Raw genomic sequence first — 70,893 nt, forward strand, 5'->3', positions numbered from 1 at the left:
GGCTGAAAGAAGCTGAAGTGAGTGAATGGTGAGGAAGCAGAGACATCAGAGGTAGACAACTTAAAAAAAAAAAGTTTAGCACTAGGGGAGGAGGAAAGAAATGGGACAGTAGCGGAATGGGGGGAAAAGAGCCAAGAAAAGCTTATTTTACTACTTGGGAGACCTGAGCAAGCTGAAAGGCAGGTAAGGAGGAGCTAGTGGTAAGGGAAAGATTTATTTGGGTTTTGTTTAGTTTTTTTGATTATGTAAAACATTGCCATATTTGTCATTTTGTAAAAGAAAACTTGATTAAATTGAAAAAAATGAAAGTGAAAAATAGCATGCTTCAGTCTGTGCCATCAATATCAGTTCTTTCTTTGGAGGTGGATAGTATGTTTCAATAGTCCTTTGGGATTACCTTGGATCATTGTATTATTGAGAATAGTTAAGTCATTCACAGTTCTTCATCAAACAATATTGCTGTCTCTGTGCACAATGTTCTCTTGGTTCTGTTCACTTCACTATACATCATTTCATATGTGTCTTTCCAGGCCTTTCTGAAGTCATCCTGCTTGTTGTTTCTTATAGTACAATAATATTCCATCTCCATCATATACCACAGTTTGTTTAGCCATTCCCCAATTGATGGGCATTCCTTTGATTTCCAATTCTTAGCCATACTTGGTTATTTTTTTAATTTAATTTAATTTTTTCAATTAACATTTATTTTCTCACTCTTCTGCTTCCTTCCACTCATTGAAAAGATTGAAAAACAAATCTTTGTAACAAATACTCATAGAGAAGCAAAACAGATTACTTCACTTGTCACATCCAAAAAAAAATGTATGTCAGTCTGCACTCTGAGTCCATCCCATCACCTCTCTGTCAGGAGATGGGGAATAAGCTTCATCAATGTCTTCTGTAATCATTGTTGGTCATTGAACTTATCAGAGTTCTTGAGCCTTGAAAAGTTGTTTAACTTTACAATGATGTTGTTACTGAATAAAGTGTTTGCCTGGTTTCTGCTCGCTTCACTTTTCATTGGTTCATACAAGTCTTCTCAGGCTTCTCTTCAACTGTCCTTTCATCATTCCTTACAGTATGATTGTATTCCATTACATTCATATACAATGATTTGTTTAGCCATTCCCAACTTGATGGAAACCCTCCTCAGTTACCTTTTCTTTGCTGCTACAAAAAGATCTGCTATAAATTATTTTTGTCTCAATGGTTCCTTTTCTTCTTCCCTTGCTCTCATTGGGTATAGCCCTAGTAGAGATTGCATCTGAATGGGAGGGGTGGAAAGGACCCTTTGGCAAGGTCCTGAGGGAGGCAGAAAAGGAAGGAATTGAAGGTCCAGGTTGGCTCAGGGAGTACTAAGTATATCTATTCTTCTCTGACCACAGAAGGGAAAAAAAGGCAATGGTGGTGAGAAGCTGAGAGGATGAAGGAGGGCAACTAGGGGAATATATGCCAGACACTTCCATCTTCTCACTTAAGGAGGGAACTTGTGGAGTTAGGGTGGGGTTTTAATGAAAGGAGGGTAAGGCATAAGATAAGTTGAAACCCAAGTAGGAGAGATAAACTGGAAGAATAGGAGATAGGACTCAAAGATCATGATAAAGGCAAAAAGTAGCTTTAATGTTAGCCAGAATGGAAAAGTTCTTGTTAAACCATTGAATTTCAAAGTTCTGGATCTTGGAAGTCATGTAGATCCAAAGATGAAGTCCAAGATGTGTGTGTGGCTTTAGTGAGTGGTAAGGGATTGGGATTTTTCAGAAAGCTGATGAATAGCGTGGTCAGTTTGTCAACAGGTTCTTAGGTTAAGCATTGATATGTTGACATTTGAACTTCATATGAAGCCAGAGAATGGGCTTAGTTAATTTTAAAAATTGAGGGAATGACCTGGATATCAGTAGCTGACAATAAGGAGCATGAAGACTTTCTCCTCCCCTCCCTCTCCCCTTTACCCCCACCATAATTCCCTTTCAGGAGCTAGGCTATAGGCTAGAAATGTTCTACTGTTAGGTTACATTGATTAAAGACTTCTTCTACACCTAGTTTTATGTTTTTCAATGATTGATTTGAGAGAGGTGTCTAGGAATTGCTCACACCTATTTTATACCTTTGAATGATTCTGTAGTTCAATCAAAAAGGCTTTCTCAACTGATAAAGGTATTAGGGAATACAGTATCTTGTTAGTTAAATAAATTGGGGACTGGGGGTGATTCATTGATTCAATGGAGAAGCCCAGACTTTCTATGGTCTGTTCATTGGGGTGGGGTGGACCCTCACCCTTATACAAGGAGCATGGATGTGAAACTGGAAGGGACCTTAGAAATTATTAAACCTAGTCTCATTTTGCAGATGAGGAAACTCAGAGTGGGAGAGATTAAAAGGCATAAAGGACATGGTACAAACAGATTATGTAAACCTTGAAGGAGGAAAAGGTCACTGATGATCTGCATATGGCAAGAAATGTTCCCACTCATCCTCCCCCTGCCCCTATGAGTTGTTTGTTATTGGGAGTATTAATGAAGAGGGTTGTAAAGGAAGTGATATTCTCAGAAGGTGAACCAGTTTTTGCTAAAGCAAGAAAATAGGTTAGGAACTTGAGCTGAAAAGTTCAAGGTCCTGTCAGGACAACAGGCCAATCTAGTAAGGAATCCCCTGTATAAGAATCCTCCACCAACACAGATCTGCATCTGTTCTGCTAAGTAGTTAAGTGACCTGCCCAGGGTCAAGCAGCTAAGATGTGTCAAGATGGGCCTGGTTTTACTGTATTTGGGGCTGGCCCTCTCTATCCATTACCTCTCACCTTGCACATAACAGAAGCTTAATAACTGTTTGTCATTTAATTGAATTGAATGTGTTGGGTGGAGTTGTAGGGAAAGAGTAAGGTTCAAATATGAAGAAGCTGGTGAACGTGCTCCTTGCACATTAGACTCTGAGACCCTGAGACTCTTACTGGGATTACAAAAGTAAGTCCAGTACAGCAGGAAGGAGGTAGGTGTTGCCCATTTCTCAGGACAGTTTCCTCAATAAAGGATTAGTAGAGTTAATTTTGTCAAAGGAGAATTTGGATCTAGGTGCCACAATGGTGCAGTGGATAAAGCAGTAAGAGCAGTGGGTCCTGAGTCAGGAAGACCTGAGTTCAAATCCAGATTCAGAAACTTGCTAGTTGTATGACCCTAAACAAGTCACTTAACTTCTTCCTGCCCTGATTTCCTCAACTGTAAAATGGAGAACATAATAGCACCTACTCCACAGGGTTGTTGTAAGAATCAAATGAGATAATATTTAACATCGTGCTCAGCACAGTGCCAAGTGAATAATAGGTTCTTGTTTCCTTTCTAAATTGTCCCCATGGTCCACACCCAGGTTATAGTGATCACTGAATTCATTCTTTACATTTCCAGGCTAGGTTCTGGCTAGATGATCAAGGGTCAGGTTTTAACTCATAATAATCCAGCACCCCCCACATAGCCCTAAATGATTATTAATTGTCCATCCTAGGGAAAGGTCAGAGCTACTAAGTGTGGTTGCATTCTTGTTGACAGTGAATAAGATTTTGTGCTGGGTATGAAGGGGGTTGGATGTGTTAATGGTTGAGGAGAAGGGGGCTGAGAATGACCCTATCTGTTAGTGTCCTGCTCTGTCCTTTAGGCACTGGAGTTGTTTGGTTTTAGGCTGGAGTTGGTCTGGTCTTTGTAACAGGTTTTCCAGAGAAAGCTGAAATCCTCCTTTTGTCTCCTGCTCTTAGCATGGGAGGAGGTCTAATAAGGATGGGATTATAGATATTATAATAACAAGCAGTTATTAAAATAGATTCTGGGGGAATTGGGGGGACCATGTTCCTAGCCCCTTAACATGTTGTTTTGTGTGGCTCTCATTCAATTTGGTTCAAGAAGCTTTTATTAAGCACCTTTTGTTGTTGTTTAGTCATTTTTCAGTCGTCTCTGACTCTTCTATGCCCCCTTTGGGGTTTTCTTAGCAAAGATACTCACTTGAGTGATTTCTATTTCCTTTTCCAGCTCATTTCACAGATGAGAAAACTGAGGCAAAGAGTTAAGTCACTTGCCCAGGATCACACAGCTAGTAATAGTCTATGGCTGGATTTGAACTTACAAAGATAAATTTTCCTGACTTCAGGCCCAGCACTCTATCCACATATAGCTGCTCCTTATTAAGCACCTACTGTATGCCAAGCACTCTCTTAGGGTATCAATAAGACATTGTGTTATATTATAGTTCTGTGTGTAACCTGTACTAATGTCGTGCCCTTCTTGTATCTCTTTCAAATTATTATTTAAATTCTGGACCCAGAGAGATGATGAAAAATATTTTGGGGATCTCATACCACACTCCACTTACCTTGAAAACTCAGGGAGAGACTGCACTTGAAATAGGTAGGAAGCCCTACAATAGAATGGGGAAAAGATCTGGACATTGTCCCAAACTGTTTCCTTCTGTTGTCCTTAAGATTTTACATTTCTGGTTGCCATGCAGGGTTCTGGCCATTGATTGCCCTGGGACCTGGGAATGGAGACCTATCCTGCTCTGATAACCCACAAACTGCTTCAGTATAATACTACCTGCTGGTGACCTGGATTAAAGAGGAAGAGCTAAGACCATAACTATTGTTCTTTTGAATGCAAGGTACTCAGAGAACAAGATATCAGAGATCAAAGTTGTGGCGGTGAGGCCAAAGGAGCCCAGAATGGCAGATATTGACAATTCCATCCATTGGTGAGTTGGGAGGTTTGTCTCCCACAAAGCTTCCCTTGCTTTTTCCCTTTGTATAGTCTCTGACCTTGAGATAAGGTCACAACCTCTGAGGAATGGAGAAGGTTTATGGAAATGAGTAGAAGTGGATGGCTTCATAGGAGAATGTTTAGCCTTCTTGTTTTCATTTTCACTATGTTTAAATTATGTGGCCACAGTATGTCCTTTGAATGAGGTGGTTGAGTAGTGGCAGGTTGACCAAGAGAGAAGATTCCAGATGTGGAGTGGGGCCTCTGGGGTTGTAGATTTCAATTTTTTTGTATTTTTGAGCAATAGTCCATATCATTCCAGTCAAAGCAAATAAACAGAATCTCTCAGAGTTGTGTTTAGTGATTAGATCTATTAGAAATACACATTTATTAGTATTATCAAGCAACTGCTTAAGAGGTCAGTTGACTGGCATGGATTCCCCTTACAAGCCAAGAGTCCCATTTTGACAGTGAAGGTCTGGGAGTTTCTATATCTTTATAATGAGGGATCTGACATATTCTGAGAGTGCCTCAGATGATACCTCCAGGTGGATCATGCCTCTGGAAGAATCTTGATGATAGTAAGAGAAATGCCTTGGAAAGACAGACTGGGGAATATGCAGAGACATTCTGTAACTGGTTTTATTTGGTTAACTACTTGTGGAAGATAAGGCTATTTAATTGGCTGTGGAAGCATTCAAAAAGACCTGTCACTTTAAGCTATGGTCTCTCTTAGCTTTTTTTTTTTTTTTTCAGGGCAATGAGGGTCAAGTGACTTGCCCAGGGTCACACAGCTAGGAAGTGTTAAGTGTCTGAGGCCAGATTTGAACTCAGGTCCTCCTGAGTCCAGGGCCGGTGCTTTATCCACTGTGCCACCTAGCTGCCCCCCTCTCTTAGCTTTTGTGCTATTAGCAAAATGCTCAGCTTAGGACTTGGTAAGATCAGAAGGTCCACAGAACTCTATATTCTGTCATTCCATAGTTAAAGTTTGCATCCAGCACATCATTAATGCCTCAGAGGTATAAAGGGAGTGGAGCCTTCTTTGGCATCTAGGAATTCAGAGTTTAAGTTTGTAGCCAGAATAATATAATTAATGCCTCAATAAGCAAGGAGTGACCTTCAGGACACCATCCCAGCAGGAGCTAGTAACAGGATTCAATCTGGTATCAATACTCTCTCTGGACATAAATTTGGCAAGACCACTACTATGTAGTAATTGAACCCTTTCAAATTTACTCCTCCAGAAACCAAGATGGTATAGGGTAGAGAATGCCCCTGAGATAGTGGGAGGAAAAAATTTGTACATATATTGTGGCTATGTCTTTGGAATAAACATCCTTTTGTAAAAGCTAATTATTGTTAAGTGATCATATGGAATTGGAGTACCAATCACCGGCACCGGCACCAGTAGGGGGCTCCAGCCAGTGGCAGAGAAAAGAGACACCCCAATCCCTCAGGGTTACCACCTGCAATTTCTGAGAGGTGACATAGCAAGGCTGCCCCTGGGAGAGTGAGGCCAGAGCAAACATACTACACTTTACTAAAGGGCTTCTAGAGAATTCTAAGCAATTATCCCATGATACACAGATGGCTTGTATGTACCTAGGTGGTGCCATAGTGCATAGTGCAAGACCTGGAATCAGGAAAACTCATCTTCCTGAGTTCAAATCTGGATTCAGACACTTTCTAGTTGCATAAACCTGGGCAAGTCTCTCAGTGGCAGGCCTGGAGTCAAGAAGCATCTTCCTGAGTTCAAATCCAGTCTTAGACACTAGCTGTGTGACCCTGGGCAAGTCACTTAATCCTGTTTGCCTGTTTCCTTATCTGTAAAATGAGCTGGAAAATGAAATAGCAAACTACTCCAGTATCTTTGCCGAGAATACTCCAAATGGGGTCAGGAAGAGTCAGACATAACTGAAATGACTGAACAAAAACAACACAAGTAGAATGAAAGTAACAAATCAATTTAAAAAAAGTGTTTAACTTCAAAAGCCATAAGAATTCTAATCAATGTAATGATAGAGAAGTGATAGACTCAGGGAGCAGGAAGAGACATTTTTTGGACATGGCCAATGTAGGAATTTGTTTTGCTTAACAGTGTATATTTGTTTTTATTTAGAATTTCATTTTCCCAAATTACATGTAAAAACAAATTTTAACATCAATTTTTTAAAACTCTGTGTTCTGAATTCTCTTCTTCCCTCCCTCCCCACCCCCCTTAATAACTCAAGCAATTCAATATAAGTTATACATGTGCAAAACATTTCCACATTAGCCAGGTTGCGAAAGAAAACAGACAAAAACAAAACTTCAGATAAAAGAACTAACAAAAAAATTATGCTTCAATCTGTATTCAGATACCATCGGTTCTTTCTCTGTAGATGGACTGCATTTTTCATAAGTCCTTCAGAGTTGTCTTGGATCATTGTATTGCAGATTATTTTAAAATATTGCTGTTATTTTGTATACAGTAACAGTGCATATTTGATACAAGAGTTTTGCTTTTCTCTTTTTCCAATGATAGGGGAAGTTAAGTAAGAAAACTGATTATTTTAATTTTTTAAAAAATTTACGGGGCAGCTAGGTGGCACAGTGGATAGAGCACTGGCCCTGGATTCAGGAGGACCTGAGTTCAAATACAGCCTCAGACACTTGACACTTACTAGCTGTGTGACCCTGGGCAAGTCACTTAACCCCAACTGCCTCACCAAAAAAAAAAAAAGAAAAAGAAAAAAGAAAAAATTTAATTGCGGGGCAGCTAGGTGGCACAGTGGATTAAAGCACTGGCCTTGGATTCAGGAGTACCTGAGTTCAAATCCAGCCTCAGACACTTGACACTTACTAGCTGTGTGACCCTGGGCAAGTCACTTAACCCCCATTGCCTCACCAAAAATAAATTTTAAAAAAATTTAATTGAAAATAGTGTTTCCCTAACAGAAAGGGAAAACAAGTCAAAGATACATCTGTGGTGTTAAATCAGAATAATACAGAATTACACATAGACTGAAGGACTCTATCATTAGGTGAGGTATTATATGATTCAAACAAACCATGATTATATTTGTTCATATTCCAAAGATTGTTATTATCTCCTAGTACCTTATAGCATTTGCTAGTTTGTAATTAATCTTGTTCAACAGTCAGTAACTTAAGTTAGAGGTCCAGGTCAGATGAGCATTAAGGCCTTTCTTTTTTTCTTTCTTTTTTTTTAGTGAGGCAATTAAGGTTAAGTGACTTGTCTAGGGTCACATAGCTAGTAAGTGTTAAGTGTCTGAGGCCGGATTTGAACTCAGGTCCTCCTGAATCAGGGCCAGTGCTCTATCCACTGGCCACCTAGCTACCCCTAAGGCCTTTCTTAATTCTAATTTTCTTATGCTTGAGACTCTAAAATTCTACTTCCTCATCTCCTATGTAAATTCCAAAACCAGTATTAAATTAGTTAGCACCTCTGTTTAATCTCAGCCAAGGAAATTCATGAAGTCTTTCCAGGTTTTTCTGAAATCTGCCTGCTCATCATTTCTTATAGCACAATAGTAATTCCATCATATTCATATACCACAACTTATTTAGCCATTCCCCAATTGATGGTTATCCCCTCAATTTCCAATCTTTTGTCACCACAAAAAGAGCAGCTATAAATATTTTTATACATGTAGGTCCTTTTCCCTTTTTTTATGATCTTATTGGGTTATAGACTTAGTATCCCTGGATCAAAGGGTATGCACAATTTGATTGCCCTTTGGGCATAGTTCCAAATTGCTCTCCAGGGAACACATATGACCAAGGCAACTTATGACTCTAGCACCACAGGGTCCCAATGTCTTTTTTCCTCTTGGGAAGAAATTTGAGGACACCCTCTTGTCTACCAACTGCAAGCTAACTTTCTCATGAATTCATAAGTGGATCTCTTTTCTGCTGCCATGTCATGCTGCTCAAGGCTGTCTCTTGCCTCATCTCTTTATCTGACCTTCTCTCCTGCTATGTGCCCTAGTTAGACACTATATAAAAGGGAAAGAACAATCCCCTCCCAAGAGCAAGGGTTTTCCTCTATAGCTGCTATGGATGCCGGGGGGGGGGGGCACATTCCTTGAAGCTGTTACATCAGCTGTTCCCAAAGTTGGCAAGGTAGCTAAGCTATTTTTTAATTCCATCAAGAACTTATTTGCAACTTGTAAAAAAGGTGACAAAATGAAAACCCTTCTGTGATTTCATCTGCTGAGCTGGAGGTGGGGATTGAGGAACCAACTGATGAGGTATATACTCACAAAACATGTCCCTACCCATTCATCAGGTGTCTAGCACAGGGCCCTGTGGAGAGTAGGTACTCAATTGATGTTGGTTGAATTGAACACTTCTTTCTCTTGTTGAGTCATCTCTTTACTTGTCTAGCTTTGAGAGCTCAGCTGGGCCCATAGGGATTGGGGCATTGGCCACTCCCTGTCTTATACCCAACCATTATGTGGATTGTTTGGTGCTGGGGAGCCAAACCTAAAAGCCCTGGTGAGAGGGGACTCCCTTTTCTCACAGTAAATGGTCCATTAACAAACCAGAGAGCCCCAGGGGAAAGTTGTTTATACTTGAGTTATGACTCATGTCTATGGCCCCCAAAGTGGGGAGTAAAAAAGGATCTCAAGGTGCAAACATGACTTAGGTGTTGGGAGGGTAATTTATTCATACACCTAAAAAGGAATGAAAAACATAAAGAATAACAATATTCATGAACATCATCATCGTTGTCATATTAGTAGTGGTTGTGGTGGTATTAGTAGTAGTAATAATGGTAGTAGCAGCTAGCATTTTAAATAGTATTTACTATATGCCAGACACTATGTTAAGAGCTTCATAATCATTATCTCATTTGATCATCAAAGCAACCCTGAAGTAGGTGCTATTATTAACCTCATTTTACAAAGGAGGAAAATGAGGCAACAGGTTAAGTGACTTATCCAGGGTAATAAGTGTCTGAGGTTGAATTTCAACTCAGTTCTTCCTGACTCCAGTTCCAAACCTCTAGCTGATGGACCACCTCAATGGCCCATTATCCACTGAGGCAAATCCAAGTATGCTCCATGCTCCTTCATTCAACATTTATTAAGTACCACTGAGCTCTGTGGTAAGAGCTAGAGCCTGGAAGGGATACTAAGTTTTCATCAGATTCAGCCTGTGCCTTCATGATGCTTAGAAATCTAACTCAGTGATGAGATACAATATAGAAGACACAGAGGGGACAGTTAGGTGGCACAGTGGATAAAGGACTGACCCTGGATTCAGGAGGACCTGAGTTCAAATCCAGCCTCAAACACTTGACACTTACTAGCTGTGTGACCCTGGGCAAGTCATTTAACCGTCATTGCCCCACCAAAAAAAAAAAAAAAAAAGACACAGACAGGTAATAGTATACAACATCATATGATAATTACACTTCAGTTCAATTGTTTTCCAGTTATGTCTGACTTTTTATGACCCCATTTGGGGTTTTCTTGGCAAAGATACTGTAGTGGTTTGCCATTTCCTTCTCCAGCCCATTATATAGATGACTTGCTCAGGGTCACAAAGTTAATAAGAGTCTGAGGACAGATTTGAAGTCACAAAGATGAATTTTCCTGACTCCAGGTCTGGCACTTTATCCACTGTGCTACCTTGCTGCCCTGATTATTATTATAATAAACCTCTTTTTTTTTTTTTTGGCAGGGCAATGAGGGTTAAATGACTTCCTCAGGGTCACACGACTTGCCCAGGGTCACACAGCTAGTAAGTGTCAAATGTCTGAGGCTGGATTTGAACTCAGGTCCTCCTAAATCCAGGCCCAGTGTTCTATCCACTGCACCACCTAGCTGCCCCTGCCCTGATTATTATTATTATTATTATTATTAGAGGGGTATAAAACAAAGTGTTATAGGTACAGGTGGAATTTGAGTTGGCCTTCAAAGAATGGGCAGCGACTCAATAGGTGAAGAAAGGAAGGGAAAAAATTACAAACAAAGGGAACCACCTGAGCAAAGTTAGGGAGGTGGGAAAGAGAAATCTGAGATGCAGAGAAAGGAGTCCAGTTTGGCTGGAGCATAAAATTGGTGGAAGGGCATAAAATCAAATAAGGAAAGAGAATTCCTTGAAAGACCTTAAACAAGGGGCAGCTAGGTGGCGCAGTGGATAAAGCACCGGTCCTGGATTCAGGAATACTTGAGTTCAAATCCGGTCTCAGACACTTGACACTTACTAGCTGTGTGACCCTGGGCAAGTCACTTAACCCCCATTGCCCTGCAAAACAAACAAACAAACAGAGAAAGACCTTAAACACCAGGCTTAGGAGTTTCAATTTTATGCATTAAGCAATAGGGATCCAATGACGATCTTAGATCAGTAGAGTTGGCATGACCAGATATTCACTTAAGAAAGATTATTCTGGCAGCAGTCTAAAGAATGGATTAGAGGGAGGAGAGGATGAAGGTAGAAGTACCCACAAGTAAGAAGGCTGTAAAAAGTGTAACAGAGACATGTCTATCTAACTACAATTGTTATAATGCTGGAGACCAAAAAGTTATCATTCATTGGGAGAAGCTACCAGAACTTCACTTTTCCCATAGGGACTGTGTGCCTGGATTCAGGGGAATTTTGTCAGGAGGTTGGGATATATGGAAGAGTAGACCCAAGCTTGCATGATGCAAATGTTACAGGAAGGGTTTGGTGGGTAGGGTTGGGACATCCTGATAAATGTTTAAGAAACTGCTCTCCGGAGGAAAAAATGTACATGACACTTTAATTTAATGTGCATTAGTAACATTTTATCCATCTCTTAAGTTTAGACAATCAACAAAACAATCAAGTCTGATTTGATTTGTAGTGTTTGTAGATTTCTGATTCTGTAAATGCTCACACTGAAAATTTAAAAATCAGCTCTTGCAAACTGGTTTAATCTGGCTCCAGCACACCCCTGGGCAGGGGCTCAGGAAGCCTGATTTACACTGCCAAGATGAATAAAATGAGAGGGCTGAGATACCTAAAACAAGACAAGATAGGGTCTGCTTGGAGTTGGAGATTTTCTTAGACTGTTCTCAGGGTTTTCCACTCACAATATTCACTGGAGGCAAGACTCAAGGACCCCTGGGTGTGGTGGCAGAAAGTGTTTACTTTAAATGTTTCACTCTTAAAATGTGAGCAAAACCAACCAGATTTCCTTTGAGGAAACAAGTAAGGGATTTCATCACATCTAATGTTCTTCACAAGCATGACTACTCAGAATCTTAGTGGTAAGGTCTATTTTGGTGCAAAAAGTTCAGATTATTTAGAGAGTACCCAGTTGATTTGAACTCAGGGCTCCAACTGATGGGGGTATGATAATTTTCAATGTGGAGTAGACTAGATGTACCTAGGTATAAGAGGAGGTTGCTGCTTTTCTTGCTCCTCACATGGGCTGTTGGAGAAGGAAGATAGGTTGGGGAGCAAGAAGGCTCAGAACTTTCCTAAAAGTGTGGATCTCTGTGTCTGATGTTAGCTCTGGTTTCTAACATGACTTGATCTAGTTTTTAAAATGTATTATTCTACAATGTTTCACAACATTTTCACAATTGGCTTGTATTGGCCTGGCCCGGGGTTCAATCCCACTTCCTGATTTTGGCTATTTTCCTTCTCTTTCATGATTTCCTTATGTAGAAGATTTGATGGTCGCATGACTGATTGAAATCCAGTAAGGTTTCTGTGAATGGTAGTATAGCAAGCAGACAGTAAGGAGATTTTAAATGGCATGTCACAGGGATCACTGAAGCAGGAGTAACTCCCCATTTCCTCCAGGGGTGCTGCACATTTTACACATTAGGAAATCGAAGCACAGAGAGGTAAACTGACCCCTCCCCCCAACTGACAGAAGAGAGATTAGGGGGATTTGGCAAGTTTGGGAACCTAAAGTGATTTCTCATGAGACACAAGTTGGGGATGAGGTGGAATGGAGTGGAGACCCTGTAATTTGTGTCTGACTTTCACCACCATTATAGTTGACAGTATGCTCACCTCTACAATCCCAATCTGATGTATAGAGAAATTCAAAGCCTCTGAGGCTTATTGTTGGCACAAGTAAAGGCAAATATCAAGATGAAGAAGTGTTCCATCACTATAATTCCACCAGAGATTTTTGGTCTAGCCTTGCCTCTCTCTATTCCCTTTATCCCAGACAGCCATCAACAATTTGTTAACAGCCCCTGAAGGACTCTAGGTTGGCAGCCAGGAATTGATAGAAATTAAATGTGATTTTCTAACATATATAAAGGTATGAGACACAAACTTTGTTTTGCGGTGAGTGGGAGAAAGGTTAAAAGATATGCTAAATTCCTTTTGGTTAAACTTAGCCGGCTGACTTCAGGGTTTAACCTCTGCAGGCAAAGACTCTCATGCAGAGAGAAGGTGAACATAGATAAAGCCTCTGAGAAATGCCTTATGGCAAGGGTTCTTGTCCTGGAGTCCATACACTCTGGCTAGGTTTCAGGAAGGGCTGTGAACTTGGATGAGGAAAAAAATGTACATGTTTATTTCAACATAATTGGTTTCCTTCATTTAAAAAGTTTTCTGAGAAGGGGTCCCCTAGGCTTCACCAGGCTGCCAAAGGGGTCCATGTCAAAAAAAAAAAGGTTAAGAATCCTGGCATTATGATAGCATTTAAGATAGGTTTTTGAGATGCTTTACAAGTATTATTTTATTTTCATTAATCTGATGACTAGGTGTGTAAGGGACTTTCTCCCTCACTAAAAGATTGGCAAAGCAGTTAGAGTGATCAGACTCATCTTCCTGAGTTCAAATCCAGCCTCAGACACTTACAAGCTGTGTGACCCTGGGCAAGTCATTTAACCATGTTGCCTCAGTTTCCTCATCTGTCAAATGAGCTGGAGAAGGAAATGGCAAACTATTTCAATAGCTTTGCCAAGAAAACTCCAAATGGGGTCATGGAGAGTAGGACATGACTGAAAACGACTGAACAACAACAAAAGACCTGAAGCTTGCGCCTCCAGACTCTACTATAAAAGAGAGAAGACAGAGTTCACTCTGTACTTGGCACAGTTCCTGGCACATGGCAGATGCACAATAAATGTTTGATTGCAGGGGAGGGGGGTAGTTACTGAAAAAAATCATACAAGATCACTAAAGGTCTTAGAAGATTTGGGCATTTATCCCAGGAGAACACATTTCTGGGAGAAATGGAAAGCTGCTGTCTTGTGAAGGATACTAATATGGCCAGACTTGGCCGTGCCTCAGAAAGATTGTTCCATCAGCTTGGTGAAGCAAAGATAGACTGGATACCAAAAAGACTGTTAGCAAGGGAGACTGATTGGGAGGCTATTACGATGTTCCATGCACATAAAAAATGGGAGCAAATAGCGTGGAAAGGATGCAAGAGATCACAGAACCACAGATTTTGAGCTGGAAGGGACTTTACAGGCCACTCAGCCCAAGCCCACATTTTACAGATTAGAAAAACGAAGCACTGAGAGGTAAATTGACTAGTAAACATCTGAGTTAGGACCTGAAGCCAGGTCTTCCTGACCCCACATCCAGTGCCCTATACACTACACTGAATGCCAACAAGACTTGACAACTGATTTGGATGTGGGGAAAGGGGATATTAGGAAGAAGGAAGAGTCAAGGATAACTCAGGTTACAAACCTGGATGAAATGGAATTTTGTGGTGCTTCCTCTAGAAATAGACAATTTTGGGAAAGGAGCTGATTTGAGTGGTATGGGAAGGAAAGGTAAATACTGTTTTGGATGTACTGTTTGTGATGCCATCTGAACACCAAGGTGCAGATGAGCAGCAGGTAGTTAGAGATGGAAATAATAATAATAGCTAACATTTATATAGTGCTTACTATGTGCCAGGACCATGTGCTAAGCATTTTACAATTATATCATTTGAGCCTCACAACAACCCTGGGAGGTAGGTGCTATTATTATCCTCATTACAGATGAGGAAACTGAGGCAGACAGAGGTTAAAGTGACATGCCCAGGGGTACACAGCTAGTAAGTATCTGAGGCCAGATTTTAACTTAGGATTTCCTGAAGTTCTGGGAAAGGATCCATTTTGGCTTTGGATCAAGTGCAAATTTACTTGACCCAACATATCTAGTTAGCCCACAAACTATGCTTCAAAACCTCCTTATCTTCCCTGACCCACTTCCATACATCCTTTCCTTTCCACCTCTGTTCTGGGCACAGTAATCAATCAATAATACCATAGTATCTATCATCTGTCTGCCTCACACATCAATTTACCATCCCAGTGATTCTCCTGACCAAAATACACACTGGCTACCATTCCCCTATATGTGTAGTCTTTCCCTATTATAATACAAACTGTTTGAGGGAAAGGACTGTCTCATTTTTAATATTTATTTTCTCATAACTTAATGTAGTACCTGGCCCATAAAAAGCACTTAATGTCTTTTCCTTTATTCACATATAAATCTGCCAACTATATAGGAATAAGTAACCCAAGAAGTGATTAGATCCCCAAAAGTAAGAGTGTAGGGAAAGAGGAGTGAAGAGAACAAAATATTGGGTGGATATCCATCCATAAGAGATTGATGATCTAATCAATAAAATGAAGGAATGATCACAAGAGTAAATCCAGCAGAGAGTAGTATCACTAAGAGAACATCCATGAGGAGGTGGTGGTGGTCAATCAGCCTACTATCTGCCAGGCGCTAGCCACATAAAAACAAAAATTAAATGATCTCTGCCCTCAAGGAGCTTACAAACCACAGTGGGAAACAATGTATACACTTGAATGTACACCCAGACACATATAAAGTAATTTGGAGGTAGGAAAGACAGTAGTAGCTGGAGAAATCAGGAAAGGTTTTATGTAGGCAGAGTGGCATTTGACCCAGATAACTGATTCCCAGAGGTGCAGGTGAGGAAGAAGTACATTCAAAGATTGGAGATTAGGGTCTGCAAAAGCACAAAGTTAGAAGATGGGAGAACTTTGAGTGAGGAATGGTAAGAAGGCCAGTTTGGCTGGGCCACATAATGAGTGAAGGGAGATAAAGGGGATGTGTATGTAATAAAGTTGGAAAGGCAGGTTTAGGCCAGGTTGTGAAGTACTTCACATATTAAACAGGAATGTTTCTATTATATTCTATAATTAGGGGGCCACTGGAGTTTATCGAGTAGGGAAACTACATGGCTGGATCTCTGCTTTAGGAAGATTACCTTAGCAGTTGAGTGAAGGATGAACTGGAGTGGGGAAAGACTGTAGGTGAGGTCAAAAGTTGCAAAGGTTAAGGAAAAAGTGGATGAAGAAAAAGGCATCAGATTTACTTAAAGGGCTTGTTGGCAACTTTTGACAGAACAGTGGCACTACAGTGATAGGACCAGAAACCAGATTTTGAGGGACTGGGAAACGAATGGATTGTGAGGAAGTGGAAGCAGGAAACAGAATACAGTTTAGCAGCGAGGGGAGAAGAAACATAGGACAATAGCTTGGGTTGAGGGGGACAGTAGAGATAAGGATAGAGGAGTCCGGTATACATTTGTAGGCAAAGGAAGAGGGGCAAAAGATATGTCAGGACTATCTCTAGGAGATGTATGCCACAAAAGTCATCAGAGGATCTACCCACTGGGAGACTGCCTGGCACAACCTGGGGCCTCATTTATGCTGGATGGCACAGGGCTGCCGCCGATATCCTCAGTAAGCAATGGGGAGAGGAGATAGTATATATGCTGCTTTGCACCTGAGCAAATGGTAACAGTTTTTCTCAGGTGTCAAACCTTTCTGGGGTTAGGAAAGCCCCACCATAACTCTCAATCCTTCCCCAATGTGTGTAGGGTGTGAATTGGAATATGGGACTTGGCTCCTGTATCTTCTAGCAATCCTTGTAGATGGAGGAGTGTTGTATTCACATAAAAGCTCAATACTGGTAAAGCTGTTGGCTGTGACAGCTGCAACTTGAAATTTCTTTGAATACCTTAACAGGGGCAAGTAATCAGCTAAGATAAACGAGTCTCTACTTTAACCACATTATCTTTCAGATTCCTCAGAGCCTACATTCTTAGGAGTTACTGCCTCTCAGCTTCTGGTCAGTGAAGAAGAATCCTTGCTTTCTAACTGCTCCATAGCTTTTTCCAGCAGCCACTCTCTGCATACCCTTATCATTAGCCCTCTGGTGTGTCACTTTCAATCAATTCAACTATCTCAGCTCCACAACTTCTTCAAGTCCCCAAGATAACCTTGTTGGTTGTTAGTGGAGCAGTTCTTAACCTTTTTTGGATCACAGAGCCCTTGGCAGTCTGACAAAGCTGAAGTCCCTTCTCAGAATGTTTTAGTTCATCTTAAATTTCCATCAGTCTTTGTGAAAGAAAACAGACCAAAAAATGAAAAAGAAAGAAAAAGCATGCTTTGATCAGCATTCAGACTCCATCAGTTCTTTTTCTGGAGTTGGATAGCATTTTTCATCGTAAGTACTTCAGAATTGTTTTGCATAATTGTATTGCTGAGAAAAGCTGTTCACAGTTGATCATTGTACAATAATACTGTAATTGTGTACAATGTTCTCCTGGTTCTGCTCATTTCACTTTCAATCAGTTCATGTATATATTTCTGGGTTGTTCTGAGAAGATTCTGTTCTTCATTTCTTATGAGTACAAGAGTATTCCATCACAATCTATATCACAACTTATTCAGCCTTTCCACAATTGATGGGAATCCTCTCAATTTCCATTTCTTTGCCACCACTAAAAAAGATGCTGTAAATATTTATGAAAATATACATTCTTTCCCCTTTTTCTCTCTTCTGGCTCAAAGCGTATGCATAATTTTTAGCCCTTTGGGCATAGTTCCAAATTATTCTTCAGAACATTGAATCAGTTCCCAACTCTACCAACAATACTTTAGTGTCTCAATTTCCCTCATCCTACTCAACATTTTTCATTTACCCTTTCTGTTATATTAGCCAATCTGATAGGTGTGAGATGGTACCTGAGAGTTGTTTTCATTTGCATTTCTCTAACCAATAATGATTTACAGCATTTTTTATATAACTAAAGTTAGCTTTGATTACTTCATCTGAAAATTGCCTGTTCATATCCTTTGACCATTTACCAATTAGGGAATAGCTATTCTTTGTATAAATTTGACTCAATTTTCTATATTTTTGAAAATTGAGGGGCAGCTAGGTGGCATAGTGGATAAAGCACCAGCCTTGGAATCAGGAAGACCTGAGTTCAAATCCGGCCTCAGACACTTGACACTTACTAGCTGTATGACCCTGGGCAAGTCACTTAACCCCAATTGCCTCACACACACACAAAAATTGAGTCCTTTATCAGAGAAATTTATATATTTCTCTCCATCCTATTTTCCCAGTTTATCCTATTTTCTCTCACCTTTCACTCAGGTCCATGCTCAAGTGTTTGCTTCTAACTACCACCTTCCCAAATCTACCCTCCCTTATATCCACCCTTCTCCCCTTCCCTTCCTACTTTCCTGTAGGGTAAGATCAATTTCTATACCCAACTGAGTGTTATTTCCCCTTTTTGAGCCAATGAGTAAAGTTCAAGCACTACCCCCCTACACTGTGAAAGCTCTTTTGTGCTTCTTATGTGAGATAACTTACCCCATTGTACCTCTTTCTCACCCCTTAATTTTATTTTTAGATATCATACCATTATAGTGATAGTCAACTCACACATATGTCCTCTATGAATTCTAACTGCCTGAATAATGAAAGTTCTTAGGAGTTACAAGTGTCATCTTTCCATACAGAAATGTGAAGTTTAACCTTATTGAATATCTTATGACTTCTCTTTCCCATTTACCTTTTTATGCTTGAGCCTCATATTTGAAAGTCAAATTTTCTGTTCAGCACTGGGCTTTTCATCAGGTATGCTTCAAAGTCCTCAATTTCATTGAATATCCATGCTCCACCCCCTCACCCCCCCCCATCATACTGTACTGGGTAGGTGATTCTTGGATTATAAACCTAGCTCCTTTGTGTTCTAGAATATCATATTCCAAGTTTTACTGTCCACTAATATAGAAGCTGCTAAATCTTGTGTTATCCTGTGTTTCTTTTCAGCTGCTTGCTATATTTTCTCTTTGACCTGGGAGTTCTGGAATTTGGCTATACTATTCCTGTAGGTTTTCATTTGGGGATCTTTCTTTCTTTTTGGTGGGACAGTGAGGGTTAAGTGACTTGCCCAGGGTCACACCACTGGTGTCGTGTCTGAGGCTGGATTTGAACTCAGGTCCTTCTGACTCCAGGGCCAGTACTCTATCCACTGTGCCACCTAGCAGCCCCTGGGGATCTTTTCCGCGAGGTTATCAGTGGATTCTTTCCATTTCTATTTTACCCCTTGGTTCTAGAATATCAGGACAGTTTTTCTTGAAAAATGATGTCTAGGCTCTTTTTTTGTTCATGGCTTTCAGCTAGTCCAGTAATTCTTAAATTATCTCTCTTGGATCTATTTTCCAGGTCAGTTCTTTTGAGACATTTCACTTTTTTGGTTTGTTTTTTTACCCCATTCTTTTAATTTTTGTCATTTCTTGATGCCTCACAGAGATGTTACCACTTGCCCGATTTTTAAGGAATTATTTTCTTCAGTGAGTTTTTGTACTTCCTTTTCCATTTGGCCAATTCTGCTTTTTAATGACATCTCTTTAATGGATTTTTGTATTTCTTTTTACCATCTGGCCCATTTTGTTATTTTCTTTCTTTCTTTGGTGCCTCTTTTACCAAGCTGTTGAATATTTTTTCATGATTTTCTTGTATCACTCATTTCTTTTCCCATTTTTTCCTTATTTTTAAAAATCCTTTTTGAGCTTTTCTATGAATTCTTTTGGGGCCTGAGACCAATTCACATTTTCCTAGAGGTTTGGTATATAGCATTTTTGACTTTGTTGTCTTCTGAATTTTGGTTTTAATCTTCTGTCACCATAGTAACTTTCTATGGTCAGGTTCTTTTTGGTTATTGTTTGCTTATTTTCCCAGCCTATTTCTTGACTTTTAACTCTATATTAAAGTGGGATTCTGTTTCCAGGGTGGAGGGGTAACTGTCCCAAGCTTTAGGTCTTTCTAGCTGCTGCTCTCAGAGCTAGCTTGAAGGGGAATCTATAAGTTTTCAGTTCTTCCAAGGTGGTTATGATTTAAGGACAGATGTAGCCATTGCTCTCCTGGCCTGTGCTCTGGTTTTTTTCATCCTGGAACTGTGGCCAGGGTCCCCACTTCCCTGCAGCTACAAGCTCTGGTGTGCTAGTTCTCCTCCTCACTCTGGGACTATGACCTGTGTATACATATGGGCAATGCAACAGAGTTCTGCACCCAGTGTCAGCAAAGGGACCCCTGAAATCTCCTTCTGACCAGTTGTCAGAAGGGCATCTGTGAACTGAAAACACCAAAAGTGACTACTTATGCTGATTTAGTCACCCCCAAAGCCTACTAAGGTTTTGTTTGGGTGTTGTTTTCGATCCATTCTCATCCTGGTGAGACAGACCTTCCTGTTAACCTTCTAAGTTGTCTTGGGCTGGACAATTGTTTCACCTCAAATATTTGCAAGTTCTGATGCTCCAGAATGTATTTTGAGGCATTAAAGTTGTTTGGAGGGAAATTTGGGAGCTCATTTGAGTCCCTGCTTTTTCTCTGTATTTTGGCCCTGCACGCCCTGCCCCACCAAGTTTTCAAAAACATAAATACTTAAGATTACAAAGGATAGGGGGCGGGGCTAGGTGGCAAAGTGGATAAAGCACCGGAGTACCTGAGTTCAAATCCGGCCTCAGACACTTGACACTTACTAGCTGTGTAACCCTGGGCAAGTCACTTAACCCCCATTGCCCCGCAAAAAAAAAAAAAAATTTACAAAGGATACCAATTCTATTGAAAATATTTACCAAAATATTTTTTAAAATAAGTTCTCTGACCCCAGTTCAAGAAGCCTTGCCTTAGTGCATTGCATGGAAAGGAATGATGAATTTATCAGATTTGGATTAAAATCCTAGTTATGCTACTTGCTATGACCCTGGATAAGTGACTTAACTTCTCAATCCTTAAAATGAAGGGGTTAACACAATTCCAAAGAACCTATGATTAAGATTAAGAATGCTACCCATCCTCTGACAATCAGTATCCTAATGTAGAATGAGACACACATGTTTAGACATAGCTAAAGTGGGAATTTATTTTGCATGGCTATGCTTATTTGTTACAAAGATTTTGCTTTTCTTTCTTCTTTGGAGGTGGGGAAAGAAGGCAAGACTGAAGCAATAAAAATATACTTCGTATTTCTTTAAAAATTAAAATTAAGGGGTTGAACTAGATTATCTCTCTAAAGCCCTTCCAGCTCTCTTGTGATCCTAAGTATATTTCCACTTAAAAACCTTCCCTACTAGTCACATTCTTTTTTGGCCTCTATTTATTAATTTAATTTATTTATTTAACTCATGTATTCATTTCATTTCATTTATTTATTTATTTAGGTGAGGAAATTGGAGTTAAGTGACTTGCCCAGGGTCACACAGCTAGTAAGTGTCAAGTATCTGAGGTTGAATTTGAACTCAGGTCCTCCTGAATCCAGGGCTGGTGCTCTATCCACTGCGACACCTAGCTGCCCCTTGGCCTCTATTTAAAAGGCAGCTTTCAAGCAGTAGTGCAGCTCCCCCCCTACCCCCCCCCAAAATCATTGCTCAAGAGAGGAAAAAGGTCGAATAGGGCAAAGGTGAAAATCCGAATCTCAGTGGCTCCTGTAATCCCCAAGTTCAGTGCACACAGTGAGGGCAAAACCAAAAAACCTTCAGAGAGGGCAAGGAAGGGGAGTAGGTGGCTCTTCTAACAAGTGGTGGTGGAAGGGGCAGCTAGATGGCGCAGTGAATAGAGCACCAGCCCTGGATTCAGGAAGACCAGAGTTCAAATCCGGCCTCAGACACTTGACACTTACTAGCTGTGTGACCCTGGGCAAGTCACTTAACCCCAATTGCCTCACCAAAAAAAAAAAAAAGAAAGAAAGAAAAAAGAAAAGAAAAACAAACAAAAAAGAAGTGGAGGTTGATCAATAACTGGTAGCAAAGAGGAACCACATCATTACACAAAGTTCCAGTGACAAGGGCCAAATGAACACATTAGCCAGCCTGCCCTTACTTCTCACATCTTTCTTAGAACCCCTCACCTCTCAAGATTCAGTTCGAATGCAACTTTCTGCACAAAGCCTCTATGGATGCTGCCAGCTACTAGGGCCCTTCCCCACCCCCACCCCCACCCCCCAAACTGCTTTATATTTACTTTGTAGGCATTCATGTATGCACATGTTGCTTCCACCAAGAGAATGAAGCTTCTTAAGGACAGGAGTCATTTCATTCTTGTCTGTGGGTTCCCAGAGCTTAGCAGAGTTACAACAACATAGTAGACATTTCATCGATGCTTGCTGACTGACCCAAATGGAGCAAGAGTGCCAGATTTAACCCTGTAAGTCCTTTTGAAAAGCAGCTCATTGAGGAAACCCATAAGTGCAAAGACTCCCATGGGATGAACCTTGCCCCAATCCCAGACTCAAGGAGAAAAGCATAGGATATTCCTCTGGAGGAGGGTGTGAAGACATTTAGATTGAGAAATAAGGGCTGTACAATCCTGTAGAGACACACCATGACTGTTGGCCCCCAAGCCATGCTGTCCCAGCCCAGACTAGTTTCTAAACCTATCCAGTAACCCATCTGTGGCCCATCCTGCAGTCCCAGAGAGACACTCAGATGAGAAAGTTGAGGGATGTTTTTACTAAATGAAGACCTCTCTCCAAGAAATAGAGGCACCAAGGTTGCCAAGAGGTAAAAGCCAAACCGGTCTTTTTCAAGTAGTTTCAGCTGCCTCCATCTTCACCCTCTAGTCAGGGTACTGTACAGACTAACCCGGTCTGTCTTCAAGGAATTCAAGATATAATACCTATTTGTCTATTCCACAAGGGGCCTGATGACCCCACGAGTCAAGCTGGGGCTTCAGTGACAATAACCACAGGCCTGAAAAGGAGGAGGTCTGAGCCATCCTGACCATGTATCTGCCTACCAGGTGATTTTCCCAAACCTTTCTAGTTCTCCCCAGCCCCACCCCCTACTCCCCCAATGGGTTGAGGGTGGTAGCAGAAGTCTTTCTGGCAGAAATTAGGGGGATCCCTGGTGGGTAGGGGCTAAAAAAAGTTAAACCTAAATTCTTCCTTTGGAGAAGACACAGAACTCATTCCTCCACCTGGACGATGCCTGCAGATCCGGCTACTCTTCTTTCGGACAGCCTCTTCAACAGGCAGCACCCGAGCTGATCGAGCTGCTGCATGAAAGAAAGATCAAACATGGGGTTAGAGCTGGAAGGCCAGAACAAACTAAGTGTTTTAGGCCCCAAACCTCAAGGCACACATTGAAAAGAAAAAAATCCATTCAAACTTGGCCTATGTTATTTATGACCTGATGGGCAAGTCACTTTATCTCTCTAGGTTTGTCCCCTCATCTGTACCATTAAGAAGCTGAACTCTATCAGTGGCTTGTTCAAGATCACATAGCTAGAAAATGTGGGGCAGAGACTTAACAGAGGTCTTTTAAACCCAAGCCACATGGCTTCCCATTGTATTGTATTTTTTTTCAGGGCAATGAGGGTTAAGTGACTTGCCCAGGGTCACACAGCTAGTAAGTGTCAAGTGTCTGAAGCTGGGTTTGAACTCAGGTCCTCCTGAATCCAAGGCCAGTGCTTTATGCACTGCACCTAGCTGCCTCCCCATTGTGTTTTTTTTTTTTTAGGGCAATGAGGGTTAAGTGACTTGCCCAGGGTCACACAGCTAGTTAAGTGTCAAGTGTCTGAGGCTGGATTTGAACTCAGGTCCTCCTGAATCCAAGGCCAGTGCTTTATCCACTGCGCCACCTAGCTGCCCCCTCATTGTGTTTTAAAAGTTATTGGTGCTACACTGTGTTTTCTAAAATTATTGATTGCTTATTTATATATTAATGGCTATTGCACCTGTTTTGGTAGTAAGCATTTATTATTAATTAATATCATATATACCAGTAAAGAATTGACCAAGTGGCAGTTAGCACAGGCAGGAGAAAAGCCCCAGACCCATTTTGTTTCTGAGAGAGACAGCACAAGGTCTCAAGGCCTAAGCAGAAGAGCACCAACCAAACTACATTCTGAACCAAGAGCACAAGCCGAGATAGAGCGAAGAAAGCGACCCTCAAGTGGTCAAGGCTTTTTATCCACTTTTGATAGAGGTAGGTCATTTATACATTGATCAAAGCTAATTGGTCAGCATCATTCAATTCCATCGGTTGATGTGACTTGAGGGTGGTCCAAATTAAAATGTACTCTACAGATGACATAAGGGGGAAGTGTGCAAAAGATTCTTGCCAAGGACAAAGGGTAAAGTCTAGGTGTGGTATAATCCAATCAGTCCTTCAACAAGCTAGACAAAAGAATCTATCTTCATTTCTTTTGTTCCCTTGGGCTTGCCCCAACTCCCCAACTCCCCCCCTCCCCCCGCCAAACTGGGTCTTTGGTTCCCCAAGAAATTAATATTTTTTTTCACATCATGAGTGTTTTTGTTTGTTTTTTAATGAGTGTTCTTTCCAGAAGCTATCATGATAGGTTGAATTCTAGCTCTTCCTTTAATCTGTGTGGCTGCATTGACATAATTAACAGTGTCAGGATTCACCCAACAACCCAGACAGCTCTCAGTGAGCTTCTCTTCCCCCACCTCACCAGCTTCCATGGCCTTCAGTGCGGCTTTTCGCTCTTCCTCCATGCGTGCCCGGTAGTCCCCAAACAGAGATCGCATCACTTGGCGTTTCTTGGGCAGCTCAGCCCGACTGCTTCGAAGCGTCTTTACAGCCCGAGCGGCCTGTTCAGCTAACAGGCGAGATGGAAACTACGTGACCTCCCCGATGCCTCGAACACCCATCTCCCTTAAACTCGGCCCTCCCCACCCAGCCTACCCTGCTTTGGCGTGGATTTCTGGGTCCTCAGGCCCAGCTCCAGCTGTTCCACACACCAGTCCAGCTCCCTCTGTAGCCGCAGCTGCTCCTCCGGGTCCTGCAAATCAGGAAAGAAGGGGTTTCTTATCTACAGTCTATTTCTTACTTTAATCAGTCAATAAAGGCGCGGGATACTGCACTAAGTGCTGCAGATATAAAGAAAAGCAAAAGGCCGGTTTCTGTCCTGAAGGGGCTCCCATGGAAGCAGGAACGGGCCTCCTCCTCGGCCTCCCCACGCAACTGCCCGCTAGCTTCGGGCGCTCCGGCAGCGGGGCGGGCAGGCAGGAACCCTGCCTGGTCCGTCCCTCCGATCCTACGAAAGCCGAGAGTTGAACAGGGAGTTCAAAAACAGCTGCCCCTTCCCTGTAGTTGTACACGGTAGGCCCCGCGCCGGCCGCTCCGCACCCCCGCACCCCCCTGGCTTTCTGCTCACCAGCGCCCGGGTCACCTCCTCGACGGCCCGGCCCGGGCCCGACTCTCTTGGCCCAGTCTGGGGAGGCGGCGGCTGATTCTTGCCCTTCTTGTTGGCTCCGCGGCCTCGGCCGACAGGCTCCGGCTTCCGCTCTGGCCGCTTCTGGCCCGTCGGCTGCGGCGCCTAGAGGAGAGGGAGGAATGGGCGGTCACCGGGAGATCCGAGACCTCGGGAGCTTCCCGCCCAAGCCCGCGCTACCCGGCCCAGCCCTCACCTCCATTCACCGCCCAGACACCAAGCGCTCCGGTCTGTCCCGGGTCCTGCGCAGATCCCCTTCCTCCCGGAAACGCGGTTCTGCCATTCAGTTCCGCCGCCAACCCTTGGCCAAGCAGTCGGACCGCTTCTGCCCGCAGCGGGGGCTCGGAGAGGTAAAGAAGCCGAGGAGCCATAGCATGCGGCAGCCCGCGCACAAGGACAGGGCGGCCGTAGTCGCCCACGGGTCCCTCTAGCAGGGGCCAGCACTAGTCACTCGATTCCCGCCACAGTCTCCGCCTCCGCCCGCCGCCCAGGCTTTTCCTTCCCGCATTGGAATGACTACCATCTTCCTATGCAGAGGCATTGTAGCTGTCAAATGGGGGTAGCCGTTTTAAAGACTGCACCCCCCACCCCCCCGCCTTCTCTTACTGTCTTCGGTTTTATCAAATCCCCTGCCCCAAACTCGTTCCAATCTTGCTTTGGAGTTGAGCATTAGACAATGGGCAGTCTATATGAATGACCTACCCGCACTTCACTCACTCCTAAATAAGCCCTTCCTCCTTTATTAGTAACCATGCTTGAAATTTCATTTTCCTCGGATCCCACATACTTCCAGCAAGAATGTTTTCAATTATCCCACCACACACCCTTCACTTTTCCATTTTTCACTTTTAAGAATTGCCTTAACTCCAAGCCCTCATACTTTCCCGATTCCTGTCTTCTGCTTGTTTCTGCTACTATACTACAACTGCTCTTTCCAAAGTGGGAGCTATATGCTCATCATGAAATCAAACGGTTCTTCATTAAGAACTTCTCCAGAGTTCTTGTCACTATTACCCATACTCTCCTGGATTCAGATAACATTCGTTTATACCAATGTATCTAATAAATACTCGTGGGTCTCTTCCTTAACAGTTTTGTCTTAGGATTTCTCCATGGCCCTTTCACATCAGTCCTCTCCCCAGCATCCCAGTAGTCTCTATTCCCACCCATCTGGACTACTTATGTAGTCTTTCAGGGTTTCTCTTCCTCAGGTCATCATCTTCAAACACCTTCCATGATCCCTTAAACCTCCCATCCATCTTAATATGAAAAATGTGTTTCACAATCTCACCCTAACTCAGCTTTCTTATTATTCCCCTATGTTGTGGACAAACTTTTGTTAACTTGTCCGATTTCCTAATTGCTTTGCTCCCAAATAAGGATGTAAACTCCTTGTGGGAAAAGCATTCCAACTCCTCCACAATAGAGGCCAGATTGACTGTATGGGTCACACCCAAGCTAAGCCCAATTAAACACAAACAAAGAAACACAAAACACTCTTGAGATGCATGTTCATCTGTGTTGTTGATTAAAAGGGCAGGGCCTGATCATCAAAGGTCCCAATCAATACTCTTGTGGTTTATCATGGAACGAGGAGTGGTAGCAGCAGGATAAGGACTAGTCATTTTATTCTGGGGAGTGGGAGGAGACTACAGAAGAAGCCCTCCCATGGAGTCCACGTCCAAGTCCAAGACTTCAGCTCAGTATTCCTCCAAGTGCAGGGTCTAGAAGAGTCAGGAACTTCTGTCCCCTCAGATATTTAACACCCCAAGGAAGCTGACAACTTCAATGCCGATGCAACATCTAGCTGAGAGCTGAGAAGTCTTCTCCTGGATCCAGCCCATCAGTGACTGAAAGCCTTGTCATGCCACACCATTTCCCCCGCAATATATGTGGCCTTGACATTCAGGGAGTCATCAAGGATCACGAAGTCTGCAGACAAAATGTTCTTGTGAGGAATCAACCTTCTACTATGTAGGGAGTTCAAAAGATCAATTACCACTGCCCCTCCCACTGTTTTTTGGGGGAGTGAAGCAACGAGGGTTAAGTGACTTGCCCAGGGTCACACAGCTAGTAAGTATCAAGTATGAAGCCACATTTGAACTCGGGTTCTCCTGAATCTAGACCAGTGCTTTATCCACTGCACCACCTAGCTGCCCTTGTTCCCCACCCCCCCCCCCCACCCCCTCGTTTTCATCTGGCCAAGGTAGCTTCACATTTCAAAAGAATCCCTTCTACAAAATACCTGGCAGGTGCTCATCAGCCTTTGGTGAAAGACCTTGAAGGGAACCACTATTTCCCACAGCAGCCTCCTTAGTTATGAGAGCCTGCCTCTCAGTTATGAATTTTTTCCTTGTATCTGGTCTAAAGTTGCCTTTGCAAATTTAACCCCACTGTGACCAAGCACAACACCTCTGATCCCTCTTCTAATGACTTATTTAAGCCAACTATCACGTCCCCTCTAAGTCTTTTCTTAAGGCTCAGGACCCCTAGTTTCAACTGGTCTTCATATAGCACCTTCACCTTGTGTCTCATTCATCATCATTTTTCCTTGAGAATTAGAGATCATCCCCATCTGATAGATGAGGAAACTGAGGTTTAAAGAAAAGTGAGTCATATATAATGGATATCATACTGCTTGCCTTCTCAAGGGTTAGGGGAGAAGCAGGAGGGAGGGAGAGAATTTGGAACTCAAAATTTTGAAAAACGACTTAAAATGTTAAAAAAATTAATTGGGAAATGTTAAACGAAATAGATAACTCTGTGTTTGTGTGCCTGTGCGCATGAACACACATAAGAAATAACATAAGAGTGAGTTACCCAGCATCACAAGATAGTAAAAGCATTTAGACTGAGTACCCAACACTAGGAACCAGAGGGAGAAAGGGGGAATATGCTTCAATGATCCCAGGGTTTCTACTCTTTTACCCCATTTTTACTCAGTAAGGGGAGGGCTTATTCACAAAGGAAACCTTCCCCATTTCCCCTCAAACATGGCCTGCTCCTGACCTTCCCTTTTCCCAGCTCATTTCTCTTTATGCTCCTCCCAGAATCCCCATGAAAGAACAGAGACAGAGCAGGTGTCTGGAATATCTGTGACCTGGTCATTTTTCCGCTTTGGGCCTCAATTTCTTCATCTTTAAAATGAGATACTGGACTAGATATTTGCTAAATTGAACTCTATGCTGGAAGTATGAAGAAGTGACAGTAGGGCTGGAGTGACTCCAAGTGGGTTCCCATCCCTATGAGGTGGGAGATCATACTGTAGACTCAGGGAGAGTCAAAAACGAGACTCAGCCCAGAGAACACAAAGAACCCTCTGGAGCTGAAGGCTTCTTTTTGTGATGGTAGCTTTTGGTTTTCATTATCCAGTTACCCAGCCTAATCCCTCAGCACTATTGACAATAAAATTTCATAGACAATTTTGAATTCGCTCTAGCCAGTGTTGGCTTCAGGGGTGGTTAAAGTGGAAAATAGTTTAGTTGGTGAGCAGACAGTGTATCCTACCTACATTCAAAATGAGCAAGGGAGATATTCTCAGCCATTGATATCAGATAGGAAAGGGGAGGGGGGGGGAAGGGGGAAGAATCAAATTTGAGTCCTGAAATTAGAGAAGCCATGGGAAATGGTCTGAGATCTCAAGACCCAAACACAGCACATGTGGGAAGACTGTGTGTGCCCTTTCACCCCACAAAGTGCATTCCACCACATTCTCAAACCCCAGGTACCTGCATCTGAGCCAAAGTCCAAGGTTCCTTTTTTTTTTTCTATCCCTAGCAACTGGGCTGGGTGCAGGGTTGCAGCCTCAAGTGCCATCTCCACACTGCAACCTGTTGGACAAGTGATGAGTGTGAGCACACACCCTTCCTCTAGAAGCATATATTCCTGTGATGCCACCTTCCATTTTGGCTAGAATGGTGAACATTTTGCCCCAGGAAGGAGCCAATAAGCAGAAGGGGAGGGGAAGAGTGTCTTGGAAGGGAGCTTCCCCAGTGGGGCATGTATGTGTTTTCTCCATGCCCCAGCCTAAAAAAAGCAACAAAAAGCAGAGTCAACCTGCAACCCTACCCCCACCCCGACCCCTGCTCCTCATATTTAGACTTTTTGGTCTCAGTTTCAAAGAGCATCTGTCCCCTTTCCCACTCTGAGGACCTGTGGCATGGAGGAAATGCCGGATACAAGCATCCATTGGGGCCACACTGCCACAAAGTGTCTTGGTACCTATGGGAAGAGACAAGAAGAGAGACACAGAGGCTTAGGGATAGACATGTGTGGAGATAGGTGAAGGATGCTGAGAAGGGGTTAGATTTCAGTGGTAAATGCTACAGGGACACTGACGAGAACGGGGTGTTTGGTGGATATTAGAGCTATCTGGGCTTTGTTTTGTTTTGAGGGGAGGGAAGGGGAGAAAGTTGACTAGAAATCAGCATCCTTTCCTTTTGGCCATTACCACATAAATTTCTACCCCCTTACCAGCCACGCAGCACGTCAGCCCATCTACCTCGATCTCTTGCTGACCCAATGTGTGTCGACCATTGCCCAACCCCAGGGCAGGAATGGCATCGGTAACCAGCACGAGCCCTAGTGAGGAGAAGATTACAGTTCTTGTCCTTTATTCTCTCTCCTACCATCAGTCCCACCACACACTGGGCTCCCCAACTCTGCCTTATGTCCCTGTTTCCACCTTTGGGATGGGCACGGAATGCAATCCTCAGGGCTGCAGGGTTGGTGTGGATCCCATCTGCAATCATCCCGAAGAAAACCTGCTGTCCAGGTGGGATCTTGTCACTGGTCAGAAGACCCACAATGCCAGGATCACGATGATGAAACTGGAAGGACAACGGGGGCAAAAGGAAAAGGCAGACTGATAGCGGAGCTGGCTCGTAAGCACTCTGTATTGCCAACACCACCCTTCTTGGGCTGATATCTCCTGAAACCCTCTCATATTCTTCTTAGGAGCTCCCTCACCCTAACAATACGACTCCCTTTCCTCCAGCATGTCTTCCATCAGATTTGTGCAGGAGCTGGAAGAGGGCTCTCTGAGGCAAACCCAGGATGGATATCACAGGGATAGTGAATGGAGCTGAATGAGCAGAGAACACCTGGAGGAAGGACTGAGACAGGAACAGGTAGGAGATCATCAGTCACTCACAGGCAGCATGGCATTGAAGAGGTGGGTGATAAAACGGGCTCCACTCTGTACTGCTGCTTCAGCCTCCCCCAAGTGAGACACAGAGTGACCTGGGGGTTGTGTGACAAGAAAAGGAATTAGTGTTGGGGGGTTGTAGAAGGAGGGGGTTCTTGGGGGAAAGAGAGAATTCTGGGTTACGGGGAGCTTTCAGGTATCTGTTCTAGACACAATGCCCCAAGCTCTCTCACCTACAGACACACAGATGCCTCGGGAAGTGAGTTCCTTGATGACTTCTTGACTTCGTGTAAGTTCCGGGGCCAGGGTGATTATGGCAACATTGTCCAGGGATCCATAGGTTTTCAGCAAGTCCTGGAATGCACCAGCCTCAAAGGTGCGAAGGTGGGACTCAGGATGTGCCCCCCGTTTCTCATGACTGATGAATGGTCCTTCCAAATGCACCCCTGAAGACCAGGAGAAGGGACTCAAAAGACACGCCCACTGTAAACTCCTCTCCCTGCCCTTTACCCCTCTTCCCCCTCTTTCTTTCCAGGGCAGACAGACAAAGAAGTGGTAGTCAGAGAGCCCTAAAGGGTTAGAGAATTAGTTACTCACCAAGGATCCCTGCTCCTTGGGAGCTACCATTTCTCACTTTGATGTTAGGAAGGACCTGGGAGAAAAGAGCAATTAAAGCTCTAGACGAGACCAGAGCAGAGCAGACCCGCCCCTGTCCAAAGCTAAGCCCATCCAGACTACTGCTACTACTACCAACCACTGGGACATCCCAGCCTACCTAAGATCCCCGGGCCCAGGACTCCAGCCCCCAAAGAGGTCTAGAGTCTAGAATCTAGCCCATCCCAGAACCCAAAGCTCAGAGCTCAGAGTCCAGAGCCCAACCCAGCACCCAGCCCAAAGCCAGGACCCTAATGATCATGGACCAAGGCCCAGAGCACAGCCAGAACCCAATACCTTACACATTTCCCAGCTTCTCCCTTCTCCCAGGAGAAGAACTGCATGGCTGGTGGGGCTAAATGGGCAGGAAAAATCAGAAAATCAGTGAAGAGAACTCGGAGGGCCTGAGCCAAGGAACAGGATGGAGTTAGATATAAAAGCAAAAGAAGTCACAAGAAGTGAACATCAGGACAGAGCCCTACAGGATATAAAGCAACAGCAGGATGCAGCAGGAAAACCTCAGGTCTACAAAGTGACAGGGCCCAAGAAAATCCAGCCTAAAAATGGATAAAATGAAACACCTGAATTCTCCTTTCAACTACTCCTTTACAAAAACCATGCCAACCAGCTCCTGGAACCAGGAGAAAGGCGGACTCTAAAAGATACCACAGCCTATTAGGCTTAGAAGTGAGTAACCTTAGAAGAGAATTGGCCCAGTCCCCTCATTCTATAAAAGAGGAAACTTCCCAATGGAAATGACTTATCCAAAGTCATATATGAAGTTAGAAGCAGAAATCAAGCTTCCTCCACCCAGAAGCAGTGAGGTAGCTCAATGCAGAGAGTGAGGGTCCTAGACTCAGATCAAATCTGGCCCCCACCTCTCAGAAGTGTTGTGAGGATCAAATGAGCTAACATTTGTAAAGCACTCAGCACAGTGCCTGGCACTGCTGCTTTCCTTTCTTCCTCCCGGGCTACCTTCAGGTGCTAAGAGGCAGGGCAGAAGTCCCCAGCAGGTCCTGGGGCAGCAGTGATCAGTGGGGTGATGTTAGTAGTCCTCAAAAAAAGAGCCGGCCCTGAGGAGAAATAACCCACTGGACAGAAAGGACATGTCCTGAGGCCTTCAGATAAAGGTTGTAGCTAGGATTGGAGCTCTATCTGCAAATGGGACTTGAGAGGGGGCAGCTAGCAGTGGACAAAGCACCGGCCCTGGATTCAGGAGGACCTGAGTTCAAATCCGGCCTCAAACACTCAACACTTACTGACTGTGTGACCCAGGGCAAATCACTTAACCTTCCTTGCCCAGCCAAAAAAAATACAGACCTAAGTAAATGGAGAGGGGAAATCTCGGTCTCCCACCAAGCTACCTTCCACATCACTCCCAGCTTAATCTTCTTTACATATTCTACAATATCACCCCTCCATTCAAAACTCTTCAACAGCTACCTAGTATCTACAGAATAAATGACAAACTCCCTAGGCTGGCATTCAAGGCTCAGGATGGCTGCAAACCTACCTCCTCCCAAGTTTTAGCTTTCCTTCATGCACCCTATCTTCTAGTCAGACCACTCAGCACACCCACCTCAAACCCACCACTATCTCCATAAATGTCTAGCCATTTACCCTCTCTGGGCCTTAGTCCAAGGTATTCTCCACCCTAGACTACCCTCAGCTCCCAACTATACTTTTTAGAGATGCCACACCTCCCTAAGGACCAGTCTCAAATGGAAGACCTCAAAGAGAAAGATCCACTAAGAGATATAAAGTGTTACCTTATGGTGAGCTACAGAGGGCAGGGACTTACCTTGTTTGTTTGTTTTGTTTTTTAAATTTTGAGTTCCAAATTCTATTCCTCCTTCCTCCCCTCCCCGAGGCAGTAAGCAATAAGATATAGGCTATACATGTTTGATTCCGTAAAACATTACCATTAGTCATTTTGTATTAAGAAAACTTGAATGAAGGGGGAAAAAATGAAAGCAAATGAAAAGTAGCATACTTCAGTCTGTTCCATCAATATCAGTTCTTTCTTTGGGGGTGGATAGTATGCTTCACCATTAATCCTTTGGGATTGTTTTGGATCATTGTATTGTTGAGAATAGCTGTGATTCACAGTTCTTCAAACAATATTGCTGTCTCTTGGTTCTGCTCACTTCACTATACAACAGGATCATACAAGTCTTTCAGGCCTTTCTGAAATCATCCCACTTGTTATTTCTTATAGCACAATAATACTCCGTCACCATCCTATACCACAGCTTGTTTAGCCATTCCCCAATTGATTTCCAATTCTTAGCCACTACAAAAAGAGTTGCTATAAATATTTTTGTACAAATAGGTCTTTTTCTCTTTTGGGGGATGTCTTTGGGATATAAACATAGCAGTGGTATTGCTGCTAGATCAGAGGGTATGCACAATTCTATGGCACTTTGGGCATAGTTCCAAATTGCCCTCCAGAATGGGCCATACTTTGTTATGCTCACCACAGTGGTCCACACCAGGGCTTCTTAAATCTTTTCTGCTGGCCACCCCTTTTCAACCCAGAAACTTTTATGTGACACTGAGTATATAGGTATAATAAAATAGGCATACAAATCAAACATTTACTGCCAAATTTTTGTAACCCCCACAATTCAGTTATACAACCCCATAAGAGGTCGCAACCCCAGTTTAATAAGTTGAGGTCTATACAACTGAATACTTAATAAAACTAAAACCAAGGTGAAAAACGTGTCTGTTAAGTGATATTAGGTGTTGGTAGCATTTTTCTCAAGTGGTCAATATAATGCTGCCCTAGATGTGCTAGTGGGCACTGTATGAGACAACCAGAACCCTGATGTGTCTCCATATCAAAATCCAGGAACTCTGTCTACACATAGGCCAGAGATCCAGGGAAATATTTAAAAACCATAGGAATGATTGAGGGAATTGGCTGAGGGATCTAATAGGAAAAGGGCAGGACTGTGAAAAGACAAAGGAAAGTATCATGGGAAGCATCCCTGTCTGGAAGATAGGCACAGGGTGGGCCAAAAGTCACAAATATTTAATAACTCCTTTATTTCATGTTTTTAATTTACAATACCCTAGAATCATAAACAGCATACAAAAGAAATGAATTTGCATTACATGTAAAAATCAAATTTCACAAATGGCTTAAAATAACAAAAAATAATTTCAACAAGTTATTAAAATATCAGACTCCTTCATGACTTTTGGCGTACCCTATATAAACATGGATAATTGTGACATGAGTCATGGGGATGGAAGAATTAGGAAGCCATACAGAGAAGAAGCGAGACAAAACAGAGGGGGGGCTACACTTAAGATCCTTTGATGGAAGAGGTCCACTCAACCATTTGTTTGTTGCAGACAGGCAAAAAAGTAAAGGGTTTCTGGAACTGTGTGTTATTGGGAATAAGGCCAAGAGCAACCCAGACTTAGCCCTTGTGTTGTATGGTCACTGAAGGTCTAAGTTATCTTCCTTGGGAAAGGTGGGGAAGAACTCCAACCCTCAGGTGTTCTATGTCTGAAGCAACAATATATGGCCCTGGGAAAGGTAGGGTTTACCAATCAGATGGGTTGTTTTACAAACCTCACAGTGCTCTACCAACTATTATCATTATTGTGTTGGTTTTCAATACCCTAGAATTCAAGACCTTCAGAACAGTGTTAACCTCATATGCATCCTGACAGCACCACTCCTCCCCAATATACACCCTACATCATAGACAAGTTATTCACCTTCACTGATATATGCTAAGCTCCCCCTGGAGTGCCCTCTTTCTCCCACCCATAAATCTTAAACCATTTGTCAAAATCCTATCAAGTCTCCTTCCTCCAAGAAGAGTGAGAAATAATTATTACTAAGTGACATCTTGGGGGGTGGAGAGGGTTGAGTGCTTTCCCTCCTTTCTTTCTAATGTCCTTCAGGTTTTTCTAAGGACTTTACTGATGAGATTTAGCCTGAAGGCCTTTACTGAAGAAATTTAGCCTTCACCAAACCACACCTAGGAGGAAACTATTGTCCTCAGCTTGGGGGGGGGGGGGGTCTGCATTCTTTCTTAGGTGTCTCCTTTTTCACCAGATGAGTGACCTAAGTCACATATCCCCAAATTTCATTTTAATATAACGCACTTCCAATTCTATGTGACAGACCCCCTACAGTTAAAAGGGTATAACCTGCCAGACCATTAATAAAATGTTTAAATTACCCCAAAACTTTGTCTCTCATACTTTTAATTATCACAGAAGTCCCTCCTAACCTCGAGGAACCTGCCCTGTGCCAGGTATTATGCAAAGCGCTTTACAAATATCACATCATCTAACAGGGGAAAAAAGCCTTGAAACTGTGCAGTTAACTGTGGCTCCACAAACCACCTTCAGCCTGTGTAATGAGGCAGCACTAGCCTCTCAGAGAAACAAAAAGCCATCAGACCAATCACCCAATAAACTCACCCACACTTCTATGGCCCAAACCATGGTTCTTCCTCCATACCCTGCAAAACCTACCAAAATCCAAAAGAGACTGCTTCATTACCAAAACAAACAGAGGTGAGGTGGGGGAAAAGGAATTGCTTTTCACTTTGTCTAAGACCCTGGACTTCTACTGTGTTTGGGTTCAGATGAAGAGTCTTTCACTCGTTCTCAAAGGACAAATGAAATACAACTAGTTAATAGGTGATAACTGGCTAGACACAAGAAATGATCAGATAACGATCAGGAACGACCAATGACCACTGGTCTTTATGGTGGGGGTTTGGTGGCTGAGTGCCTGAAAACAGGGGCCTAGACTAGAAGGCCTCTGGGATTTTGGAACATGAATTCTTTCTTTGGATGAAAGGAAGCAATGACAATACCAAATGACCCCAGATTACCTACCTTGCGATAAATATCAGGTGGTGAGGTGACCAGGGTTGGGCAGAATGAAGTAACCCCATAAGCCAGGAGATTCTTGGCAACCAAAGCAACCCCTGAACCTACATCTTCATGGACCAGGGAGAAGTCCACCCCAAATCCACCTGTGGCCAGAGAAAGAAGCTGACCCCCGCTGACCCCCACTACCCCACCCATCCCACCCATCCCACCAGTCCCTGGGCAAGGATCTTGGATCAGCTGGGAGGCTGCTCTATCAGTGTAATGGGTTAATTTTATCGATGTTCGCCTATGAAGCATATACCCAGGAACTACAGTAATCAATCAGACCAACAGAAGCCACAGTCCAAAAGAACAATGGAGACAAAAGATTAAGGTTCCCCAGAGAGACATAAAGGGGTTGAGGAATTAAGAAGTGAATGAACTCTGTAAAGGCTGGGGGCTAAAAACTGAGATCCATAAAGGATTCTGAGTAGACAGAGACCTTTAGGTCAGAGAGAAGGGTCTTAGGGAAGCAAACCACATGAGGGATTCCATACTGGGAGGGGATGGGGTTCTGGCTGAAGTGGGTATGGCTGTTAGGCCTTCCTGCTGGGAGAGGTGCAGTAGGGAATAGAAAGGACAGGCGTCCTAAAGAAGCTCTGGGCTCTGTGGTGAGAGTGGTGAAAGCAAAACCCAGAAGACTGACCTGGGAGTGTAGAACTGGGGGAATGAGGGGAGTGGGAGTTGGGGAAGGATGGGGACCTTTTCCTACCATTTATCTGAACATCAATGAAGCCTGCAGCCAGGATGTGGCCCTTACAGTCCCTCTGCTCATCAGCTAATCTCTTCTCCTCAAAGAAAAGCTTCTCTGGATCCAGGATTCGGCCTCCTCGAATCCACAGGTCCTCCCTGAAAGTGCAGAGCTTAAACAAGTAGAGTGGGAGTCAGGGTGAGGGGGCCCTCCCCACAGAATCCTCTGTCGAAGAGTTACTAAGGGGCAGGTACTAGGTGACACAGTGCATAGTGTGCCGGGCTAGGCATCTACTAGCTGTGTGACCCTGGACAAGTCTCTTAACCCTGTTTTCCTCAATTTCCTCATCTGTAAAATGACCTGGAGAAGGAAACGGCAAACCATTCCATTACCTTTGCCAAGAAAACCTCAAATGGGGTCACGAGTCACGACTCAACAAAAACCTAAAGAAATCCAGCCCTGACTGCCTTCCAGCGCTCTACCTCCCACCCAAACTCTGACTCATCCTTCTCCCAAAGCCCCTCCTGCTCAGTAGGGTCTCTCTTCTCTCCGGCGGTAGGGGCCCTTCCTTCCCTTCTCAGAGGATAGCAGCTCCTCCACATTCCAACCCTTCCGAAACCCAGAATCAGGAGTCGCTCCCCCCCCCCTCCCCACGACTCCTGCGGCCCCGTCCCCTCACACGCCCCTCCCGGCTCCGCACCTGAGAAGCGTGTGGCCGCGCAGAATGCGGCAGTTGGTGAATTGTATGACCCGGGCCTCAGGCCCGACCTTGTGGGGCGGCATCCTACGCTGGAATGTGGGGGTGAGGTGTTGCTGCCGCTGGGAAGAGCCCGGCTCCGAACGACAGTCCCGCCTTCCGCGGCTCTCCGCAACCAAAGACTGCGAATCCTCCCCGGCTGGGCCGCTTCCTCCCCGGCTCTGGGGCCCAGCCTCGTTGTCATGTGATCGCCGATCAGCTGACGACACGTGACCAGGCGCGAGCGGCCGACCTCGCCCCCTGACTCAACTACCCCCCTAGCGGTCATTCTTCGACCCCGATTCAGCCTCCCGCTAGGTGAGTCGGAAGAAAGCTCCGCCGCACCCGAGGGCGGCTCCACACCTGAGGCTGAAGGAGGCGCGGGGGCGGGGGGAGCCCACGACTAGAGGCTCAAGTGAGGCTGGCGTCTCTGAGGACACGAGTGACCCAAGGGGCTGCAGGGAGGACAGCGTGGCGTGGGGATAACGGACAGTGGCAGTCGCCTCCTCCTTTTAAGCACTCAAGTGCGGTTGAGTTTCTGATGTATGCTGGTTGTTAACCCAGACCCACAGCCTTCCACACCTCGACTCATGAGCTAAACATAATCCGTAGTGTTTCCCTCCCATCCATCCCCCCCACCCCACCCCCCCACTCCAACCATCCATCCAACCCCTCTACCCCATCCACCCCTCCCTCCCCATCTGCAGACCCCAAAACCTTTCCATTGATACCATGGAGTCAGAACTTTTTATAGACAGCTATCTCAACAGACTTGGTTTCCTTTGTAATCTCTGCATTTTATACATTAAAAAAATATTATCCCAGAAGAGGTCCATAAATGGTGACATGGTCAGGAGTTCATGACACAAAAAAGAGTGAGGAAACCCTGAATGAAGACAGCCCCCCCCATTCACAGATTGACACAGCACACCAGCCCCTCCAGTCAGAATTTTATTTGGAAACATCTCTGTAAGCCCTGGCCCCTTGCTACACAGCACCACAGGAAACACATGTTCAACATGTTCCCAAATCACACAATTCTTACTAATACCAGGACACTAACAGAAATCTTGAATTTCAAATTATCACATCCAAGGAATTCTCAGCACTTGACATTTAACCCCACAGTGCAATAATCTACCTATATTTAAGATTAATATATAGCATGGGAAATTGAAAATTCTTGCTCCATAAACGTTATGAACATGTCAAATCTTTATAAATAAACATCCAGTGAAGAGAAAAATGACAATTCTAATTCATCTTTATACACAGAGTACTAACAGCAAATGGGTAGGGAGATTGCATGGCTGCTTGGCCAGCCCCAGGAGGCCTCAGCCCCTGTTGGGCCCAGCTCAGGCACCATCCAATCTGGTGCGGAGCGACACAGACAGAAGAGTCACTAAGACATTGCGCATTTACAAGACCAACTACCGACTGGACGACTGCACCAAGTGTCAGGCCATTCGTTCTGGAGCGAATTGGGAGGGATAGGGTGGTTCAAGATAGGTCTTTACATCATACTCTGTGGCTGCAGGGGTGAATGGGGGTGGGGCAGGGCACTGGGAAGAAGGGGAAAAGAGGGTCTACTTTGTAGAGAGAATGAGGGCCACAATCAGGCCGTACAGGCCAAGCACCTCAGCGAAGATCAGAATCAGGATCATCCCCACGAATAGTCGGGGCTGCTGCGCTGTCCCCCGAACACCAGCATCACCTACAATGCCAATGGCAAAGCCAGCTGCCAGCCCGCTCAGGCCCACGCTGAGGCCTGCTCCCAGCTGAAGGAAGCTCCTATAAAGGTTAAAGGTCAGAAGTCAAAGCCTCAAACAGACTAGCTACTTACATTGGGGGGGGGGTAGGGTTGGGGAAGAATGATGACCTAAATTCCTCCCTCCACAAACCTTCCCCACCCCCCAAAAAATTTTCCCAGATGTTCCCCCCCACCCCAAAGTTAATAACTGTTGAATGAAAAGGGTGAGCAGCTCGAAGAGTAAATGTGCACAGGCAAGCAAAGGAGAGGGATCTTGTTACTGAGGACTTATGGGTGCTAGGCAGATACAGGTACCCAACTAAATTATTCATGAGAGTTTTTCTCTGTGACCTCTGTTTGAGCTGAGAGAGGGGGATGGGGGAGGGGGTGGGAGGTCCAAGATTGGCACTTACTTGAACAGGGTAATTCCTGGTGTCAGAGAGTTGGCAATGAGGACAGCCACCACCAGACCATAGATAGCGATGATACCAGCCATGACGACGGGAATGATTGACTTCATGATCAGCTCAGGTCTCATAACGGACATGGCTGCAATACCAGTGCCACTTTTTGCTGTGCCATAAGCCGCACCAAGAGCTGAGGAAGAAAGGGAGGAAAGCAGTCAGTCAATAAGCATTTATTAAGCCTGTCCCTACCCTCAAAGGCTTCCAATTCTAAAGGGGGAGGAAGGCCAAGATGGAAAAAACTGCACACAAGATACGGTGTAAATGGGAGCTAATCTTAGGGAAGGCAACTTATAGTAAGGAATAGGAATGGCCATCTGTAGAAGGGAGTAAAGTCTTAATTAGGGGAAGTGAACATGGAAAGCATTCCAGGCATGGGGCAGAGCAGATGAAAGAAACGGGAACCAGAAACCTCCTTGAAGGCAGGCCTGTAGACAACACTTAATCCAAACCTACTTACAGCCTCATGCTTCGGATGAATTGTTTGCCCTGCTTCTGGTTTAAGGGCACTTAGCACTATCTCCCCTTCCCACCGCCCAAGACCATATACAGCTTGAGAGAATGGAAAGAGATGGCTACAATCCAGACATGACAAGGTCAAATTGCATGATAGAGAAAAGGCAGAAATGTGAATTAAGTCCATTCATCACTGTAGGCCCCAAAGCTCAGAATGAACAAGGCCTTTTAAAATCTAGGAAAATCTAGCTGTGTGACCCTGAGCAAGTCACTTAACCCCCATAGCCCCACACGAAAAATAAATAAATAAATAAAATCTAGGAAAACGCCTTATCCTTTCTTTACCGGTTCTTTTTTTTTTTTTTGGGGGGGGGAAGTGAGGCAATTGGGGTTAAGTGACTTGTCCAGGGTCACAGAGCTAGTGTCAAGTGTCTGAGGCCAGATTTGAACTCAGGTCCAGGGCTGGTACTTTATCTACTCACTGGGCCACCTAGCTGCCCTTTACCAGGAGTTCTTAACCTGAGATCCATGAACTTGTAGTTTTAAAAATATTTTGATAAGTATATAACTCATAGAAACACAAATTGTTTATATCGGCTTGGTCCCAGTGCCTGATACCTAGGAGAACATGAGACAGGTTAAGAGCAAAATGGAAAGCCTCAAGCTACTCTCAAATATTCTTTCAAGATGAGAAAATGATTAGCATATCTGAAGGGAGTATACATCAAAGAGAAGCAATTTAAAGTCTTACTTCAAAGGTTATACTATACTACCTTAAGCAGACACCCCCAGTATGGGTTTTTACTTGGTTGAGAGCAGGGAGGGGAGGTTGGAAGCTTAGGTGTGTAAAGGAGAAAAACTGCAGAAACAGATAAACAGGAAATACTGAAGACTGTTGAGTTTGGGTTCAAGATCAAGAATTTAGGGAGCAGCTAGGTGGCAGAGTGGATAAAGCACCAGCCCTGGATTCAGGAGGACCTGAATTCAAATCCGGCATCAGACACTTGACACTAGCTGTGTGACCCTGGGCAAGTCACTTAACCCTCATTGCCCCGCAAAAATATTTTTTTTAAAAAATTAATTAAACCTTTTTTCTAACAGCTATAGAAACAATTAGATGAACAACAGATGTAAAAAAGAGCAGAGCAAAAGGGCTTTTTTTTCACTGTAAACCCTCCAACCTGTTTTTCACCTTCATTCGTGGTTCCTAAGATAGGAAGTATAAATCACCTTTCTGTTTAGTACAGACACATAGGTCACAACCATCCAAAACACAGCACCGGTTCATCTGGTGAGCCTCCTCTGCTATAGCCAGGAAAAGTCTCATCTCCCACCTTAAAGTCCTAGTCCTTGTAGGCCAACATATCCAAAATTGTGCTTTGTCATAAGAGTCAGAAGACTCTCCAGGAGAAGGTGGCAAACAGTTTCAGATATTTCAGGTCATATAAAGCTACTGGGTTTGTTGATAAGTGACAGGTGACCTTGGAGAAAGAAATGTCCAAAGAATGGTGAGGCTAGAAGATAGATTTCAAGGGAGTGGGGAAGAAAGGATCTGGAAGAAAGCGCAATAGCCAGGAATGAGATAAATTTTGAGATGACCTTCAAGGGTCAAGAGATGCATGTAGACAATAGGGGGGACCTCTGTGGGAAGAGATACAGAAAAGACACCAAAAGAATGCTCATGGGGAAAACAAAAGCAAATTGGCCCCATACCTTCTCTATCAAATATCCTATTCAAAGAAAGTTCTACATTTACTTCAGGGTCATTACTTCAAGTCAACAGGTCAAAACTCAGTGACAAGGAAGTTGCAGAAAATACTTAGAACTCTGGGAAGAAGAGTTGTGGACTAAAGACCAACTTCTATAGTATTAAGTAACACAAGGTTTTTGCCAAGAATTCAGGCTCAAAGAAAGCACTTGCCCCTCTTGGTTACCAGTCTTAATTTCTAACTGGCTGCTTTGCCTCTGGTCAAGTAGGCTATATGATGCAGAGTACTGCAAAGCCCTATAGAACTGTCATTTATTATTAGTGTATCCTTACTCCTACTCTTTGAATCTATTCTTCACAGGCTGTTTGCCTAATCTTCCCAATGGATAGTTCTAATCACACCACCCATTGCCTAGATAGCAAGACCATGCTCCCTAATCTCACAATCAGAGGTCACTTTGGCCCTACCTCATCTCTAACAGGGTTTTCACTGCTCCTTAAATGCTAAATTCATTCTTGGTTCTGTACCTTCATGCCACTAGTTCTCTGCCTCTAATATTCCCTTTTTGCACAGCTGCACCTTACCAGGAAAAAAGACCAGCTCAAATCCTATCTTTACCCAAAAGTTTTCCTAGTTCATTCAAATCCACAGTGGATTCACTTTTCTCTAAAGGACTACAGTACATCTAGTGTGAACTACCTGATATATTCCTTGAGGAAAAGCATATGGCCAAGATGCTCCTGTATCTTTCCATAGCACCCAGCACCAAGAATTTGGGCACATAGTAAGAGTTTAATTTTCAGCTTTTTGCAGATAAGGGAATTATCTGGAGTTATCCTGGCTCTGCAGAGATTTACTTCAGCCTATAAGATCACAGTAATAAGATCTCAACTGAAGTTCTTAGCAATCATCTAATCAAATCCATTATCTACAGACACCTTCTCTCTCTCTCTCTCTCCACCCCTACCCTCCAAGGACCCTGGGTGACTGAATAAGTTTATTACTGTCCTTAATAGAACCAGGCAGAGAAGGTAGAGGGGAAAGAACAGGGACAAACATACCTGTAACAGTTATTAAATTAACACATATAAGACAGTAAAGGAATGGGCTTTGTTTGATAAGTTCCATGTTGAATGAGACATGAGGGTGAAAACTACCTGTAACAGTTATTAACATGCCATGTATATGACAGTAAGGAAAGTGGCTTTGTTTGATATGTTCCACTTTGAATGAGACATAAGGGTGAATAAACATGGTTCAAACATGGGTTTGAAGGTCTATGACAGAAATTAAAGACCAGTGATGCTCCTGTGCCAGATGGACAGGATGCGAGGAAACCCAACAGAAGTTGTAAAAAGTCCAAGATAAAGGTGAGGAGGACCTAGTGAGGTATTCTGAAGGAAGAAGGAATGAAGATTTAAAAACAGCAATGACAAAATGGTACTGACAAAAACAAAAAGGTTAGAAGCACTAAGGTTCTGGGAAGCAAGACTGATTAATCTGGTTTCAGACAAAAAGAAAACATCCTATAATCAACTGACAATACAGAACTGGAGCCTGGAGCCCAGAAGAGCAGATTAGGGGTATAAAGATTTGGAGGTCATTTGCTTAGAAACAAAATAGTTGAACCATATGAAAATCTATGCTCTCCAAGGGAAAGCCCTTGAATGAAGCCTTGATGAACAGTCATTTATTGAGGCAGACAGAGGATCCAGCAAAAAAAAAATGAGAAAAGATAGGACAGAGAGGTTGGAAAACCAGGGGAACTGGGTGATGAAGTAAGAGTATTGTTTCAATGAAGTGATTAGTGTTAAAAGTTACAAAGAGGTCAAGAAAATGCAAAAAGGAATTGGTGGGAGAGCAGTCACTGGTGACCTTGGAAAGAACAGTTTCAGTAGAGCAGTCATGGCAGAAGTCAGAATGAAAGGGTAGCAAAGGAGTAGACGTGAAAAAATGACTACCTAAGGGTATGAGGTGAGTTGAATAGTTAGTTGCTAGTGTATGTACTTATATACATAAAGAACCAGTGCTTTGGAGAAACTGAAGGTGCTGCAAGGTACATGTAAGGGAATAAAATCCCAATAGCATTAGGCAAAACCTAAGGGTTGGGCTTCATGGCACAGCAGAAAGAAAAGAAATGAGATCTGGAGTTAAAGGACTTGGGTTCAAAGCGGATCTTGCCAGAATACTACCTGTGCAATCTTGAGGCAAGTCATCCATCTTTCTGAGCTCCAATTTCCTCCTGTTGGCCTCTAATGTACCTTCTGGGTCTTAATCTATGACCTGGCAGTAAGACTGTCACTTTTGACAAACTGGGGAACAACGTTTGTAACAACCGCACCCCAAGTATTTTATAGCTATTTGGTATTTGCTTTTTTTCTGTATACATTGTTTCCTCTTGTCCTACCCCCAATAGAATGTAAGCTCCTTGAGGTGATATATCTGTGTTCTTCTTTGTCAGGACCTCCAGACGCTGGCATATATTTAAATAAATGCTTGCTGAATGAACACAGGAAATGGTAGCTGTCTCCTAATTTGGGCATAAGCACACAATAGCCAACATAAGATCTGAAAAGGCCAGGATGAACAGACAGTCCCAGAGACCACTTCGCTCCATGAATCTAGGCCACAGCAGAGAAGCTGCTGGAGCAAGCACAAAATGGAGGATGGCTAAGGATCGAGCAGTCAAAAACCATGGGGAAGCTGAGGAACACAGGCTGTTGGGCCACCACCCTTAGAGTTATTGCTAAAGACCAAGGGGTGGAGTTAGAGTAATACTTTGCTTCTTTAGTGGCAAAGACATTTCTAACCAGTGGCTCGTGTTTGTCAGAAGTCAGGATACATTTGCCCAAAAGTCACATGTAAACTTTATCAGGGTGCCAATTCAAATCAGCTAATTTACTTAACGTTATGACTTCAACTTAACTAGTAGAGTCAATGAAAACTATGGACACATGATTTGGAAATAGCAGAAGTTGCTTCTCAGATCCTGCAGAGAATGGGAAGTGAAGTTCCCCAAGGCTTTTGCAACAAATCAAAAACCCTATGTCTCTTCCCATGTGAAAAGGAAGAAATGACCAGTCAACAGCATTTGACATTGAGACATCACCAAGGGAAACCTGGACAAAAGGCAGGGAATAGGGTGAGCAGAGCATGAGTCAGTAGGAAGGTGGCTGGAGACCCTTGGAGTTTATGACCGGCTCAGTCCAGGTTTCCACTGATGAGGTATTTACTGTCAGCAGATGATATTTGGTGTTCCAACCCTTCACATTCCTATAAACATACTTGAACTCGGCCATAAAGCAGGGCAGGACAGGGCTTGGTCACTGAAACCAAAACCCAAACCCACTAGATGAGGATAAGACCAGGCAAAACCAGTCAAAGGAGACTGCTGGCTAGGAATCAATCGCTTTGCTAAAATCTTCATTCTTATAATTAAAACCCTTTGTCCCATATATGCTTCACTACTTCTGAAACCATTATCCCTGCCTGCCCCTCTTCCTTGCTCAAACCCAGACCCATCAGTAAAACATTTGGTCTTCAAAGGGTAGATATGGAGGGGAGGATTATACATTTGGCATCCAGGGAACCTGTTTGTCTTCCAAGGACATGTCACCAACTAAAGTGACCTAGTTCTCCCTAGCATTTTCAAGAGAAAATAAAAGTTTAGCCTCCAAAAACCAAAGGGGAAGAGGGCCCTGTGAGAGCCCCTGCAGTTATGCTGCACCCCTCTCTCTTCATCCGCTCCATAGAACATTGCTGGGTGGCTTCTTATCACCTCCAAGATAAAAAATAAAATCCTCTATGGACCTTCATAAACTTGTGCCACTCTTGCCCTGGTACTCGCTTCCTTGCTGTTCTTTGAACAAGATACTCCATCTAACAGATCCGGGCCATTGGCTGCACATGCCTGGAAAACTCTCCCTCCCCATCTTAGCCTCTTAGATGTCCTGCCTTTCTTTAAGTCCCAGCTAAAATCTCACCTTCTATAAGAAGCCTTTCCCATTTTCTAAATTCTACTGACTTCCCTCTATTTCCTATTTATAGCTTGTCTGAACATAGTTGTTTGGATGTTGTCTCACCCATTAGATTGGAGGCAGTTAGCTAAGAAGGAGATGGCATGCTGGGTCTCAGACACTACCCGTGTGACGTTGGGCAAGTCACTTAACCTCTAATTGCTTCAGTTTCCTCATCTATAAAATGAGGATAAAAATAGTACCTACCTCCCAGGGTTGTTGTGAACATCAAATGAAACAATAATTGTAAAGTACTTAGCAGTGCAGGCACATAAAAAGGGTTATTATAAATGTTAGCTATTTTTGTGAGCTCCTAAGAAGAAAGGGATGGTCTTTTGCCTTTCCTTGTATCCCAGGGGTTTGGTTTAAAGCAGTGTCAGGCACAGGGCTCTACAGGTGCTCAACAAAAGCAGACTGACTGGATCTCCTACGGAGTCCTAGGATGGTACACACCCAAATTTCTAAAGAATTTGAAATCAGCCTTGCAGAGTGGGAACTTCAGGCAGGCATCCATTTCTTTGGACCCCCTAAGGCAAAAGAAAGTGAAAGGTCAAATTCTTCCCATTTATGTCTTAGGTAAGGGGACACTAAGGCTTTCTACCTTAATTCCAGTTTTTAGGCATGCTCTAAGGGCCATGTTCTGGTTTAAGATTACTACTATTTTTACTAAAGCAATTCAGTAAGTATTTAAGTGACCAGTATTTAGATTACCAGGTTCTGGGAAACAGACAAAAACTAAAACAGGTTAACAATTGCTGCCTTGTAGTTTACATTCCATTTGGAGAAAACACGCAAAAAAACAAAATAAAAAACTATATTGGGGTGGGGAGTAGAAGTGGGGAAAGAGGAGGAAGCCTATACATAGGTAGAGATGAGGAGAAAACCCGTACATAAATAAATGGAAGATGGAATGAATTAGAGCAAGTAGACTAGTTCGGTGGTAATGTAACTGTGTAAAGGAAGGTAACATATAATCCTTGAGCTAGGCTATGAAGATTTTTAAAAGCCAAAGAACTTTGATTATATTCTAGAGGGAAATGGGAACCACTATAGCTTCTTGAGAAGGGGAGTGGGAAGAGTCAAAGGTGAATGGAAAGATGGTGGTGCCTCAAAACAGAAACAGGAAAATAAAAAAAAGAGTGCTTAAGGGGAAATAATGAGTTGCACTGGACATACTGAGATTGAAATATGCCTGTGAGACATCCAGCTGGAGATGTCTGATAGGCGGCTGGCTTTGGGGAGAGATACTAGAGCTAGACATGTAGATTTCAATGCTGATGAGAACACAGAGTGTAAAGAGAGAGAGAACAGGGTTTGAGAAATGGATAATGCAGCAAAGGAGCCAGAGACCAAAAGAACAACGACGGGAAAGCTAAGAGCATTTTAGATAATTTGTAACAATGGAGAGGAGTTTTAGTTGAGGGAAGGTCAAACCAAAGAATAAGGAGACTGAAAAGCAATTTTCCTCCCCGGGGAAAAACAAGTATATGAGGCCACATGGGAAGAAAAGGCATCCTAACCCATGCAAGCTTGGGAGACGAGGACTGCTTAGGAATAAGAATTGTATGAAGCAGCTTAAAACCCATGGTCAGAACCTTTGGAGCAGAATAGGATGACATCTTTACTGTGCCTTGACAACTCCAAAGGAAACCCAAGCCATTGCAGTAGGGCAATAGCTGATATTCAGATCAAACCTTCAAAACATCAAATAATCATACTGATCTGAAACCCCCAGGGGATGAATGAAGGCTGTCTTTTGGGGTGAATGCCAGCATTTCAGCGGCAAAGATAGAAATGGCTAGGGTTGATTAATAATCCTGTCTGGACAAAAAGGGCTTCTATTTCATTCCAGGAGGGAAGGCTCATCTGTGAGCTAGCTACCTGCCCTCCAACCTGTTACACCAGTCAGGCACCCATGCTCCCTCTTCCAAGGATAGGCTCTAGGAGGCTGAGTGGGCCAGACGGCCTTTTTAACGAGGTCGCCCACAGCACCATCCTGTAAAAGGCAGGGCCCTAGCATCCCGGCATCTCCAGGAGCTAAGATGGCAGCTCCGCAAAACGCCACTCTCGCCCCTCCCCACCCCGGACCTGCGGGAGTCCGCAGAAGCGCGGGTGGGGGGAGGGAGAAGGGGCAGCCGCCCTGCACAGTGCGGGGGATGCACTCCAGACCCCGACCCATCAACAGCTAGGAGCCACCGGGAACCCCACCCCACCCCAGCCTCCCTTTCCCCAGGACAAGGTGTCCACCACAAAGACCCCCCCAAAGGGAGAACCCCTCCCCGCAGTCACATGACGCGCCGGGGGGGCGCCCCCCCACCGACTAGAATTGTCGTCAGCCTGTGACGTCACCAATCCCGAGCCCCGGATGCAGAGGTCCAGGACCCCCAGAGACCAAGTATTCTCGTCCCCACCCTGTCCTTCTCACCGCTGAAGACCATGGCGGCTGAGGCGCCCATGACGGCGAAGAAGGACGCGTATTCGGGACTCTCCGACATGTCTGCGCGGGATCGGTAGACCGGAAGGTGGACGGGGCGAGGGAAGAAAGGCAAGGGCACGGGGCTGGGTAGCGGGTAAAGGACTGGAGGGTGGGTAGGCAGGTGGGACGGCGTTAATTCGGGAGACACCGGCTCCGCTCGGCGCTGCGCTCTAAATACCACCACCGCAGAACAAAATGGCGGCCGCAGTTGCGTCACATGATCTGAAAGCCCTGCCCCTGGTCTACACCATTTGGCGCCGGTAGGAGGGGATCGATCGGGTGGGGCTGTCCAGCCTCTATCACATCTGGTCCTCCCAGGAACATCACTACAGGACTATATTAAAAATTCTCTCCTTATTTGACACAAGTGAAGATTTCTGACTGGTTTTCGTTTCTGCTTCCATAAGCACAGCACAGAGCGCTACCCCCTCCCCCTTCAGCTCCAGACTCCGTGTGCCTGTCTGACCACCTGACTCCGTGGGCGGTTCCACAGCTCCTCCCTCAGCCGCAGGATTCGCTTTTATTAGCATAAAGGGGTGTGTCTTTGGCCTTGGTTCCGCCTCCTCTGCGGGCTCTGCTTCCCCGCCCATCTAGACCCAGGGGCAGCCTAAGTCTCTGCCCAGGAGACCCGAACTCCTGGCTTCCATCGGTGAAGCTCCGGCCTTGTTTTCCCCAGGGTTCAGGCTACTTGGCTTTGTGTCAGTTCACTATATTAACTCATCAGTGGTTCCCCACCCCCCCACCCCCGTCTACTCTCCTCCCTCTAGGAGGCCCTTAATCCGTCTTATTTTGTGCTCCCTACCCTCCCCCCCACCCCGTGAAAATGCTCCCCACTTACAGCTTCCCAGCCCCCGAAAACCTGGGGGTGGAGCGAGAAGTCATCTCAATGGCTACTATATGTCCAGTGATGTGGGCAGTGGTCAGTGGAGTGGGGATAGGCCTCTGGGGTGGGGTGAGTGTCTCCAGGGCAGGGGCGAGCCTACCATACCCAGACCTAGAGCTCGGCCTTTAAGACCCTTAGCCGGGACTAACACCCCCATTTTCCAGGTGGAAAAATTGAACTGCGGCTAGGCCAAGGCCTGTCCAAGGTCATGCAAAGAAGGAAAGTCCCACTTGGAGGCAGGAGGGGGAACTTCCTTCCCGACCACTATTTCCCAACTCAGGAGGCGTGTCCAGGAGGGCAGCCGCAGCCTGATCCTCCCTGGGCAGATCCAGTCTGCCCTTCTCCCCTTGGCTTAATGAATGGGCAAATTAGTAATAAATGATACGTTTCTATTCCTACGCCCTTTGGAGGTTTCCTAAGTGTTCTTTCCAAAACAACACTATGGATAGTGCAAGTATTATCGTTAGACTGGGAATCTGGCCTAAGCCCCACAGACCCCTTAATGAGGTCATAGCCCACGAGCGATGGGCATAGCTCATCTGGGGGGACAGCTTTGGGGCGGGGGTGTCAGGTAGCTAGGAAACATACATGATGGCCTATGCTTCTTGGTCCAAGTCTGATTGTGTTTCTCTTCATCTGTCTCTTTCTGGGATCTCAACTGCTGACAAAATGTTCTTTGCTCTGGGCTGCTGTATGTGAAGAGGAGGGGAAGGACACAATGCCTTCCCCTCATCCCCCATTGGAGCCACTTCCTCCTTCTAGTGAGAAATCACGGGTTTCAGGCTGAATCACAGCCCAGGCTCTAGCAAGGGATGTTGGATGGTGGGGGTGGTGAAGTGAGCACATTGTTCTTATATAGGTGCATGTGGGGAGGGGAAACAACACTTCCTATGGAATCAGAATCACAAATTTAGATTTAAAATTGAATTCTAAGGTGATTGGTCCAGGAGCCTCATTTCACAGATGAGGACCAGAGAACTTAAGGGTCAGATACACAGATAGTAGCAGATCTAGACTTTGCACCCAGGTCCTCTTACCCCTTGCTCTTTCAACCTACAGGTTGCTAGCCTAACTCACCCCTCGCCTAAGGCTAACTCAAACCTTCCTGTCTACCTCCCAAACTCCTAGTTCCCAGTCATCCAGTGTTAGTGTCAGGGGTTATAGGCTTTCTCTGGCATCCTGCTCCTATGTAGAGCAACCCTGTAAGGATTTCTTGCCTTTTCTGTTAAACTCTCTGGAATCTCTATTTGTAAATTCACTTTCATTACCCATCTCTTCCTCATATAATGGAGACAGCTAGGTGGCGCAGTGGATAGAGTACGAAGCCTGCAGGAGGAAGAACCCTTGCTCAGCTAAAATCTGCCCTCGGACACTAGCTTGTGTGATTCTAACCAGATCACTTCACCCTCATCTGTCAAATGAGCTGGAGAAAGAAATGGCAAACCACTCCAGGATCTTTGCCAAGAAAACCCCAAAAGGGGTCACAAAGAATTAGACATGACTGGGGAAACACACACACACACACACACACACACACACACACACACACACACACACACACCATTCTCTTATAATTCTACTTCCTGGCATTAATGGAAATGTCGATTTCTGGAGGATATCACATTCTTTTTTCCTAGTGTTCTATATCAAGTATCCTAGTATGCTTTCTCCTTTTTCCCACCCCCATTTATATTCCTTGCTCCACTCCTCACTGCTATTTTTTTTTTTGCAGGGCAATGAGGGTTACATGACTTGCCCAGGGTCACACAGCTAGTAAATGTCTGAGGCCAGATTTGAACTCAGGTCCTCCTGAATCCAGGGCTGGAGCTTTATCCACTGTGCCACTCAGCTGCCCTCCCCACTGCTACTTCTAAGCCCATTCCTCTGCCATATACCTTTTTCATCCCTTAAAGTTAATGCAATTCAATAAACATTTATTTGTTAAGCACCTGTCCCATACAAGGCACTGTGCTAGGTGCTAAAAATAGAAAGATAGCAAAAGCAGACTGCCTTTAAAGAATTTCTATTTGTGTGTGTGTTGGGGGGGGGGGTGTTGGGAGTAGAATATAACATATAGAACAATTGGGTTTGGAGTCAGTAAACCTGAGTTGAAATTCTGCTTCAAAAACTTACTACTGGGGGCAGCTAGGTGGCTCAGTGGATAAAACACTGGCCTTGGATTCAGGAGTTCAAATCCGACCTCAGACATTTACTAGCTGTGTGACCCTGAGCAAGTCACTTAACCCTTATTGCCCTGAAAACAACAACAAAAACAAACAAACAAACAAAACCCTTACTACTTCTAAAAGCCTCCACCAAGTAATTTAACACCTTCCAGTTGTCAATTTCATCATCTATAAGTCAGCCAGTCAAGAAGCATTTGTTAATCACCTACTATGTGCCAGGTACTTTGCTAAGCACCACAGATACAAAAAGAGCAAAGGACAGTCTCTGTCCTCAAGCAGTTCACAATCTAATGGGGTAGACAGCAAGAGGACAACCATGCATAAACAGGAAATAAATAGGAAATAATGAAAAGAGGGAAGGCACTGGAGATGAGAGGACCTGGAAAGACTTTAATTGTGATCTGAAAGAAGTCAGGGAAGCCAGTAGGCAGAGATGAAGAGGGAGAGCATCCCAGGAATGGGGGACAACCAGAAAAAATGCCCAGAGCTGAGAGATGGAGGATCTTGTTTGTGGCACAGCCAGGAGATCCGTGCCACCGGATCAAAGAGTAAGGTGTAAGAAGACTCGGAAAGGTAGGAGGGGGCTTCGAATGCCAAGCAGAGCTTTTTGTATTTGGTCCTGAATGTGATAGGAAGGCACTGGAGTTCATTCAGTAGGGGCTTAATATGGTTGGGCCCATACTTTAGGAAAATCGCTTTAGTGGTTGGATGATGGATTGGAGCAGGGGGAGACGTAGGGCAGGCTGTTCCAATAGTTTGGGTGTGAGGTGATTGAGGGCCTGCACCAGAGTGCTGGTAGCATCAGAGGAGAGAAGGAGGGGTATCTGAGAGATGTGGCAAAGGTGAAATCAACAACTCTTGGCAACAGATTGGAAGTAGGGGGTTGGAAGGGGGTGAGGAATCCAGTATGACTCCTAGGTTTCAAGGTTGAGGGACTGGGAGGATGCTATTGCCCTCTACAAGTAACAGGGAAGGTGGTGGGAGGGAGGGTTTGTTATTTTTTTTTTCAGTTTCCCAAGTTTTATTGCAATACTGTGAGAGACTACAGGGAGAGAACCAGAAAAGTGGAAAGGTATCTCTCAAATAGGGAAAGGAAAGACAGTTATATTTATAGTATGGATAAATTGATTATCAGTCCCATTATAATAATTTCCACCTTAGGGAGGTACGGGGGAGGGCTTATCCTAATTTGGAGTTTCTGGGGTCCTAAGCCAACCCCAGAGGTGGGTATTTTTATCTTCATTTTTCATTTATTTTGAGTCTAAATTTCTATAGCCTGTCATTTTATCATTGTTATAGTTTCAGGTCTTCATGGCCTGGGAGGAAGGGTTTTTTAAGGGGAAGGATAAGGAGTTTGGTCAGTCAGTTGATAAGCATTTATTAAATGCCTACTATATGCCAAGCATGGGAATACAAATATGAAAAAGAAACAGAGTCCTTGCCCTCAAGGAGCTTATAATCTAATGGGGGAACTGAGCCAGGGGAGCATGGTGGAAAATTCAGAAAAATCCCAAAACCAAGCAACCAGGTAAGAAATAAGATGTTCTGAAATGGAGGATGGAAGGTAGTGATTAAGTTGTGTCCCAAGGCTGATGGGATCTTGCAAGATGATGAGGTATTCCTAATAACCAGCTACGGTTTTGGTCATAAGTGAATCTAAGATGTCTACTAGACATCTGGTTTGAGGTGTCTGAAAGGCAGTTGGAGATAAAGGAGACAAGAGGGCAGTAGAGAGGTTGGGGCATGATAACTAGATTTGAGAATCATCAACATAGAGGTCATAATTAGATCCAGAGAACCCATCCAGAGATCACCAAATGAAGTAGTATACTCTAGAGTGTAGAGGACTTAGGACAGAGCCTTGCAGGACACCTAAAGTAAGAGGGTATGATAGGGAAGAAGATCCAGCAAAGGAGACTGTACTACCTCATGGTGGTTGTGAGAATCAAATGAGAAGCTGTATGTCAAGTACTTTGCAAACATTAAAGCCTTATAAATTTTAGTTATTATTACTATTATAATTAATACAAGGCTACTTGAGGTGGAGAAAAGCATTAACAAATGAGGAGGGTTAAAGAAGGTCTCATTTGAGCTAAGCTTCACAGGAAGATAAGGATTCTGAAAGACAGAGATGAGGAAAGAGTATTACAGGCATGGGGTGGAGGTCAGCTTGTACAAATGCATGGTAGCAGGAGATAGCATGTCACATTTAGAGTACAGCTAGTTTGACTATAACAGAGAATCAATCAATCATTAATCAATAAGTATTTATTAAAGGATTACTAAGTTCCAGGCCCTGTGCTATTTGCTAACGTTACTAAACTGTTCCTGCCCCCAAAACCTTATATTCTAAAGGGGTGAGACAACATGTGCATAAATAGATATGCACAAGATACATGCAGAGTAGAAACAAGATAAACTTACAGGGGAAGAGACTAGCACCTGGGAGGACTGGGAAAAGGTATTTCTTCTTGTTTTTGTTTTTTTGAGAAGGTGGCATTTAAAGTTAATTGTACAGATACTTGACACTTACCAGCTCTGTGACCCTGGGCAAGTCACTTAACCCTCACTGCCCCGTCCCCCCCCCCCAATTAAAATAAAGTTAATCCTGAAAGAAGCCAGGGCCTTCCTGACAAGATGACTCCCTGAAAGGAGGAAGAGCAGCCAGCTCCCATATAACTACTCTAGCTACTACAGTTAGATAGATAGAAAGAAATATATTATGTATAAATACATATTACATGTGTAATATAATATACAGATATAATATCAACATATAAACATATATAAGCATATGAAATGCATATTTATCCCTATATGATATATTTATCTGTCTGTCTATCTGTAGTAGTTAGAGTAGTTATATGGTAGCTGGGTGGTCTGCCTCCTTTCAGGGATTCATCTTGTCAGGAAGGCCCTTCTTTCAGGATTAACCTTAAATGACACTTCAAAAAAATTTTTTTAAAAATATGTATAAATAAATAAATATTTGTGTGTATATACACATACACACTATAGTTCACTCCAGATCACATAATGGTAATGGAAATCCTATGAGAAACTACAATAAGTGACTTCTTAGAACTACACAAAAGGTCAGCCAGAAGCTGAAGGACAATAGGAAAGAGGGCCCCTTCAAGCAACCTTCAGAATAAAGTAGCCTCTTAGCAAGACCGGAGGTGACCAGGGACATGTATCCTATAAGGCTCTGTGTCCTGAGACACCAAGAGCTGAAGAGAGCCTTGGAAGTCCAAGTGGGGCCATTCATCGGAAGGAGAATAAGTAGCTTAGAATAGAAAATGGTAAAACTTAGTCAAGAAACAGACTTCTTGAAAACTAGAATAGAACAAAGAGAAATCAATGACTCATGAAAGAGCAAGAAATACTAGAGGAAAATAGAAGAAAATGTAATATCTGATTTTTAAAAACTGACCTGTAGAACAGGTCAAAGAAAGAGAATGAAGAATCACTAGACTCCCTGAAAACCATGATTTTTTTAAAAGCCTGGACAGTATAGTTCAAGAAATCATAAATGAAAATTCCCCAAATTGTTAGAACTCAAAGGCAAAGTAAAGATAGAAATAATGCGCTGATCATCTCCTGAAAGAAATCCCCAAAAGAAATGTCCCAGGGATGTCAGAACCAAAATCCAGAGCTCCTACATCAAAGAAAAAGTACTGCATGGATCCAGAAAGAAGCAGTACAAATACCAGTGAACCCCATTCAGTGTCACACACAACCTGGCAGCTACTAAAAACAAGAAAGAAATCTTGGAATAATAATATCCCAAAAGGCAAAAGTCATAGGCTCACAACTAAGAGTTAAAAAACTTATCCTGTAAAAGTGAATATAATTCTATATGGGTTAAACATGAATGTTTAGTGGAACAAAGGACTTTCAAGCATTTATAATGAAAAGATCAGAGTTAAGCAGGAACTTTAAAATACAAATACAGTAGCCAAGAGAAACCTAGAAAATTAAATTTATTTGAGCAATAAAAAGGAGCTGTATGATGATATAATGCTAATGTTCTCATCGGGGAGAAGAAACATGTCATTTCAGAACCATAACATTTTCAAAGGGTATCAGGAGAATTACATAAGTAAAACAGAGATTCTGGAGTGTGTTAAAATTGTAATGTGTTATGATGCTCCTGACCACTCCACCCCATTTTAGTCCCTATAGTACCAAGTTTTATGGGTAGCCAGTATAAAGGGAGCAATAGCAGGACATAAGATTGCAAAGGGAAGCCTGAAAGTCAAGGACAAGCCATCCCAAAGATCAAAGGAGCATAATTTACAAATTGTATCATATATTAGCTAAAATTGATATACTAGTAATTTGTGCCAAATAAGGAGAAATCATCTAGGTGTTTTTGTCAAGGTTCTGGTCCTATGATATGTAAATTCCAGACAAGCTCCAGACCTCCACGAATACAGACAAACAGAACATCAAAAAGGTGCCAATAATTTTGAGATTATGACTTTGAAATCTTACCAATAAACATGAGGTGCTTTGGATATGTTAATGACCTAACCCAAGGTGGCACAGAGAGTAGTTGGTCTCTTTCCCCCCAAAACCCTATAAAATTGACACTTCAAACTCTTGCCCCATCCACCAACACTATTCCATCTCCATAGGGTCCATGCTCCTTGAATTCTCCCAACTCTAATTGTTATTGTAAGTGACTCATCCCTTCTCATCCCTCTTCCTCAGGCTGCCTGCCTCCCTGCACCATCCCATTTCTCCCTCCCTGCGTTGTCAGCCACCTCTGTATCCACACTTTCCATTGCTTGTCTTTGTGCTGTTCCATCTTATACCCACAGAAGTCACTAAAATGTGATAGCTGCCCAGTTTTCTGCTGCTAGTCATGGTCTTTCCCTATGAGTACCCAAAGAACTGGGTATGCTTGCTCCTATTTTATAATTTCATAAATTATCAATTCTTGGGGTTTCTCTTATGAGATTCTAGAGCAGGGGAAAGAATATACAAGTGTAGAAAGGAAGACTTGCTGTTTCTCATAATTAGGGTTCATAAAAAGAAAAGTATACAAACATAGAGGAAAGGATTGGGAGAGCAGGCGTCACATAAAACTTGTTCTTATCTAATCCAAAGGAGGCTTGAGCATACACAAACACACAGAATACATCAAATTCAACTGGGAAAGAAGTGGGAATAGTGATTAAGAGGGAAAATAATACTAGGGAAGAAATAGCTTCAAGTAAAATGAACTTCCCAAACCTGAAGGAAGAAGTAAAAAGGAAGTAAGGAAAAGAAAGTAGAAGAAAAAAAGTAAAAGAAAAAACAATAATATTAGGAATATAGAATGAGATATTTTGGAGTATGCATTTTTAAACATGGCCACTGTGTACATTCATTTTGCTTGACTAGGCTTATGTTTCTTTCCCTGATACTTAATATATTTTAAAGCAATTAAAGTCATTAGTTTATTTGTCCCATAGCTTTTTTCTTTTTTCTTTTAATTTTATATTCATTTTGAACTAAAAGACAAAAAGATTTTTTAAAAATCCCATGTACACAGCAGGACAGAAAGAAAAGATTGGGGGCAGCTAGGTGGCGCAGTGGCTAAAGCACTGGTCCTGGATAACGGAGGACCTGAGTTCAAACCCAACCTCAAACACTTGACTCTTGCTAGCTCTGTGACCTTGGGCAAGTCACTTAAGCCTCATTGCCCCACAAAAAAAGAAAAAAGAAAAAGAAAGGATTCAAAAGAAAAGGATGAATTTCCATTTCAGACTGTTTACTTTAAAAAAAAAAAAACAACACCCACTATGAAATAAATACTGCAGTAAAGCTACCCTGCTTTACCGTGTTTCCTTCTAAGTCTTCTTTGGTTGTCTACTGTCTACTTTTTTTTCCCCTCTCTTTCCCTCCTCACCCCACCCTAGAGAAGGCTATAATTAAACACAAAAATATATACATGCATATATATATTATGCATGCATGCATGCACATATCCATGTATGTGTAAAACAATACTACACATACTTCTATTAATCAGTTTTTTCTCTGGAGGTGTCTAGCATATTCCTTCATAGGTTCTTTGTAGTTAGTTTAAATATTTATGATACTCAAGCTGAACTAGTAATCTGAAGATGTTCTTAGAACAATTTTACTGTTACTATGTACAATGTTCTCTTGGTACTGCTCATTTCACTTTTTATTATTTCATGTTAGTCTTTCTATGGCTTTTCTAAAGCAACCAGTTCAACATTTCATATAACACAGTGATATTCCATCACAATCATATGCCACAACTTGCTTAGCAGTTCCCCAATTGAAGGTCATCTATTATTTTAGCCAACCTGATAGGTACGATATGATGTCTCACAGCTGTTTTAATTTGCATTTCTCTAGTAAATAATTCAGAACATTTTTTCATATGATTATATATAGTTTTGATTTCTTTATTTAAAAAACTGCCTGTTCTTATCCTTTGACCATTTATTAATTGGAGAATGACTCATCTTATAAATTTGAAAGTTTTTTAAATATTTAAGAAATGAGGCCTTTATCTGAGAGATCATCTATAAAGCTTTCTTCCCAATTTTCTGCTTTCCTTCTAATCTTGGCTACACTGGTTTTATCTGTACAAAACTTTTAATGTAATGTAATCAAAATGATCCATTTTACACCTCACAATACTCCTCTCTCTTGTTTATAAATAAATTGTCCTCCCAGGAACTCTATAAACGCAATTACAAAACACTTTTCACACAAATCAAATCAAATCTAAATAATTGGAAAGATATCAATTGCTCATGGATAAGCAGAGCTAATATAATAAAAATGACAATCCTAACTAAATTAATTTACCTATTCAGTGCCATACCAATCAGACTACCTGAAAATTGTTTTATAGAGCTAGAAAAAATAATAACAAAATTCATCTGGAAAAACAAAAAGTCAAGAATATCAAGGGAAATAATGAAAAAAATGCACAGGAAGGTGGATTAGCGGTACCAAATCTGAAGCTCTACTATAAAGTGGCAGTCATCAAAACTATCTGGTACTGGCTAAGAAATAGAGTTGGAGGATCAATGGAATAGGCTAGGCACAGGAGATACTAGTAATGACATTAGTAATGTACTGTTTGATAAACCCAAAGACTCCAGCTTCTGGGATAGGAATTCAATATTTGACAAAAACTTCTGGGAAAACTGGAAGACAGTATGGCAGAAATTAGGCATAGACCAACATCTTACACCTTATACTAATATAAGGTCAAAATGGATACATGATTTAGACATAAGAGGTGATACAATAGGTAAATTAGGAGAGAAAGGGATAGTCTACCTTTCAGATCTTTGGAAAGGAAAACAGTTTATGACCAAACAAGAGATAGAGAATATTATAAAATGCAAAATGGATGATTTTGATTACATCAAATTAAAAAGCTTTTGTACAAACAGAAGCAACGCATCCAAAATTAGAAGGGAGGTAGAAAGCTGGGAAACAATTTTTATGGCCAGTACTTCTGATAAAGGCCTCATCTCTAAAATATATAGGGAACTAAATCAAATTTATAAGAATCCAAGTCATTCCCCAATTGAGAAATGGTCAAAGGATATAAACAGGCAGTTTTCTGATGAAGAAACCAAAGCTATCTATTCCCATATGAAAAAATGCTCTAAATCTCTAATGATTAGAGAGATGCAAATTAAAACAACTCTGAGGTACCACCTGACACCTATCAGATTGGCTAAAATGACAAAAAAGGAAAATAATAAATGTTGGAGAAGCTGTGGAAAAATTGGAACACTAATGCATTGTTGGTGGAGCTGTGAACTGATCCAACCATTCTGGAGAGCAATTTGGAATTATGCCCAAAGGGCGATAAAGCTGTGCATACCCTTTGACCCAGCAATACCACTTTTGGGTCTTTTCCCCAAAGAAATCATGGAAAGGGGAAAGGGACCCACATGTACAAAAATATTTATAGCTGCTCTTTATGTGGTGGCAAGGAATTGGAAGTTGAGGGGATGCCCATCAATTGGGGAATGGCTGGACAAGTTGTGGTATATGAGTACAATGGAATACTATTGTGCTGTAAGAAATGATAAGCAGGAGGAGTTCAGAGAAACCTGGAGGGTCTTATGTGAGCTGATGATGAGTGAGATGAGCAGAACCAGAACATTGTACACAGTATCATCAACATTGAATGTTGATCTACTGTGATGGACTATATTCTTCTCACCAATGCAATGGTACAGAAGAGTTCCAGGGGGACCTGTGATAGAAGAGGATCTCCAAATCCAGGAAAAAAAAAAAAAAGAACTGTGGAGTATAGATGCTGAATGAACCATACTATTTCTTTTGTTTTTGGTGCTGTTGTTCTTTCTATTTTGAGGTTTTTCATCATTGCTCTGATTTTTCTCTTATAACATGACTAATGCAGAAATAGGATTAATGTTATTATGTGTATATGTATATATGTGTATATACACATATACATGCATACATACATATATATGTATGTGTGTATGTATATGTGTATATGTGTGTATGTGTGTGTGTGTATATATATATATATATATATATATATATATAAACCTATATCAGATTACCTGCTGTCTAGGGGAGGGGGGAGGGAGAGGAGGGAGGGAGAAAAATCTGAAATTGGAAAGCTTGTATAAACAAAAGTTGAGAACTATCTTTACATGTAACAGGAAAAAAATAAAATACGTTATTAATTTTTAAAAAAAGAAAGAAACAATGAGCAGGAGGATTTTAGAGAAACCTGGAGGGACTTGCATAGGCTGATGATGATGATTGAGATGAGCAGAACCAGGAGAACATTGTGCACAGTATCATCAACATTGTGTGTTGATCAACTGTGATAGACTAGATTTTTCTTACCAATCTAACGGTATAAGAAAGTTCCAAAGGACTCATGATGGAAAAGGCTCTCCAAATCCAGAAAAAAAAAAAAAGGAACTGGAATATGGACGCTGATTGGACTTTTGTTTTTGGTGCTGTTTTTCTTTTTTGAAGTTTTTCCTTTTTGCTCTGATTCTTCTCGTGTAACATGTCTAATGCAGAAACATTTTTAATGTTTTATATGTGTGTGTATGTATGTATATATATATATATATATAAGATTACCTGCTGTCTAGGGGAGGGAGTTGGGAGGGGAGGGAGGGAGAAAATTTGAAATTGGAAATCTTATGTAAACAAATGTTGAAAACTTAAACAAATAAATTAAAAATAAATAAATAAATTGTCCTATCTATAAGTCTGATAGGATATATGTTTTATGTTCTAATTTTCTTGTGATCTTCCTTTATATCTAGGTTGTTATCCATTTCGACCTTATCTTGGTACATAGTTTAAGATGCCCAATTTCTGCCAGACTGCTTTCCAGCTTTCCCAACAATTTTTACTAAATAATGAATTCTTATCCCCAATCTTTGTATTTGTCAGACACATGGTTGTTATAACCATTTACTACTGTGTTTTGTATGTCTGCTTTGTTCCATAGATCTACCTTTCTATTTCTTAGCCAGTACCAGATAGTTTTGATAATGACTGCCTCATAATATAGTTTAAAGTGGATAAAGCACCAGTCCTGGATTCAGGAGGACCTGAGTTCAAATCTAGCCTCAAACACTTGACACTTACTAGCTGTCACTGGGCATAGTGGGCAAGTCACTTAACCCTCATTGCCCCACAACCGCCCCCCCAAAAAAACCCCACAAAACAAATAATAATAGTTTAAAATCTGGTACTGCTAAGCCTCTTTACATTACACTTTTTTTCATTAGTTTCTTTGAAAATGTTGAACTTTTGTTCTTCCAAATGAGTTTTGTTATTATTTTTTCTAACTCAGTAAAATAATTTTTAAGTAATCTAATTGGGATGGCATCGAACAAATAAATTAGGTGAAATTGTCATTTTTATATTACCTTTGCCTAACTGCAAACAATGAATATTTCTTTGTTTTTTACATCTGACTTTATTTGTATAAATGTATAATTATATATGTATTTTTGTATAAGTTTTATAAGTATGTTCCTGGTCTATTTAGGCAGGTATACTCTCAGGTATTTTGTATTGTCTACAATTTATTTTAAATGGGGTATCTCTTGCTATTTCTTCTTGCAAGATTTTGTTGGTTATATATAAAAAGCTGATGACTTTTTGTAGGCTTATCTTACATTTTGCTACTTTGCCAAAATTGTTGTTTCAACTAACTCTTTAGTGTAATCTTTAGAATTTTCCAAGTATTTCCATCATTTCCTATTTTGATTCCTTCAACTTCTTTTTCTTCTCTAATTGCTATTGTTAGCATTTCTAAGACAATATTGAATAATATTGTTGACACAAAGTGTAGTTTCCATTTATCACCTTTAATTAAATCTATTTCAACTTAGATTTTGAAATTCTGATTGCTACCCCTGCTTTTTTTTTTTACTGTCAGCTGAAGCATAATAAATTCTACATCAGTCCTTTTTTTTTTTTTTTATTTTTTTAGTGAGGCAATTGGGGTTAAGTGACTTGCCCAGGGTCACACAGCTAGTAAGTGTTAAGTGTCTGAGGTCAGATTTGAACTCAGGTACTCCTGAATCCTGAGCCGGTGCTTTATCCACTGCGCCACCTAGCTGCCCCTCAGTCCTTTTAAAAAAACTTTGTGTTTCTCATTTTTATTTTCCTTTTGGTCTGTTTCTTTTTTCACAACATGACAAATATGGAAATGTATTTTAAATGATTGCACATATGAAAACTTTATCATATTGCTTACCATTTTAGGAAGGGGGAGTGAGAGGGAGAAAAATTTAGAACTCCAAATTTTGTAAAAATGAATGTTAATTGTGTGTTGATCAACTGTGATAGATGATTCTTTTCAGCAATACAATGGTAAAAGATAGTTCCAAAGGACTTCTGATGGAAAAGACTCTCCAAATCCAGAAAAAAAAAAAAAGAATGGCGGAATATGGATGCAGTTTGAACCATACTATTTCTTTTGGTTTTGGTGCTGTTTTTCTTTTTTGAGGTTTTTCCTTTTTGCTCTGATTCTTCTCTTATAATATGACTAATGCAGAAATATGTTTAATGTTATTGTACATATATAACCTATATCAGATTACTTGCTGTCTTGGGAAGGGGGAAGGGAGGGGAGGGAGGGAGAAAAATTTGAAACTAGAAATCTTATAAAAACAAATGTTGAAAACTATCTCTACATGTAACTGGAAAATAATAAAATACTTTTATAATTAAAAAAGAATGAATGTTAAACATTGTCTTTACATATAATTGGAAAAATAAAATACTATTAAAAAGATCAGGTACTGGATAAGAAAGAGTGATTGATCAGTGCAATAGACTAGGTATACAATATATAGAAGTAAATGACTACAGTAACCTAGTGTTTGATAAACCCAAAGATCCAAGCTACTGGGGAAAGAACTCATTATTTGACAAAAATCGCTTGGGAAAACTAGAAAGCACTCTGGCAGAATCTATGCATAGATCAACATTTGACAATATATACCAAAATAAGCTCAAAATGATTTAGACATAAAAGGTAATATCATAAGCAGAAAAATTCCATAGATAGACAGTAGAAATCACAGAACTTGGTACCTGATGGAATTGGAAGGCAAGAAGAGGGAAAGTAAGCAATACTGATAAATTCAAGATAACAAACCAGGGTTTCTAGAATGATAGTGCTGCTGTAATCTGATAATCCCCATATGATGTGCTCACTTTCAGCACTAGGGTCACCGTCTTCCTCTCCATTTTATATCATGATCTCACCTGGTGGCTTTAAACTTCATGTAGGTATCTTCACAACATCCTGACCTCACATTTCCTCAACCTCCTTAAATTTCCATGACCTCTCAGGTCCCTTCTAGCTCTAAATCTTTAATTCTATAATCTTCATGAGCTATGATCACACAAGCACAGCTTCACCTTAGACTTTATCATCACTGTCAATGTCCTAAACAATGAAGTTGTATTCTAACACAGTTTTGTATCTTTCTGCTGCTTCTCGGGCTCCCTCGTGTACCGGAAACCTGCTCTTGACCCACATAGTGACCTTGTTTCTTCATACTTTTTTATTTGGTCTAGAACCCTGGCCAACCATTTCAACAACTGATTAACTAATATCCTAGAATTTTTCATCATTTTTGTCCTTTTAATTACTGCTCTATTCTCAACCCTAGGTTAAGTCTCCTTATTTGATTTCTATGATTCTGGACTACTAAGTATGGCTGAGAAAAGCCTCCAAATTCATAGTGATTCTATCTGCTACAAACTTATTCTATATAACTTGTTAGGCCCTTACTGCTCCTTCATAATCTATTTTACTGATTCCTCATTGACTCCCACTCATTCTCTACAGTTTTTCCCAAAATGGGTTCAAATTTTGGCTTCACCATTTTCTGTGTGATTTCTGGTAAGTCGCCCAGTTTCTCCAGGCTTGTTTCTTCATCTATAAAACCTGACTATCATCTGCACTCACCCTCTCTTTCCCTCTTACATTTGAGGATTAGACATTCTTACCCCTTATTAGCAATAACATTTCCATGTGCTCTTGACTGTCCTTGTCTACTCTGGGACCTCCATCCTCTCTCTCTATTCTGTTGCATCTTCAATCATCTCCTCTCACCTCAGTCTCCTTCCACTTACAGACATGCTATCTCCCTTGCCCTTATACACACATTCATTTATTCTCTCTCTCTCTCTCTCTCTCTCTCTCTCTCTCTCTCTCTCTCTCTCTCTCCTCTCTTGGCCCTACTATCCACTGGAGCTACTGGCTTTTCTATCCTGAACTTTACTGACATACTTCTAGAAAGATGAGACTTCTATATCTGATGACTGCATTCCTCTTTCTACCTCTTCATTTGTGAATCTCCTCCCTCTATCTGGCTTAAGTCCTCACCATTTTTAAACTGAAACTACTCTCTCTAAGGTCACTAATAAATTTATCAACAAATTCAAATAGGCTTTTCTCAGTCCCCATCATCTAACCTCTCCAGAACTTTTTAAAAATACTATTGACAACCCTTCTTTCTTGGTACTTGGCACTCTCCTCTCTATTGGCATCTGTGATTACTGCACAATACTGTTTCTCCTCTAAGCTCTCTGATTCATTCTCCTCCACCACTTTCCCCCCAGACCTATGATCAGTTTAAATTAGCAAAGCTGGCAGAAGTCTCAAGTACTTCATGTTAGGGATTGGGACTGGAACTGTGATTTTGTATAGGGTATTGTTGCCTGTGTCAGGAAACTCTTTACCATTGTCTGTCAACACCTCTGCAACTTAGTCTTTTTTTTTTTTTTTGGTGGGGCAATGGGGGTTAAGTGGCTTGCCCAGGGTCACACAGCTAATAAGTGTCAAGTGTCTGAGGCCGGATTTGAACTCAGGTACTCCTGAATCCAGGGCCAGTGCTCTATTCACTGTGCCACCTAGCTGCCCCCAACTTAGTCTTAAGAGAGCTGACCAGAACCCAAAGAATCTAAGTGACTTGCTCAGGGTGATATAGTCACTATGTATCAAAGGAGGAACTTGAAGCTAGATCTTCCTGGCTTCAAAGCTAGATCCACCAGCAAGACCTAAAAATGTCATCTCTTTAAAATATTTTTTGTTGTTATTCTGAACTTGACACACAAAAATAATATTTCTGTATACAAACAAGAGAAAAAAGATCCTGTTACCAATAGCTTAAGTATAAACTCAGCTAGACATGTTAGTTCCAAAGCTGTCTCACTTATCTGTTGCCCTCAACCACCTAGGGATCTCTTCTGCTTATTTTCTTTAAATCCTTCATTAGTGATTTCTCTTTGCAAAACAATGTCTATCACCCTCCCTTCTTCTCCACCTCTGAAAGCCCTCTTTTTATCAGTCAAGAAAAGACATTCACATTAGACATATCCAAAAATTATATGTCTCTAAACCAACAACCAAGGGTCCCCTTCAATGTCAGTGTTTCTCAAGGCTATCCCTAGATGATCTTATCCATGTCCACTATTTCAAATAGGCATCTCTATATGGTTGGTTTTCTATCTCTGTGTCTCTATCCCCGACATTCCTCCTGATATTTAGATACACATTTCCAACTGCCTTTTGGACAGTGTTCCCACTACCATTTCATACTCAACAGGTCCAAAGTGGAACTCAAAATATTTTCTCCCCCTCAATTCACTCTTCTTTTGCACTTTCCTATTGATGTTATTAAGGGCCCCACCTTTAAATCACCTAGATTCACAAACTTGTTATCTTCAACTCTGCAGTCTTCCTCATAACTAATCAGTTGCTAAACCTTATCTCTACCTCTTCAATGTGTCCCCTTATTGCTATTCAGTCACTACCCAAGTTCATGCATTTCTTGTCCGGATTATTGCAATAACCTTCTAGTTGTTCTCCCTGCCTTAAATGTCTCCCCTCTCCCATTTATCCTTCCCATTCAGGTGCCAGTGATTTTCCTTTTTTTTTTTTTTTTTTTTAGTGAGGCAATTGGGGTTAAGTGACTTGCCCAGGGTCACACAGCTAGTAAGTGTCAAGTGTCTGAGGCTGGATTTGAATTCAGGTACTCCTGACTCCAGGGCCGGTGCTCTATCTACTGTGCCACCTAGCTGCCCCTCCAGTGATTTTTCTAAAGTCAGTCAGTAAGCTAGCATTTGTTATGGATCTATTATGATCAGGCACTGTGCTTAGTGCTGGGGATTAAGAAGAAAGGTAAAAAGTAGCTCCTGCTCTCAAGTAGTCTAAGGTTTCTTTTTGTTTGTTTTTTGTTTTTGCAGGGCAATGAGGGTTAAGTGACTTGTCCAGGGTCACACAGCTAGTAAGTGTCAAGTGTCTGAGGTTGAATTTGAACTCAGGTCCTCCTGCATACAGGGCTGGTGCTTTATCCACTGCACCACCTAGCTGCCCCCTAGTGTATGGTTTGAGAGAGACAACATACAAATTGCTATGTGCAGACGGGATATACAGGGTGTCCCAAAAGTCTTGGTGCAGTGTTAAGCTATTAAGGCTTGAAACTGCAGCAAGACCTTTGGGATGCCTTTATAGGGTAAGTTGGAGATAATTTCAGGAGTCAGCAGGATTAATGAGGACAGGGGGCAGCTAGGTGGCGCAGTGGATAGAGCACCGGCCCTGGAGTCAGGAGTACCTGAGTTCAAATCCGACCTCAGACATTTAACACTTACTAGCTGTGTGACCCTGGGCAAGTCACTTAACCCCAATTGCCTCACTTAAAAAAAAAAAAGATTAATGAGGACAGGGAAAGGCTTCTTGCAGAAAGCGGGACTTTAACTGTGACTTGAAGGAAGTCAGGGAAACTAGGAGGTAGAGGTAAGAAGGGAGAACATTCCAGGTATGGGGAACAGCCAGTAAAAATCCTTGGAGCTGGGAGATGGAGTGTAGTTTTTTTTATTATTATTATTTCTTTTTAGTGAGGCAATTGGGGTTAAGTGACTTACCCAGGGTCACACAGCTAGTAAGTGTTAAGTGTCTGAGGCCGGATTTGAACTCAGGTACTCCTGACTCCAGGGCCGGTGCTCTATCCACTGTGCCATCTAGCTAAGGAGATGGAGTGTAGTGTGCAAGAAAGATCCAGGAAGCCAGTGTTACTGCATCATAGAGTATGGACATGTGGGGTAGGGGTGGGGGGTGTGGGGAGGGAGGTAAGATGTAAGGAGACTAGAAAGGTTGGAAGTAGCCTAGTTATGAAGAACTTTTAAAGTTAAACAGGACTTTATTGCAGGTGATAGGGAAACAAGAGAGTTGTTTGAATGTGTGTGTGTGTGGGGGGAATGTAATCAGACCTGTGCTTTAGGATGATCGGTTTGACAGCTGAGTTAAATGTAGACTGGAGTGGGAGACACTCGAGGCAGGAAAACCCACCAGTGGCCTTTTTGGAATAGTCCAGGTATGAGGTGATGAGGGTCTACACTAAGATGGTGGCAGTGTCACAGGGAAGAAAGGGGTGTATATGAGAATTGTTTCGAAGGTAGAAATGATAGGACTTGGCAACCGATTCCATGTATGGGGAATTAAGAGTAATGAGTCCTGGATGACACCTAGGTTGTAAGCTTGAGTGACTGGGAGACTGGTGGGTTCCTTCTATAATAACAGGCAAGTTAGGAAGAAGGGAGGGTTTGGGGAAAAGTCTAACAAATTTGGACATATTTAACATGGAGTTTAAGATGTCTGTGAATCTAATATACAGTTGAAGATACAAGATTGGAGGTCAGGGGAGAGGCTAGGGTTGGACAAATCAATCTGAGAGTCTGCATGGAGATGTATCATAGTTGAAATCATGGGAACTAATGAGATCACCAATTGAAATAGTTTATAGAAAGAAGGTCCAGGACAGAGCCTTGGATTAGCAGGAATGACCGGGATGAAAAGGAGACAGAGGAATGGTCAGATAGGTAAGAGAACCAGGAGAGAACAGTAACACAAAAACTTTGAGAAGAGTGCCTGGTAGTAGACAGTAATTGACAATGTCAAAGGTTGTAGAGAGGTTGAGAAGGATGAGGATTGAGAAAAGGCCATTAAATTTGTTAAGGTGATTATTGGTGACTTTGGAGAGAGCAGTTTCAGTTGAACAATGAGGTCAGAAGCCAGACGGCCAAGCGTTAGGAAGAAAGTGGTGGCATGGAATATAAACAGCCTTCTCAAGGAATATAACCCCTAAAAAGGGAGAAGAGATATAGGATAACCAGTGGGGATGGACGGATAAACTGAAGATTTTCTGGGACATGGATATGTATATTAGGAGTAGAGAAGCAGCCAGTAGACTGGAAGAGATTAAATGTGAATGTTAGAGGAAGCAATCTGTTGGAGAAGGATAGAATGGGATCACTTGTGCACATGGAGGGGTATGACTTGGCAAGGAGAAGGTTCACTTCATGTGAAATGGTTACAGAAGGCATCTGAATAATGTGTTATAAGGGATGAGAAAGACCTCTCAAATTACCTCAATTTTTCAGTAAAATATGAAGCCAAGTTCTCAGCTGAGAGGCTAGTAGGAGGTTTGGAGAGGGATGAAAAAATTTGCTTAAGTTGCTATGGTGAGTGGGATAGTGAATCTGTTAAGATGTGAAAGGATTACCTTGCATCAGTGAGGGTCCAGTTGAGAGGACATGTATCTGCAGTGGGCCTAATCAGCATGGGTTCAGTTTTGTTTTGGTTTTTTCTCCAGATTCATTCAGCACTGTTAGAGCATGCAGCAGATGGTGGGAGTAATTCAAGGCTGAGGTTTGTCAGAGCAAAATATTTGATTCAATAAGAATCCAAGGGAGGTGAGAGGACAGTGTAGAATTGAATTGGTCCACCACGGGGTCAAGATGGGGAAGGGAAGAAAGTGTAGCCAGTGTAGGAGTAGTGTAGAGACTGGGGGTCATGGTGAGGATGAAGAACAGATTTTAAAGGAAAAAGTACACTTACTAGCTGTGTGACCCTGGGCAAATCACTTAACCTTCATTGCCCCACCAAAAGGAAAAAAAAAAAGGAAAAGGTGGAATGATGACCCATTGTGTTCATTGAACGTGGGAAGTGGTACAACCATGGATGATGGCAAGATCAAAGGTATGTCCATCTCTGTGTGTATCAGCATGGTGGAGGTCAGTCAGGGGTGGGGTTTGTCCCAGTGAAATCAGGCAAACAGTGTGTATGTAGCTGGAAAAGTCTACTCATGCTCCATTCCTTATCTAATACACTGGCCTTTTGTGTGGTTCTTGTACAAGACCACTTCACCTTCTGATAGCTCTCTGGTCCCATGTTTGGAATCTTCCTCGCCCCCCCCCCCCTTTTTCTGCCTCTTTTAGCTTTCCTCGAGACTCCACTTAAATCCTACCTTCTGCAGGTCTGCCTCAGCTTCCCCCATCCCTAATTCCCTTCTGCCTGAGGATTACCCTTCATCTATTCTGGATGGATCTTGTATTTACATAGATACATGTTGTCTCTTCCTTAGAAGGCAGATACAGTGTTGACTTTCTTTATATCCCCAGTGCTTAGCACAGAATAGACAATTTAGAAATGCTTGTTGATTGTGTATTATTGCAAGCTAGAGGATCAGAAACTGTTTCATTTCTTTTTTTTTTTTTTTGCGGGACTATGGGAGTTAAGTGACTTGCCCAGGGTCACACAGCTAGTACATGTCAAGTGTCTGAGGCTGGATGTTGAACTCAGGTACTCCTGAATCCAGGGCCGGTGCTTTATCTATTGCACCACCTAGCTGCCCCGTTTTCATTTATTTTTATCCTTAGTGCCGAGAACAATGCTTTGCAGCTTAATGTTCAATTGAAATGAAATGGCTCAACCTCCCTCTGTAAAGGGCACTCATACTTAACTGGGATTCCAGGCTTTTGAACCTGATCTCAATTTTATTCTGGCTCCAAGTGAAGACAGTAAAGATTTACTTCATCCTACAAACCTTTCTGGAAAACAACTGTTACCAGGGACTTCAAGATTAAAAAAAAAAATAACCAGACACAGAGTTCTCTGGGGGAAGGGGGAAAGGGGGAAAAAACAACCCTGCTTATCACAACTTATATCTAAAATGTTAGCAAATAAAGGGTTAAAATGTCAATCAACCCTATGGTATGTTCAGAGTTGTAGTTGGTGGCCAGCCCCAAGAAACTAGGCAAGCAAAAGAACAAAGTTTATTTAGTTAGTGGGAACTCAGTCAGATGTGGCAGTTTCCAAGGGCAAACCTCCAGCCCATGCTGTCCTTTTGCCCACTGAACCATAAGTAACTTTCAATTTTATCAAGGTTTTATTGTATGACTAGATAAGACTAAGTGCCATGGTGCCTTCCCCCTTCTTAGAGAAGAGCCAGAGTAGGAGATGGGAAGGCAGAGTGAATCATTTGGGGCTCTTGATGGAGACATCCAGAGGGAAATCTGCACCAGCCCCGGCTTGGAGTCGTTGCCTGAAAAACACTTCTGCAACTTCTTTCTTTTCCATTGCGTCGTTCTGCTGGCTTTGGGGAACCCTGAACGAGAGGCAGCTGGGACAAGGCTATCCAAAGGAGATCCGACCTTCTCTTACATACCCAAGGATAAGTATCAGTCACTAGAGGTCACTCTCTCCCTCTATATTATGGCAAAGAGCAAAAGAACCACACGAGGGCACCAAAGTCCAAGGAGTGGCAAGGTAATGGAACATGCGCCTTGGTGAGGTAATGGAACCACTGTTCTTCAGGTTCTGGTACCTGAGGCTGGTGTTTAATAACCTCAGAAAGACCCATCCCTCATCCCCTTCTTTCCCCAGGAAGAGAAGAAATCAAGACCCAAAGAAAAAAGAACCAGAAAAACACCCAGCCACAGAAAACCAGATTCAGTGTTAAAGGAAGACACATATATACACACAATGAGACTTTTTTGAGGGTATAGAAGGACCAAGGTACCTAGACAAGGGAGGAAGGTGAAAGGGGATTCAGACAGCTGAGGACGTGAGGGATTTGTGTAGACAGTGCTAATTCCAGCATCCAGGGTTAATTCCAGCCCCTCTGAAGACTTCTGTCTCTTGGACTTGAGCCTTTCCCAAAACCCAGAAAGATAAGGTGCCTGTTGGGAGGATTGTTTGTCCACATTTGAACCTATGATTTGAGAGAAGGGTGGCCCCAAAGGCTACAACTGGGGAAGCC

General features: G+C 42.6%; 4 protein-coding genes across 7 annotated transcripts in view; all 4 read right to left on the reverse strand.

Moving 5' to 3' along the window:
- Nucleotides 1-22,451: 22,451 nt before the first annotated feature.
- On the reverse strand, nt 22,452-25,526 carry C1H8orf33 (chromosome 1 C8orf33 homolog). The gene is made up of 5 exons (XM_043990987.1): nt 25,393-25,526; nt 25,140-25,301; nt 24,668-24,764; nt 24,435-24,581; nt 22,452-23,015 (listed from the first exon to the last, which is right to left on the reverse strand). Exons 1-5 carry the CDS (start codon nt 25,396-25,398, stop codon nt 22,879-22,881), a joined length of 549 nt encoding a protein of 182 aa, XP_043846922.1. The 5' UTR covers nt 25,399-25,526; the 3' UTR covers nt 22,452-22,878.
- A 1,175-nt stretch (nt 25,527-26,701) lies between these two features.
- AMDHD2 (amidohydrolase domain containing 2) lies at nt 26,702-37,523 on the reverse strand. Of its 3 annotated transcripts, XM_043976420.1 has the most exons (13): nt 37,296-37,432; nt 36,617-36,767; nt 35,869-36,008; nt 35,446-35,495; nt 31,299-31,351; nt 30,940-30,994; nt 30,576-30,788; nt 30,349-30,437; nt 29,881-30,025; nt 29,670-29,777; nt 29,349-29,417; nt 28,925-29,026; nt 26,702-27,128 (listed from the first exon to the last, which is right to left on the reverse strand). In XM_043976420.1, exons 3-13 carry the CDS (start codon nt 35,925-35,927, stop codon nt 27,040-27,042), a joined length of 1,032 nt encoding a protein of 343 aa, XP_043832355.1. In that variant the 5' UTR covers nt 35,928-36,008; nt 36,617-36,767; nt 37,296-37,432; the 3' UTR covers nt 26,702-27,039. The 3 variants fall into 3 exon arrangements, with proteins under 3 accessions (XP_043832355.1, XP_043832356.1, XP_043832354.1); XM_043976421.1 differs by lacking the exon at nt 35,446-35,495 and having other exon boundaries at nt 31,294-31,351; XM_043976419.1 differs by lacking the exons at nt 31,299-31,351; nt 35,446-35,495 and having other exon boundaries at nt 36,617-36,753; nt 37,296-37,523.
- Nucleotides 37,524-38,269: 746 nt separating this feature from the next.
- Nucleotides 38,270-48,416, reverse strand: ATP6V0C (ATPase H+ transporting V0 subunit c). Its single transcript, XM_043975619.1, has 3 exons — nt 48,152-48,416; nt 39,495-39,678; nt 38,270-39,122 (listed from the first exon to the last, which is right to left on the reverse strand). Exons 1-3 carry the CDS (start codon nt 48,219-48,221, stop codon nt 38,918-38,920), a joined length of 459 nt encoding a protein of 152 aa, XP_043831554.1. The 5' UTR covers nt 48,222-48,416; the 3' UTR covers nt 38,270-38,917.
- A 21,473-nt stretch (nt 48,417-69,889) lies between these two features.
- TBC1D24 (TBC1 domain family member 24) overlaps nt 69,890-70,893 on the reverse strand; it is a 10,817-nt gene continuing 9,813 nt past the window's right edge. For both annotated transcript variants that reach the window (XM_043971799.1, XM_043971789.1), the window contains one exon: nt 69,890-70,893. This exon is cut by the window's right edge and continues 728 nt beyond it. The gene's annotated coding sequence lies outside the window, so the exon portion shown is untranslated.

This window comes from Dromiciops gliroides, chromosome 1 (genome assembly GCF_019393635.1).
Source record: "Dromiciops gliroides isolate mDroGli1 chromosome 1, mDroGli1.pri, whole genome shotgun sequence".
NCBI classification, from domain to species: Eukaryota; Metazoa; Chordata; class Mammalia; order Microbiotheria; family Microbiotheriidae; genus Dromiciops; species Dromiciops gliroides.

Coding starts and splice junctions, on each gene's coding strand:
- C1H8orf33 (XM_043990987.1), bottom strand. Junction 24,765..25,139: donor AGGAGGTGACCCGGGCGCTG/GTGAGCAGAAAG, acceptor CCTGATTTGCAG/GACCCGGAGGAGCAGCTGCG. Junction 24,582..24,667: donor GAAATCCACGCCAAAGCAGG/GTAGGCTGGGTG, acceptor CTCGCCTGTTAG/CTGAACAGGCCGCTCGGGCT.
- AMDHD2 (XM_043976419.1), bottom strand. CDS start 37,378: ATGCCGCCCCACAAGGTCGGGCCTGAGGCCCGGGTCATACAATTCACC. Junction 36,009..36,616: donor CATTGATGTTCAGATAAATG/GTAGGAAAAGGT, acceptor CTCTGGCCACAG/GTGGATTTGGGGTGGACTTC. Junction 27,129..28,924: donor GGACTTTGGCTCAGATGCAG/GTACCTGGGGTT, acceptor TTTTGTCTGCAG/ACTTCGTGATCCTTGATGAC.
- ATP6V0C (XM_043975619.1), bottom strand. CDS start 48,221: ATGTCGGAGAGTCCCGAATACGCGTCCTTCTTCGCCGTCATGGGCGCC. Junction 39,679..48,151: donor AGCCGCCATGGTCTTCAGCG/GTGAGAAGGACA, acceptor TTTCTTCCTCAG/CTCTTGGTGCGGCTTATGGC. Junction 39,123..39,494: donor CCAGGAATTACCCTGTTCAA/GTAAGTGCCAAT, acceptor TAACCTTTATAG/GAGCTTCCTTCAGCTGGGAG.